The 72089-nt window shown below is 37.6% G+C and overlaps 8 protein-coding genes across 8 annotated transcripts; 3 read left to right on the top strand and 5 right to left on the bottom strand.

Annotated features, from left to right (window-relative positions):
- Positions 1-3009: 3009 nt before the first annotated feature.
- EAF02_007753 (uncharacterized protein) lies at positions 3010-6041 on the bottom strand (the record flags this gene model as incomplete). Its single annotated transcript, XM_038903801.1, has 9 exons — positions 3010-3161; positions 3245-3970; positions 4024-4168; positions 4216-4565; positions 4611-4803; positions 4848-4960; positions 5011-5090; positions 5138-5274; positions 5323-6041. The coding sequence occupies 9 exons, from the start codon at positions 6039-6041 to the stop codon at positions 3108-3110; spliced, it is 2517 nt and encodes an 838-aa protein (XP_038756615.1). The 3' UTR covers positions 3010-3107.
- Positions 6042-18290: 12249 nt separating this feature from the next.
- On the bottom strand, positions 18291-23586 carry EAF02_007752 (uncharacterized protein). The gene is made up of 5 exons (XM_038903800.1): positions 22502-23586; positions 22005-22394; positions 21256-21958; positions 20211-21203; positions 18291-20152 (listed from the first exon to the last, which is right to left on the bottom strand). Exons 1-5 carry the CDS (start codon positions 22725-22727, stop codon positions 18916-18918), a joined length of 3549 nt encoding a protein of 1182 aa, XP_038756614.1. The 5' UTR covers positions 22728-23586; the 3' UTR covers positions 18291-18915.
- An 80-nt stretch (positions 23587-23666) lies between these two features.
- Positions 23667-24315, bottom strand: EAF02_007751 (uncharacterized protein; the record flags this gene model as incomplete). The annotated part of the gene is made up of 2 exons (XM_038903799.1): positions 23667-23961; positions 24203-24315. 2 exons carry the CDS (start codon positions 24313-24315, stop codon positions 23667-23669), a joined length of 408 nt encoding a protein of 135 aa, XP_038756613.1.
- A 7905-nt stretch (positions 24316-32220) lies between these two features.
- Positions 32221-35027, top strand: EAF02_007750 (uncharacterized protein; the record flags this gene model as incomplete). Its single annotated transcript, XM_038903798.1, has 6 exons — positions 32221-32608; positions 32659-32973; positions 33029-33202; positions 33252-33864; positions 33917-34272; positions 34402-35027. The coding sequence occupies 6 exons, from the start codon at positions 32221-32223 to the stop codon at positions 35025-35027; spliced, it is 2472 nt and encodes an 823-aa protein (XP_038756612.1).
- Positions 35028-35243: 216 nt separating this feature from the next.
- On the top strand, positions 35244-36887 carry EAF02_007749 (uncharacterized protein; the record flags this gene model as incomplete). The annotated part of the gene is made up of 1 exon (XM_038903797.1): positions 35244-36887. One exon carries the CDS (start codon positions 35244-35246, stop codon positions 36885-36887), a length of 1644 nt encoding a protein of 547 aa, XP_038756611.1.
- Positions 36888-37138: 251 nt separating this feature from the next.
- Positions 37139-38160, bottom strand: EAF02_007748 (uncharacterized protein; the record flags this gene model as incomplete). Its single annotated transcript, XM_038903796.1, has 4 exons — positions 37139-37414; positions 37471-37595; positions 37651-37761; positions 37815-38160. The coding sequence occupies 4 exons, from the start codon at positions 38158-38160 to the stop codon at positions 37139-37141; spliced, it is 858 nt and encodes a 285-aa protein (XP_038756610.1).
- A 918-nt stretch (positions 38161-39078) lies between these two features.
- EAF02_007747 (uncharacterized protein) lies at positions 39079-40099 on the bottom strand (the record flags this gene model as incomplete). Its single annotated transcript, XM_038903795.1, has 4 exons — positions 39079-39299; positions 39361-39588; positions 39643-39765; positions 39820-40099. 4 exons carry the CDS (start codon positions 40097-40099, stop codon positions 39079-39081), a joined length of 852 nt encoding a protein of 283 aa, XP_038756609.1.
- A 1382-nt stretch (positions 40100-41481) lies between these two features.
- Positions 41482-42313, top strand: EAF02_007746 (uncharacterized protein; the record flags this gene model as incomplete). Its single annotated transcript, XM_038903794.1, has 2 exons — positions 41482-41583; positions 41642-42313. The coding sequence occupies 2 exons, from the start codon at positions 41482-41484 to the stop codon at positions 42311-42313; spliced, it is 774 nt and encodes a 257-aa protein (XP_038756608.1).
- Positions 42314-72089: the final 29776 nt, after the last annotated feature.

Below are 72089 nucleotides of genomic sequence, written 5' to 3'. Positions count from 1 at the left end.
AGTTAGACGCGCCCCCAAGAAGAGAATCCGCCATTTAGATGCAAATGGATGATCTACCCGGACCCTCCATCTCCAAGTCTCCAATCCCACAGACCTGGTTCTCCCCCAAAGAAAAAGAATAAAATCATAACCAAGAATAATTAATCTCTCATCCCCGTCCTCTCCTTTCACTTTTCCAATATCATCTAATGATCTCAGAATGCTCGAGTGAGACTTACAAACCATAGCTGCATACATGCATGCAAGTTATTTATCAACTACATGCGACTTCTCGATCTCTCTTTCCTATACTTGTAACGAATCGAATCATTGATCATTAATCGATATAGGGATTACGATGCCCGAGATAGAAGTTCGAGAACGAATGATAGCCAAGCTGAGTAAGTGGATTGAGTATTGTGATGGAGATTTTGGATGGTTATGTTGTTGGTGAATGGGAATTAGATGGTGTGGATTTTGTGAGAGGGGACTTGGAAAACTGTGCTTAGGTACCTAGGTACTTGTGATATGAAGATGTGTTTTGTGAATGGTCGAGAGATGGAGATTAGATGGTTGGTGCTAAGGAATGGGAAGAGTGGTGGAGTGATGGGATGGGGTGGAAAGTGGAAAGGCTACGAGCGAGATTGATCATATAGAGTAGGATGAAGAGAGAGTACAGAAGAGAGCTTATGGAGATAGTCAACGGGCTCGGGTGAGGAGAGATATTGCGTGATATTCTTGAATGAAGATATGAAATCACTTGTATTTGATGAAACCCAGTATTTGTAAATTGATAATATGCCCCTGAGATGAGAACTCCTTATTGCCCTAAAGAAAATCAAGCGATAAGAGCTATTAACATCAAAATCTGAAATCATCGGTGAGTACTTTTAATATCTATCACTATGCGGAACCATACTCAAGACTCTTTTCGATGTTACATTTATAATACTATGATATTCTAGAAATCGATCGGTACATAAGAGTAACCAGCCGAGAATTGAAGATAGTGATTTTGTATTCTAACTCTTCTCTTGAAATAGTAAGGTATTGAAAGCTAGGACATCGGAATATAGAATACCTATTCATTGTTCAAAATAGAAGTCAGAAAGGATATAGAACCACTATAGCAGAGACAGATAGTATCCGTGGATCTAGATGAGAATAAATCATCCCATCATACCACGCTCTCTCATATTCGTAGTAGATGTAATCTTACCAAGCCCGCATTAAATATTCTTTCTCAAACCTCGTATCTCAACACTCCAGCTGGTCTAAAATATCATATCTCGCACTCGCAGCGCTTTCATAAGATCATACAATAAATTTTCGCATCCATATTTCCTTCCATCAATAATAACACAATAACACAACAACACAACAACACAAAATCCAAATAATTCTCCTCTTCCCCAAAACTTAAATACACATTTCCGAAAATACCTAACACTACCTACCTACCTACAGTAAACAAATAAACCAATCTATCTTCGAATTCATCCAATTCATTCCATTCGCTCCACATAAACAACACTACAATGATCACGCATGACACACAACTTCACTCATCATACCTACCCAGCACCACCATCACATTTCTACCAAATGTGTAGGTTAAGGTTAACTTTCCCACCGACTCCGCTTACTGAATAATCTTATAAGACCTGAGATTCATTTCCTTCTTAGTCAAACGATTAACTCAACAAGAATAATATTAATCGTCGGATTCGTCAGAGCGAGCGAATACGATACGTGATGGAGATTATAATTCTCGTCAATCCATACGTGTGCGCGATACCGCTCCAATAATTCGGTTTAGAAAAGAGCCCTGGAGGATCTTTGGTTCGAGTGCCACGATACGATGGCTTGGTTGGTTAGATAGTATCGTTCACTACCAATTCCCCAGCTATAGAGTCCTTGCGCTTTGAGAATAGATGATGAGATGAGAATCACGCGGACGAATTTGTCGAGAAATGTAATGCTGGGTTTTAGAGTATTGGAGGGTACTTACTTATGTAGTATTTGTTTGTGCTGGATTTACGAGGTGAAATGTATTGAAGCTAGCCTAGGGTCGTCTGGTTTGTCGGTTCTAGGCTACTGTGAAGGATTAGATTGATTTCTTTAGGAGGGGGATAGGGCGTATCGTATCGTATCGTATTGTATCTGAGTCTGAGTGGAGATAGATATGCTTGTGGAAAAGTATGGCTACCTAGGTACCTAGTTGAACGGATGAGAAATTATCGGGATCCATATTGATCGTGGGATCAGAGGGCACTGTGTTTGCTAGTGTGGCGCTAGCACTTCTTATGTTAAGATTAGCTTTCTGTATCGTAGATGATAATGATTAAGAATATAGATAAATACAATCATAAAAGAATATAGAACTTTCCACGTATCAAAAATCAACACCAACACCTACAGAAACAGAAACAGAAACAACGAATCTCGAACAAAAGAAGTATCCAGATTTACCATGAAACCATCTCCAACAAGCCATACTATAGCGAGCGATCTCTCTGTGATTGATCCTCCAGTAACATAAGCTTCCCCAGCACAGAACAACCTTCCTTTCGACAAAAAACCCACGCCCAATCTTCTCAATCTTCTCACTCATCAGGAGCGCTCAAAAATTCTCTAGACTTATGACGAGAGACTCGCCATGATTTCAAATTGAAATTTACACATCATTTCAATTTGACCTCCATAAATAATAGCCAGGACTAATAAGAAGCCCCGTTCTAAATTCCCAAGCAAGTCTTCAGAATCACTATCCTGCCTTCTCCGCATACCCCGCCATTCCACCCCCGGGCTGTAAGCTACGGAGAACAAAGGAATCTCTGATTCTCCCCCTTGAATACTCATAAAAATTAACATTTCCGTCCGCTACCTCGGGGTACGGCTACCTCTATATTTATAAAACAAGCTTCTCAACATCCATTTAACCCCCCTAAACAAATCCCAATCCCTATATTGAACAACAGTCAGTCAGTACAACTAATTAGATAAACAAATCTAAGGGTTCAAGATTGAAGGAGTGGAAATCTTGTCTAATATTTCGAGATTCCTATATATCTACGCGTGTATAATACTGTACAAGTTTCCTTCATATTCCACCAAAAAACCCCCCTCTATCCACTACCGTGCCGTGAATTCAGACCAACATGTTGATAAGTGTTATCCCACTAAATCGTGTATTGGTTAGTAGATGTCTATTACAAGAGTCCTTATACCCTAGATTACAAAGAGCAAAAAAAAAAAAACTCACAGGTGCACTATTAAGCAAATCATTCAATAACACATTATCCTGCACTTCATTCCCCAAATCTCTATTCGAGCCATTCAATGCCAACGGATCTACCATATACCGCGTTGCCTCTGGATCAAAAGCCCAGTTCGAATTCGAGTCCATAGATTTTGAATTGCGATATGGATATGTTGTATTGGATGTTGAAGATTCTGAAGAAGGGGTATTTCCAGTTTGAGGCCAACTCAAGTCAGATTCAATTGCTTCGCTGCCTGAATCTCCTTGCGGATTTAGTTGTGGAGGGAAGTTTGCTGCAAAGGGGCAAGCAGATACTACTTTTGAGATGGCATCGTATGTTGGTTGTTGTGTGGCTTGTGGGGGCGTATTGGCAGACATGCTTCTTGTTTGACCGGTATCAATTGAGCTACGAGAAGACTCATCCTTTGGACCTTTTCTTCGGTAGCTATGAGGGAAAACGCAAACACTCGGGTCGTCTGCTTCTGGAGAGTTATGCAAATCATAAAGACTGTTTGCCATATCATTGCGATCGACTCTCTGTGTCTTAATTTCGAGTTCAAGTTGAGCAGTAAAGTGTTTTGCAATGATGTGCTTTTTCCCAACAGCCTTCATAGCTGACACCATAAACTCTAAATTGCTGGAACTTTGTGGGTTTGGTCTATCCTTTCTTGTATCCTGGAGGATAACACCAGAAGCAACATAAAGACAAAAGCCTATCCATGAACTCATCTATTTGACATTAAAATCTCTCTCACCAAAGTTTTATCGACGAGAGAACATACCTTGGATGCATCGAAATGACTTATAAGGCGCATCAGATTCGTTATTTCTTCGGCTGCCATCAAACTTCTCGCTTCGCTTTGGCTTATGAATGATTGACTGATATTTTCCCGCTCAGCAACCATGACTGCTCCTTGATGTAAACAGCTAATTCACTGTTAGAAAGTAACATCGTCATCTAGCATTGTACTTACATTGTTGCACAATGTATGTTCATATGGAAAAAGACAATGTTGGGATCCCTCAGTCCAGCAGGGAATCTGAGGTGATCAGGTAGAAACATGAATGTACTAGACAATATATTGTCCATTTTCCTGTGGTTCTTCCAGAATGAACCATTGGCGAGATCGTTGGCACCATCCTCTGGACCACTTTTAAGCGTGTGCTGGCTATTGCGACCGAACAGACACGCTGACAGGATAACTCCAGCAAAAGATGATATCGTGGAAGCACCCTCGGGAGTTAATGCCGCAGCCAACGAGCATGTGTTTTCCTTTACCCCTAAATCCCATGCATCATTGTTACATGGTAGGTTGGTATCAATCTGCAAGTATTAGTCTAATGCACTGTCCACGAAATCCATTCGTACCTTTTCCTCATCAAACATCATTGGCCATCCGGTAGCACAGCTAGACCATCTGTCACCATAGTAAGCTGCCCAGAATGTCCTTCGTCGCTCCTCCTGTTCGACCCAATCCTTCGATGGAGGTAGTAATTTCTTTCCTCCAAAAGGTCCCTCTGCATCAAGCCTTTGCAGTGAAAGCATATGACATAATCGTGCACTAGATTGTAAGTATGCAATTTTGAGATGCATTGTAAAACTTACCATCTTCCTGTACTCATCCATGCTCGACCAAAATAAGCGTTTGTGGCCTCGTAGTTACTAATGAGTGACCATGTTTGAACAGCGGGTATGCACATCAAACCCTCTCCTTGTCCCTAAATCGCATCAACATCAAGAAAGTAAAATCAGTTCTTAAAAGACAAACCTTCATCTCCGTAATCTCAGCGTATCTTCTAGCCCTCTCGTAGAAGATTTCAGCATAACTCTGGTAGTTGTCCGAAAGTGCTAGTCCTGTTAGCTTTTGTGGTGCAAAAGGGGGGGTACATTCATACATGCTGCTACCGTCATCATAGCATATCGCAAAGAAACCGGCGGTCTATGGTTTGTTGGCATATTCAGAGCGGCAAAGAATCGACCCTTGTGTATCATAGGCAAAGTTGGATGAAATCTTTCGAAGTATATTTGGAATCTGTTCCATCAGTACATGTATTTCCTTGCACTAAGAATTCAAACATACAGTTCATCCATGAGATTATCAGGAGGCAGAGGTTCTTGTAGTCCTAAACTTATGACTTCTTGGGAAAAGTAGTCTCCAATTGGTACTGTAGATGCAGTCCCGACATTTCCACTCAAGATATCGTATCCTATATTTTGTATTCCCTCATCTGTGAAATTCATGTCCATATCCATATTCATAGCATTCCAGTCCGGTTGGGTATTTGTAATTGTATTTGTAATTGTATTCAAATTCCCATTCGTATTTAAATTCACGTTCATCTCAATCGCATTGAAGGCATTGATCGCATTGATCGCATTGATCGCATTATTCGCATTATTCGCATTATTCGCATTATTCGCATTATTCGCATTATTCGCATTATTCGCATTATTCGCATTATTCGCATTATTCGCAGCGAGTTGCTGCGTCTCTGCCACGAGCTGGGTTTCCACTTGTGCCAATCTAGCTTCCAATTCTTTCATATTTCTCCTCTTTGTACCTATGTTTCTCCTTCTCTCGGGATATTCGCACTCGTGTCTTAGTCTGCCACATGTCCCGCATTTGGGTTTTACTCGATCGCATTTCAATTTCCTTCGCCTGCACGATACACATGATATTGTCTTCTCTGCGCCTTTCTCTTTGACCTCTCCTGATCTGGTGTTGGTAGGATTATTTTGTGGTGCGGTCGCATCGTTTGTAGATGAGACTGATGCCTCTTGCTCCGGGGAAGTCGACATGGCAAAGCTTCGACGATTGGTATATGGAGAGAGAGAGAGAAAGACAGAAAGACAGTGAAGGAGATAGATTACATGCAGCTTGGTATCAAATTAAGAAGAGGAATAGATTCATTAAACATAACAACAACAGCATTGAGAATCAAAGTCCTTTGCCGTGAACCTTAAAACGACTTGTTTGGCTAGCCAGACTTGATCCATGATAAGTAAGCAAGCCAGAGACCCACCAGACCTTTTCACGTCAATGACCGAATTAGGGTTTTCCTGATGTCGAGCATCCTTGTTCGATTCATGCAACCCTTGTTTGACTACGAATTTCGATTGTCGCCTTGAATACTTGAACTAGGCACCTAGTACTTGGTGTCTATCCTCGTGATTGTAGTGGCCTTAAAATATCCATTCCAATTATTGGATGCCTCGATATCTGCCTGGTACGTACATCATTCTCACTCGATCCTGGGAAGAATGACAATAGTCACGTGATTTTGTTGCATATCTGACTTGAGATGAATAGGCTGTTTGAGGGAAAGTGTGAAGATTGCCCATCTTCTCGTCTGTGAAGCTCGTAAATGCTGGAATTTGATTGGGAAAGTTTACTCAACCTCCACTAATACCCACAGTATACCTCGCAGCTAATGTCGGATCATGATAACTTACTGACTTGTGAGCTTATCCTGTCTCTGCTTCGACGTCTACGATAGGTATGATTAAGCCAGCTCAATTTCCACCAAACCGCATTCGCATTCGTGGATATCATGCAAGTTTGCTTGCTGGGCTTGGCTTATATGTTTATACTTTTGGCGTGGGTCTTGATTGATCTTTACATGACCCCTCTATCTCTATATAAATATCTATGTGGGTATGTAAACATGTTAATATATTAACATGTTAATATGTCAATATATCAACCTGTCGATAGGTATGTAAATATGACAAAAGAAGATGTAATTCTACTCAAGTAAGTGTATTTCATTTAGTCTCAAGATATTACTTATATCACTAGAGTCGGGGTTTAGATTCATAAGCATTCCCCCATATATCTATCTAATCTAATCTAATCATCATCCTCTATCCACCTTTCCATCCGAATCTATCATGATAAAAGAGAAAGATAACGTCGAATTCTTCACATTGCAATATTTATCAAAAGCACAATCTTGGCATTATGATGTCATCAACTTCAAAGTATGAACGATTTGAAGCTGCGTATCCAGTCGATCTCTTGATGATAGAGGAGTTGGTATGGTACATCATCTCAAGTACTTCCTCAACCACATAGAGAGAAATCTACCCAGCTAGTCTGCCCCCACGGCAGTGGCTCCCAGAGGGCCAGCGGAGCGTCATTCAATTGATTCTTCACTTCAGATTATGGATCATTCCAACGTCACTCACGACATGCTGATTGGTCATCGTCAGAGTCGTCAGGAAGCTCGAACAAGCTGATCTGATATACCTTGATCGATACATAATGCAAGTAAGACAATGCAAGTAAGACCAAAGATAATGGGAGAAGTTCGAAAATACACGCTGGAGCCAATGATCTAGAATTCTCGTCTCTGAAATGAATGGCTTTGTTCATTCCAAGGAAGTTTCATAGGAAGTAACCTTATATCAGCCAATTTATAGGACACAAACGGATTTCTGCAATATTTTTACTCCTTCTCAATTGCTCCATTTACGTTCAATTGATAGTCACATCGAACCCATGATTTTCTAGCACGGGGTGATCAAGGAAATGCAACTTTATGAACATCCGAAAAAAGACTCGTGAATAAGGAATACATCAAAAGGAATGTGTATCATCTCACAAGAATTCTCAAACATATTTCTCATGAGCTCCCTTACAGTTGAAGTTCATCGGAACCAATGAAAAATGCAGCATCTCCGGCGAGTTTTGGGTATCGACCAAGCATCTGATTCAACCAATACCTGCGATTTCCATGAGGTCATCGGGGGAGAGAAAACAAACAAACAGGAATGATGATGTCTTATATTAATCTGCAAAGAAAAACATGTGAAGCCATCTGCGAGAAGCAGAAAGATCACCAAGAGAGAATGTTATTGAATTCTCATGGGGGAATTGCTTCAAAATGACACAACATAAAATGAAGACAAGGGAAAAAGACGAAGAAGCCAAACACTCAATTAAGCTGATTTCAATCCAAATCGTGAAGTAGAGTCATAAACTGCAGAAAACAAGCTGTGTTTCTTCCATCAATAGACTTCATATCTCGGTAGTCACAATCTTACTGTTTAAACAAATTATTCAAAGGGGACAACAAGCAGGACACTTTGAAGACGCCATTCAAGCACATCAAGCACCTCAAGCACATAAAACATATAAAACACATAAAACAACGAAAAAAAAAAACAGTAGCAAGAAAACCAACTAAAAAAAAGCGTAACCCAGAAAATCCTTATTCCAAAAAAGCGCAACTACACTTCCAATTTCCAATTTCTAATTTCAAAAAGACATAACACTAAACTCCCAACGCACTCATGTTTCACATACATACTCGCGTATTCAATACAAAATTATAAAAATCAACGAGATCTTGAATCGCATAAATCTGCAGTATTAAATCTTCAAGATGAGGGAATTAGCAGTTAGTACTAAAAATAGTATCTAGGTAGTGAGAGAAATTATTAAGAGTGAATAGGTGATTGATTATAAACCCCTCAATCTCTCACATCTCGACTTCTCATTCTTATTTAGTATTGTTGGTATCAACTTGGTGTTGATTAAAGTGTAAAGTACTTCAGTCTTATCAATATAATTGATTGTATTATTCGTCTTGATTATTGTTATCTATGGGAAGCTAGTAATTAATATAGTAGAAGTGCTAGCGCTAGTGCATACGCTAGTGCAATACAGTGCCCTCTTTAGATTACATGATCGATATCCCGACAAGTATATAAGACAAGAGAAAAGGGATTTGACATGTAAGATACCTACTATTAGATATGTATATCTTTAATTATAGAAATTTATATAAAAATATTTCTTGAAGAAATTCAGAGATTGGAGAAATGATAAGTCGGGTACCCTATTTTCTGACCACCCCTGTTTTGGGCCATTCTTCACCACCAAAAATCTCAAAAAATGGAATTTCTAACTTTCTTATTTACGAACAGAATTTATTAAAAATTTATACATATATAATTCAGATCGTTTTGAATTTATTCTGAAATTTTTAGATTTTTAAGATTTTTCTATATTGAAATCTAGAGTTTTAAAATATCGATTTTAAATTTGTATAGAAATCACATATAAATTTAAAACTTTTATAAAATCTTTAATCACTTTCTAATAAAAAATGCTAAAAATAAATTATAAAACTTTATTATAAGTTTATAATATATTTAGTTTAAGAAATTCAGAAAAAATAGAAAATTTCCTATAAATAAATATTTAAAGGGATATCCTCAAAATGACAGGAATTATTTATACTACTCTAAACTCATTATATACTATATCTCTATATCTATTAATTTTTTTGAATTTTCTTTTGAATTTCTATATAAATTCAAGCTCAAATTTTTCAAAAAGAAATATAGTTTTTTTTAATAATTGCTATTAAAAAGTTATTAAAGATTTTATACAAATTTCAAATTTGTATATAATTTCTATACAAATTTAAAAATCGATATTTTAAAAGCTCAGAAATCGATCTAGAAAAATCCTAAAAATCTGAAATTTTCAATGAATTCTGACAATAAATAAGAAAGTTAAAAATGCCATTTTTGGTGTGAAAAGTGGCCCAAAAGGGGGATGGCCAGAAAGTGGGGTACCCGACTTATGTATTAATTGATTGATTGATTTAATTAATATCCTTTTCTCAGTCCAAAACTATTTAGGATGGCTAGGCTTTAAGAATCTAACAATTGCTAGTGGATATCTACAGTAGATATATTCAATTTGGGGGAATAAAAATGAATGCTAAAGTGCTATACCTGATTTCTATTTGGAGTGCAAATAGAGATTAAATAGTCTTTATTCTTTAAGACACTTCTTTTCTTACTTTTTCTCTATCCCTAATTCAATTAAAGTATTCTAATATCTAATTTCTCTTTTTAAAATCCTAAATCCAATTTGCTATCCCTCCCTTTCTATAAAAGGCAAGAGTTATTCCCTCCCGAGTTGCCTTCAATATAGCAAAGGGTCCTTTTGTTAGTGAGGTAGTAGAAAAAGGTATTATCACGGGGCAGGCGGGCGGGATAGGGTTCTAATAACTTTACTCTAATCTGGCAAAGTTATACTGATTCGGGTAATAGGTTCAGATTGAGGATTAAAACGTAGCTCAAAGAGCTACAATACAGGATCTTCTGAGTTGAAGATATACGGAATTTTCACAGCGAGCTAGCTCGATCGGACTCTAGCTTGCTTGTGCTTCAATACGAGTGCTCCTTTCGGTTCTCTCCGATAGGATTAGTATATTATGTGAACTCACACCGTAACATTACTCTTCTTCTAAGGGTCGAGCTCTATTGAGGTGGTATGTCACGGTTTACAATCTACAGGCAGGCGGGGTCCGATCAAGCGGAATCAGGTTTGTTAGGGTATCTACAATGAAAGTTGCAGATTAATTCTTATATGTCTTCTAGATAGCTTATAGATTCTTTAATTAGTATATTGTAGCTAATCCAATAAATAGTATATTTCAGACAAGATTCTCTACAACCTTTTCTTTTCTAACAAAAATTCAGGATTTCAGTAATCTTAAAATGCTTGAGGCTATTTACTTTTACAAAAGATGATAACGGATTATACTACCCAGAAACAGGATTATTGTATATAGAATATAACAAGTTGATATAGAAAATAGGATGAATCTTTATTGAGACCAGGAGTTCTAATTTATAGGTATAGAGACCTATTGGGTTCAAGATTTTGAAGAGCCTGAGGTTCTTCTAATCAAGCTTCTTTTGTAAACGCAGGGTCTTGATATTTCTGGTATTTAATTAGATTAAGTTATTGGGTAGATATTTATAGATAAGGGAATAATAAATGTTGGTATTCTTTGAATATCAAGTTTGATTAGTAATCAGTTTGATTTATAAATGCAAGAAGATAATTTTCATTTTAACAACAAATTCTTTAGCATTTTGTATGGCAAAATGATTATTCTGGGATAATATAGGCTCGAAGTTTAGATAAAAATAGAATCTGTAGTTTGAGAAAAATAAGATTATCCGGGTGCTTTCGGACTAGGTATTATTAATAGAGAATTCGATAAATGGAAGCCATTCTACCCAATCATTCTGTAGATATGCTATGTACGATTAGAGATATTGCTCTAGTATTGTATTAACCCTTTCGGTTTATCTATCAGTTTCGGGGTGATAAGCAATCGAGAGTTTAATAGCTATACCCAAATGTTTACAGATATGTTTTCAGAATTTAGAGACAAATTGAGCTTTACGATTAGATATAATGGATAGGGGTAAGCTGTAGAGCTTTCAGATATTCTTTTGGAATAAGCAAGCAATCTTTTCGAAATTGCAGGTATTATAACAGAACAAGAAATGTTTCATTTTCGTTAATCAATCGATTATTATTATAATAGCATTGAAACCAGTACTTTCGAATAAATATATAATGAAATCTATCGAGATATCTTACTAAGCTCTCTACAGAATTAGGAGCAAGCAGAGAACTCCCTCCTGACCTCTATGATTCGAAGTAGCGTAATAGTAACTATAACAGTTACGGACCCATTGTATAACATAATCATAATATTCAGGCCAATAGTAGTTTCGGGATAGTAATTCGAAGATTCGGATACAATGCAGGTAACTGGCGGTGGGCGATTTGTAATATAAATAAAGCAAATAGATTTTCAAAAAATTATAATCAGGAATATATAGTTTCCCTCAATAATACAACAAGTTATTATTTTCGGTATACTCAACAAAAATGATTTTCAGGTATTTTGGAAATCCCTTTTGTAGAGATTTCAGAACAGATTTGAATACAGGGTTAGTTTGATAGTCTTTGTGAAATAGGGTAAGCAGATCGACAAGAAGGTTTAAAAGGGTTTCTGAATCTTCTAATTGTATTACAAGATTAGATACAGATATAGTAAATGGAATTGCAGGCTTTATAACTTTGCTATTTTCTAGCAAAGTTATAGTATTGTCGAAATCTAAATAATCGATAATGTCGATAAGGTCGGGGTTTCTCTGGCTACGGGTGATTACAGCGAAGTGTACTTTCTTGGTAATCTTAAGTTCGGTTAGAGTAACAGTAGCAAGAAACAGGTCGGGATTCAGGTTCTTTTGTTTCAGGATAGTACAGCTTTAGTACAGGAAGTGTTCATCCTTTTCCTTAGGGAGATCTTCTAATCTCCTGATCAATGTGTTGGGTTTGGCATCTAGCTTTCCGGAGCGATAAGTGATTTGGAAATTAAATCGAAATAGAAATTTGGATTAATAGGTTTAACAACGGTTTAATAGCTTTGTAGTAGTGAAATACTCCAGATTTCAGTAATTGGTAATAATTTGAATTGGGGAGACGGCACCTTCCAGCTCCAGACGCCACTCTTCAAAACAGTGAATAATAGCTAACAGTTCTTTATCGTAAATCTCATAATTATATTCAATTACCGAATATTTTTTAGAGAAAAACACAATAGGTCTTAGTATTCCCTTATCGTTATATTAGGAGAATACTCCGGCAGATATATAATCGAAAACATCAGTTTTTAAGATGACTTCCTTTTCCTAATTGAAGAAAGCCAGAACAGGGGTTTCGATGAACGCTCGTTTCAATTGGTCAAACACTTTTTGATAGACAGAGCTCTACAGAAACGGGATATTCTTTCTGATTAGATCTATCATTAAACTGATAATCTTCGAGAAATCTCTAATAAATCATTGATAGAAGTTTGCAAACCCGATAAACACTTGGATATCAATTACAATAGCAAACGATTTCCAATCCATAATAATTCTGATTTTCTCTAGGTTTATTCGAATACTATCCCTTCCTATAATAAGGCCTAGAAACTTGATTTCGGATTTCAGGAATTCGCACTTTTCGAATTTAGCAAACAAACCAACTTCCTGTAATACTTACAGGACCTTCTGGACATAACGGACGTGTTCCTTTCAGATTCAGCTGTATATCAGAATGTTATCCAGATAAGCGATGCAAAATACATCCAAGTATCCTTACAGGGAATCGTTAATAAACCTCTAAAAGGTTATAGGTACTTCTATTAGCCTGAATAGTATAATTAGGGATTCAAATAATCCAAATCGGGTACGGAATATAGTTAGATACTTCTGTCCTTCTTTTACTTTTATATTATTGAAGATGGAAATGATATCAATTTTATTAAAATACTTTATTCCCTTTAGATTATTTAGAGATTCCTTTATTAACAACAAAAAGTATCAATCCTTAATCAAAAGGTTATTCAGAGTATAATAATCTATATAAAACCAGAGGCCTTCATCAGTCTTCTTGATAAACAAAACAGAGGAAACAGTAGAGAAAGAGCTCAGCCGGATGAATCCTTTTCTAAGATTCTCTTCCAACCATTCTTTCAGAGTTTCTAATTTGGGATGGGATATAAAATATAAAATACCGAAGGGAAGAATAGCTCCTTCTTTGAAATGAATCTCATAGTTATATAATCAATAAGGGGATAACTTTTTGTATTCTTTAAAAAGAAGATATCTTTTCAATTTCGGAACTCAGATAATAGGTCTTTAGGGTCGAATACCTTTTTCTTCTTATTTAGAATATTATTGATTTGTTCGATCGATATCTGGAATATTTCATATTTCCGGTGGGTATAAGCCGAATAGGCTTTCAGGGAGATTGCAGCTATATCCTTATTCTTTAATCCTTTGGGGTGGGCAAGCAGATATACAGATTAGGCTTTTGGAGGAACATCTGGCAGAGCTTTTATGCAGGATAGGCAGAATAAAGTATTACAAAATTCGTAGCAAAATGAGCTATCAAACTGGAACGAGTTTGTTGTGAAATCGACATGGGGGTTGTATTTCTTAAGCCAAACTATCCTTAATACAATAGAATAGTAAGCTAGCTCGGTTATATACAAAACGATTTTTTTCTTGATATAATTATTGATTCTAAGTTCTACTCAAATATAAAAGGTAATTCGATTATTGAGCAGAGTGTTTCTATCAAATCCTATAATTTCGAATGCTATAGATAGTTGGTATACTGATATTTTCTGGGAAGATATCTAGCTTTAATCTACAAAGGCAATTCCTTCATATCTGCTATCGACTATAGCATATATTAAAAGGGTGTCTTTTTCCAAAAGTAGAGTAACAAGTAGAATTATTAAATTCACATGATTATTTAGTTTATTTTCCAAAGAAAAGCTATAAGTAGTAATAATAGATAAGTGGAGGGTATACAGAGAATTATCCTAATCGCAATTTAGGTTAGACATATTCCGTTTCCCGAATTAACTAAACTGATTGGCGAGTGGGGAGGAGAGTGAGGTAAGGAACGGATAGGGATTCGGCCCCTCAAAGGACTGTTCAGTATAGGGCTGGTTCTTGTAGAGCTGATTGTAGTAATGATAACTTAGAGTTGAATAGGATGGATATCAAAATACAGGTAATCTCGTATCAGATAGTTGGCAGAGCCGTAGCGATAGTATTTGCTGCATTCCTGCTGCGAACCCAGGTTCCTAGCGGTGTATTCCTTTTTCCCTAAGCTCAGGTCTATTGGGTCTTTAGGAATAGATTTTGGGCTAACAAATTGTAAAAGCAGAGTAGCGATTATTTTTTGGAATAAAGTTTCAAAAATGATAGGACGAATATAATAGACTTGTTATTGATATTGATAAAATCGGTTATCGAATTATTATAAATAATTAATATATTAAACAAAATTCATAAGTTGGAGTAGGATTATGCAATAGTATATTTTGTAATTTGCAAGAGATTTCTTGAATAGGAATAGGGTTAGAGTATCATCAGGTATCTCTTCTTCTAGGGCGAGTCTCTGGAATTCTGTAAAGAAGGTGCTAAAATCGAGGTGTTTTTGTTTCAGTATATATAGTTTATTCTGTATGTTTTGTATTCGATCAGAATCCCCAAAAGTGTTTTCGAGATATTCGAAAAGTGTAGTATAATTGGTGAATTGAGGAATTCTATAGGAGATCTTAGATAGTATAAGCTTGTATACCTTTCCAGTAAGTCTTCCAGCAATATAAATCAAGTGAATAAAAGTTGTTAGGAATCTATTATTATTCGTATTCAATTTTCCATATATTTATTAAACGAATTTATACAGATTGAAGCAAGTGCCATCAAACTCTTTCGGATCAGGGATATGCTTATTCAATCGAATAATCGAAACAGGTACAATAAGTTTGGGGATAAAGTCAACAAGAGTTTTAAGAAATATAATTCCAAATGAGTAGATATAGTAAGCGTAGATTCGACAAGGCAATCGAATAGACAAGCATTTTGAATAGTAACCTATTCGTACAGAACGATTTGAATACATTCGCAAACTAGAGATTCGGAAATTTCGCATTTGAGCAATCTGTTATCTCCTCCAGTTTAGTATAATATACAAATACCAACTAAAGGTATTGATATCAAACCTAGAGGTTCTCCGATACAGAAACACCAAATTCTGAGGAGTCCCTAAACTAGCTAAGCGGGTACAAAGCAATCATCACAAAAGCAATATTTTAATAGATAGAAGCTATATAATATCACAAGGCAGGCGGATAGAATAGGGTTCTAATAACTTTATTCTAAGCTAATAAAATTATACTAATTCAGATAATAGGTTTAGATTAAGAATTAAGACATAATTCAAAGAGCTACAATACAGGATCTTCTGAATTGAAGATATACGGAATTTTCACAGCGAGCTAGCCCGATCGGGCCCTAGCTCGCTTGCGCTCCGGTGCGAGCGCTCCTTTCGGTCCTCTCCGATAGGACCAGCATATCACGTGAGCTCACACCGTGACAGGTATCACTTTTTTCTATCTTTATCTCTTTTAAACTAACCCTTTATATATCTTTATAAACTTGATATCCTCTAGTTTTTATTAGATATATATAATCGAAACTATTAAAAATAATGGGGGCAGGGCTGAATCCTAAGCCCTATTGCCCACACACAAATCAATTCGGAAAATTCGAAAATTCGAAAATTAAAAGAAAAACATTGTATTATATCATACCCAGAGTATGATATTAATTTGAAGACAATAGCATTCTCTATATTATATTATTGTAATATTCGAATAACTAAAAGCCAAGGGTATAAAAAAGAATTGTAATATGAGTAGAGCAGCGGCAAGCTTATATGAAAAGACTCTTTTAAAAGAAAAGACCTACTATATATCATATTTCTATATTTGAAATAGTAATCGATAATAAATGTTAAATCTAACCAGAGCTTCCGTAACCTTTGTATTCGTAGTTTAAAGCTAGTATTTAACTTTTTATAGATATTGCTATCGTAAAATCATAATATAATCCTTTGCTATATCTCTGAATCTCTCTCCTTCCAATTCTTCTAATTCTATTTGTGACTCAATCTTAGCTCTACAGACTCTCAAGAGAGAGCTGGAGGTTCATAGGATGCACTGCGTACAGGTGTTGAGTCTTCGCATCCCCGACTTATGTATTACTTAGGTATCTGTTCTGTCTGATTCTGATTTCGAACTTGGAAGATTGTTTTTTTTTCTGGATGAGTAGGATAGAATAGGATTATTTTGGGATTATATTTTGATTTTTTTAGATGTCTATACTTTATTATTTATTATACTAAATATTTAAATTACTATACTATCTTTATAATCCAATAAGCAAATCTATATTTTATATTTCACATATCACATTTTAACCATAGCTTACCAATACCTCTCCTCAAAGTTGTATATATATATATATATATTTATTTATTGACATATTCCAACTTCCCAACTTCCCAACCATTTAAGCTACCATCTAAATCCAATCTAATCCAATCACTATCACCACATCACCAACCCATCACATCCACATCCACATCCACATTACATCCGTATATCTCCTATATCAAACTTCATATCTACATTCCGCTCCGCTCCTCATCTCATTTTATTATAACTACCAAAATCTCCCGAGTTCCCATTTCCTCGCTGTCTCATCTCAAGCTCGATTCTCATCCCTCACTCCCTCACTCCCTCACTCCCTCACTCCCTCACTCCCTCACTCCCTCACTCCCTCACTCCCTCACTCCCTCACTCTCCATCCACCAAGCGTAACCGCCCCATTTTTCTCCCCAGCCCTTTCACTCTTTCCCCCTATCCCTTGTTTATGTATCCATCCAATATCAAAGATTCCCTTCCCTCCACCCCAACTTACCTTGACCCATCCTCCTCAAACCCACCCACCACTATAAACTTATAACCCGCCCCCACAAACCTCCAATTCCAAACATCTAATCCCAAGCAACCGAACATCATGAACCTACTCTCACCAATTCACATAGAATTTTCAACCCCTCCCCATCACTCCCCTCTCCCCCCTCTCTCACCAACCTCAACCCCAACCCCAATCAAACCCAACAACAAACCCAACAACAATCCGATACCTACCCAATTACCTGTCTATCTACCTACCCACCTAACAAACCATCCCTCCAAACTAAACATAAATGCAAATCCTTCATAAGATTTTCAAGACTCTTGAATTTCACAATATATAGATATATATATGTACATACTCACCCACTTACTCATCTACCCATCATTCCAACTTACCTGTCTGTCTACCTACCTACCTAGTAGTTTCAGAAGCCGAATCGCGCCGCGCCAAGCTATTCTCTGGTCTAGAAGAAACAAAAACTAAAACAAAAACAGAAACACTCCACACAATCCAGAAACATCTCTCACTCCCGAGGTCACTCAAAGTCACAACTTCTCACAAGATCCATACCTACCTAGTAGACATCGCCACAAGCCACAAGCCCAAAAACCAAAACCACAATCACACTCACAATCACTTACCACAATAAAAAAATAAAATCAGATCAAATGGACAAAAAAACATCTCTCTCCATTTGTTCATTATCTATCTCCTACTCCATCCCATTCCATTCCACCCCATCCATCCATCCATCCATCCATCCATCCCAACACATCCACACAGCACCCACACCCTCCCCCAGAAAATCCTTCTCATTCACCCAGATCCCTAGATCCCCACCCCCATCCCACCCCATCCCATCCTCCCACCCCAAACCCAACAAGAAACCAAACCCTCTCCACCATCCATCCATCCATCATCATCACATCATATCAAAAGAGCGGACAATCTTGTCCTTAATCTCAGTCCCCATCAAAATCAAAATCAAAATCTTAATCCCAAATCCCTCCCTCCCTCCGAAAATCCAAATTTTTCCCATTCCATCCCATTCCATCCCATCCATCCCATCCATTCCATCCCATAATATCCAAACACCACCAACTTCCTCCCACAACGACGTGGGAGTACGACCATAAACGACCAAAGTACAAATAAACGTACCAAGTATTCATTCGAGCCGTGAAGAAATGAAATAGTGAGAAGGAAAACAAAATCAACAAAAAATCTCCATAGATAACAAAAGGGGGTATGTGTGTTATAGTAACCAAGAACCAGAACCAGAACAAGAAACAATTCCGCCGTGCTCAAAAATGCGCTAACCTCGCGCTGAAAATATGGTACAGTAAAATAAGGAAATGCCCATCTCCGGAAGAAATGCTCATTAAATGTGAAAAAATAGTCGTTAAAGAAACGACCATGAGGTATCATCTAAACGAAAAGCGAGAGAGAGGGAGAGAGAGAGAGAGATGAGAAGAGAGCGCAAATAAATCCCAACGCAAAGCAAAACGCAGAATCAACTCTCTTCCATAATCCCCACCTCGTCCCCTCCTTCCTCTCTCCATTCCCGACTGCGATCCGTCATTCTCTTGATCCCGCTCACGCGACCCGCCCAGAGACTTTCCACCGTGGTGCGGAATGTATATCCACGCTGACTACTAATCACCCCAATAGCTTGCAGTACGGCTTTTCTACTATCCCGACCAAATACAGCAGGATGATTGATCCATTCGAGACTCGCCTCCAACTCCGCATCAAGAGCCGCAACAGTATTGGGATCGATACCCGGGGCCGTGACAACAGCCGAAAGTGCATCATTTGATCGGTGTCGAGGAATCGGACCCAGAGTGTGATTTGAGGTCATTGTCGTAGCAGATGTTGGGGAAGGGGTGCGACGTCTATCGGGAGTACGATTCGTAGGTGATGAAGAACCCGTGCGAGATGAGAGATTGTGATTGGGGGATTTAGAAGGTGGAGGTGGAATGGGTGGGAGACCACCTTTTCCTAATCCTTTCAGGATCGATCGTGTCTCGCTCAAAAGATGTTGTGCGCGGTCGTGCTGGCCGCGAGAAACCAATGTGAGAGCGCGTGTAAGCATGTCAGAGGTGAGAAGTTCCATACGTCGTTGAACGACGCTTGGATGGGGCGGAATGGGTGGTGCACTATTCCAAGTCGTGTGTTTCTTCTGATTTGTTGGGGCAGGAAGCATAGTGATTGCTAAGAGTGAAGGGCGAGGTAAATGAGCAAGTGTTCCATCTCTGAGGATATCTCCCCAAGTGAGGTCAGCTTGGATCAGAGGAACTTCCTCTATTGAGACGACTCGTTGATCTTCTTGATCAAGTGACCCACCAAGAGCCTCAAGACCAGAAACTATAGAGTCCCATGGATCTTGAGCGAGTTGTTCTTGCGAAGCATTATCAGGAGCAATAACTAGCTGCACTAAAATATCCCTCTTGTCGCCAAATCTCAAATCTCCCAAAGAAGCCTCGGCGTCTTTACCCGTTGCACGCTTAGTGATCTGTAAAGCCCCGCTAATCTTAACAAATTTAGCTGGCGATCCCTCAGGAAGTCGAAGCTTTAATTTCACATTTTGATGTGACATTGTTTGAAGAGATCCAAGACAACCCGCAAGACATTCTCGCAACATCATCCAATCCTTCACGTATGTGTAAGAAGCTTTAGTTCGCGTTGATAATTCAATCATGGTGTCTGGCTTGTGGGTCATACCGAGCCCGAAAGAGTGAATAGCAATCCTAAGTAAAAGTGTTAGCCATGATTTTCTCCGCAAAACATCAATATCCAACCACTTACTTAGCGGCCTCAGCTCTTGATACCACAAAATCCACGCTCTCCGCATCGGATGTAGACGAGTCACTAATCAAAAGAATCGTAGCAATTGGATTATTCGACCTTCGTTGCATAAGAAGATCCATCGCCACATTTGCACCCTCCACAACATCTGCTCGATGACTCTTTTGTCCAACCGGTCTGATCGACGCCAAAATTTGCTGCCATCCATTCCATGTTCTACTAGTCATTCCTACAAGCGGTGCTGCACCGCCACTGGAACCAAATGTGACCAAACCCATACGATCACGATCTCCCAGGTTGGAAACCATAAATTTCAATGCATCTCTCACCAGAGTAATCTTGACACCTTGCATCGAAGAAGATATTGGAATCACAACCACAATATCAACAGGAACGTGAATTGCAGCTGGTAGTCGGAGACCTATAGGTGCACTTGCGTAATCTGCCGGTGCGGCGGTCGCGGATCTAGGTCCATAGGCCGAGGAATTAACCGACACTCGCTGGAGACCTGTAGAATCGCGACTCCATTCTTCTTCTTCTGGCTCTGACAAATCGTAATCTGGACTTCGTGCTGGAGAACCCTCGATAGCGTTTAAATCCAACAAAGCCTGCTGCCACAATTTAAGCTGATTGCGATTATCGAACTTGAGATGAAATGATGGGAGTTCGGCCACTGACAGACTCAAGGTCAATATGTTGTTATCTTCAGTAGGGCGTAAGTTAGCTGCGGTGATTTTTTCGGTTTGCCCAAGAGAATTACCAGATCCTGATTCAGTCACCTCGTTCAAGTGCTTTTTGATTAATATTGATCCTTTGAGTGTGCATCGAGTACTTTTGCGAACGCCATTGGATTCATCCCATGGTTGTGACGATGAAATCTTCTTTTCTTTCACGCAGATCAGCATTTCTGCGAACAGGAAACATTCCAGTTCCTGCCAAGATTGCCTGTCTTTTCCAACTCGAATAGTTCCATATAATCGTAATTTTCCAAATCTGCGTATCATTAGTATTTTATTTATCTGCTACAATGCATGATGATGTATACCTATTAAAGTCAAGACCATGCCAATTTTCCACCCGAGTTCGTAAACCTTCGGTGATTTCGTCCAAAACCTCTGGAGATTCATAGGGGTAGAAACGTGGTGCGCTCTGAGCTGGAGATGGGGGTCGAGCATAGGTATCTTCAGGTCGAATGTTGGGTAGTGGAGGGGCACCTCGAATATCATCTGGGTCGGGTCGCCATTTATTGTCAGGAACCTCGATTGTGATAAGACAAGTCAAAGTTTGTTGCTGTCTGGACCTGTTCAAGGTTGGGAACTCTGAACGAATGCTGACGACCGGAGCTGGAATGGGGTTCCTTGTAACACTTGCTCGAGGGCTCATAAGATTCGATTCCATCGCTTGCACATCGTAGTCATGACGGCGAGGTGGGCCGCTTGTTGCAGTCTCTGGGTACCCAACGGATGAGGGAGCATTTTCGCTATCGTTTCTTTGGTGCGAGATTCTCGATGGTTGTGCGTATCTATCCATGCGCTCCCGACTATCCCCACTATCTCTGTTGCTACCATTATCTCTGCTATTATCTCTAATGTGGGTATCCTGACTGTTCGCTCTCGTTCTGGTAGTTCGAGCATTGGAATCGCGACTGGGTGGTCGTACGGTCTGGGATTCCCAATTCGAGGGTGTGGGCGTTGATCTCGCGGACTGGTCGCTGGCCGAAACTGAACGCACAATACTACTTAGCTTCTCTGGAGGGGCAGCAGGAATCAGCTTTAGTTTTCAGGGAAGACGAACCACTACTTTTGAAAGTCTTACCAATGTCAAGAACATTGCCTCCTCGACTCGTATCCAGACCTAAGGGCGCATTGCAAGTTGGGCAATATTGAGCGTCGCTTTCCTTGATGTATTCGTAAAAACATGCCTCATGAGAGACATGGCCGCAGGAAAACTGCAATATTCGTTCGCCTCGAAGGGTATGTTCCAATGGCTCTTCACACACAGAACATTCGCTGCCAACAAACGTCCTCTCCCTCCTGTTACGAGTTCTGTCCGTGTCCAACATTCCTGACATTCCACCACCAGCTCGTTGTTTGAAATCACGATTCGCCTTACTGGCTAGAGGGGAGACCGAAGAGAACGACGTATCTGAAATCCCACGAGTATGTTCAAGAACTTTTCGATTACCTGGTGAAGAAGAAGTATACAAGTTAGTCAATATGAAGGTAATTTTCACGCATTAGTATGAGCGGAGGGGTGGAGTAATGGCAATTTGGAGTTTGGCTACTGCGTACCCTTTTTGGGATGGGATCCTGCAACGCGGGCTCCACCAGATGAATCCTTGACCTTGTCTCTCTCTCGTCTCCTGGATCTTTTATCCGAGTCGCTGAGTAGTCCAAGCTCATACAACCTTGAAACCTGGTCTTTTTGTTCCTCTGCTCTGCGGCTAAAGCTAGTGAGATTCCTACCAGTATCGGAAGTGGAAGGGGTGGTCTTATGTCCCAAGAACCTTTTCGACATGAACCGCTGTTCCAGAGGGTCTTGTTTTCAAAAGCTCTGTCCGTCAATATTAAGTTTGTTCGCCCACTTTTTTCTGAATATAATCCGCTGCTAAAAAAAACCCAATCAATCCAAGATTTATGAACAGTAACGTAATAATTCTCAGCACATAAAATGTTCGCTTGTGAGAGTTGAGATCCGGCCAAATCCTGAAAGTCCGAACCAAGGAAGATTTGGGGTGGCGATGCTAAGAATTGCGCGCTGGTGAGATTTCGATCTCTGTCTTTCGGGACTCTAAATTTGGCTATGGGAATGAGGACAGGACTACCGGGAATGGGTACAGGAGCTAATCGTAATCCAGAGGGTGTGACGCTGTGGGGAATTTTTGCAAAAGGGCTTTCCACTCTTCAGTGTGCTGAATCACGGCTTAGGTCAGAGTAATTGAATAGGATTCGAGGTAGGAATGACCACTATTCGATGTAATTCGAGATCCCGCGTTTGGTTACTGGGCTGCAGTTATGAAAAGACGAGCTGAAGTGTTAGGCCAATAATGCAAATGCAAATGCAATTAAATCGAGTGGGCGTCCGAGAGCTTTGCGAATTACTACTAGAAGGGAGGGGCGAGACTTGCGAATTTGCGAATCATGAAATTGTGCGAATCGCGACTACAGGGTAATTGAGTTCATTCGTGAGGAGCTTAGTGAAATATGATGAAAGTTTGAGAGAGCATGAAGTGAGTGAAGAGAAGAAGTTGACGAACAGCAAGATGTGGAAAGATAAATGTGAACGCCGCCCACTTACAGTAGGTAGTAAGTGATGGTACCACCATATCTAGGCAGTAAAGATAGCAAGCAGTTGTCTGTAAGAAAAATTGAATAATGTTATGCCGGAACTCCATTATACCCAACAGCTCAAATACATGAATTCAGGCACGTAAACGATGGGCGCTGTCCAGGATACCTACAGGACTGAATGATTTTCAGGACTTCGGAGTCTGGCTTCACAAGGAAGAGCATGACGGGATTGGTTCAATGGAGGGGCTGGTGAAGATTTGGTAATTGTGGTGGTGCAGGAATAATTAATGGCAGTAACGACTTCTGGTAATAATCTTGATAATGATATCGCAAAATGCTCAGACTGACTGGAGTAGACAGACCTCGGGTATTTAGTAAGCTTCTTCCAGTTTAGCACACCTCCGGAAAACATGCATCTACGTATTGAACCACATGCTATACTTTGTAGTTTGCATAAGAAACTTATAACGCGAAAGTTAGAATAATGAATTTCCCTTCCAAGCTTGAAAATTAACACTCGTCAGGTACTAGTGCACAGTAGTTTGAGCAGCTTTTGCAAGGTAGCTTAGCGATGATCATACGATAAGCCCGATTTCAAAATGAAGGGGCTCTAAGGTTGAATAAATTACCACCAGGCCCTTTTGACCCTTTGAGGTACTTTGAAAGTTCCAGTCTATTAGCAATCATTGTAAACATGTTGACATAATAATGACAGCTTGATAAATTGACGGGACAAGTTTTGTTTCTACTTTGACACAGGCCGAAACAAGGTAGATCAACAGGAACTGTGGCTTTAGGCTGTACCAGTAGCTCATATCTAATATAGGCCGTAGGGTGCTAGTACTCGTGCGGCTACAAAGTATGCAACTCATGCCTCAATAGGATTAAGCTACTGTGGGGAAGCTTCCTAGAGTTTGAAAAGGGCATAAATCATTGAAATTTGGGCTGAAAGTAGTAGAGCTTCAATATAAGCGAGCCATTCACTTTATTGATTTTTCCAAATCTCCATTTAATATAGTGGGATTGGAAGAAGCAGTGGATTCCATTGGCCCATTAAGACCAATATAGTGTATTTAGCGCCGGAGTTGCATACTTTCTGGTAGCACGAGTATAAGATGAACGTCGGAAATTTTACCAGAAAAGAAACAATCTCCATGTGGGTAACTTCCGACTTGCAGTATGCAGTTGATTGAACTTGCAGATGGGAACAGTACACTTGGGTTCTACACTGTACTCGACGCAATATTCTTGATCTCATCACCTTCTAAACTCGGTTCCTCGTAGATTTATCTTCAATCTTCAACCCTACCGACCCCCAGTCTCCAGCGATATATTATTCTCGACTGCACATTCTAACATTCGAACCATCGTGCCAATCAAACGATTCTATCATAGTGCTGCTATCCCTGGTCCGCGCCCGTTACCCGCCTATCCTCTCGGATATCCCTGGTCTGTGACAATGCTCACTAGGGTCTATCTCCATCATGCATGCAAAAATAATTACAGGGTACACAAAACAAGGAAGATCTTGCGGGTGAAAGTAGCCAGTCACAGCCAAAATCACGGAGTATCATTATCTTTTAGTTCTGCAAGATAAGTTTCTGTCTATCCGATCATTTCTTCTCATGGTCATTAACGGCTGAAAGAAACACATTTACATGATACTCGCAACCTTTCTTCGGGGTATTAGGTTTTCAGGAGAGAAATATTTCCAAAAAAGAATGAAGTCCCCCATTCTTCCCAGAATTCCCTTCCAGCTGTCTGTTAATAATCCGACTGGGGAAGCAAAATAGATGATTCGTTTCTTCGTTCCGTAAACAGTAGAAAGAAATGATTCGAATACGAAGGAAGTCTTTAACGTCTTTGACTATCGACTATCTGAGACGAATCCGACGATGTTCTAGAAAACTGGGACTAGACTTATTATTGCGCACTATCCTGGACTATTTGATTCTGGCATCTGTCATATTGATTCAGACCCCATTCTTAACACTTCAATCGATCCTGAGGTTAGAACCGGTGGTCCGGTGGGTAAGATTCTTATTAACAGCCCCAACATGGAAATATTCTAAAGCTTTCAACCCCACAACACGAAGCATGAAATAAGTACAAATAATGATCTGCCCTATAAGAAACGGATCGACCTCTGCTACATGCGTAATCAAAAGTAATTAGGGAGAAAAAAGCCGGAATTTTGGGTCCTTCCAAGTTCCAACTCCTATTTTTTGCTGCAGACATCGTGGTTCCCACGCGGTTTATATCAATGTCTCATCCCCATATCCACTTTGGATCGTCGAAACTACGGGAATGCCGCCACTGAAATCAGGAACAGAAATAGTGATATCCGCTGTCATTACCTTTCGATAGACATTATTGTAATATGACAGGAGTCAAGGGACAAGAAACGTAAATGACATTTTGTTAATCTGCAATGACTACATGTCGTATATGTTGTACGCCAAAGGCCTAGACGACCTGAAGAAGATTCAAGCCACAACCACTAGACTCAAATAATTACTCCGAGACTGCTCAGATGTCTTCTAGAAACCTTCGAATCGTGTGGTCAGAGCTTTCATATTTAGATGCATATCAGAATCGTACTTTTGCGTCCTGAGCGTGCTTCTAGGATAGGTTCAAGAATAGGTTTAGAGTGCCTCTCGAGCCTCTTTAACTATGGAAGGTTGCGCGATCGATCTAATCTCAAGCTACTAATAATCCCCAAGGAGGATTTCAGAGGATTGAATTAATTGTGCGGCACCTCCGTTCTGTACTCAATTGGGTGCACCCGCAAGTATGTGCTTATGAAAAGCAACTTCGGCAGCTAAAGTGACTATCTATCCGTCTGTGTTATATGAATTCCTCAGTCGCTACACGCGCATCAGCTGTAACTATTGAATTGTCATTCCCTAACAAATACCAAGAGATATAATTATGCGATATGCTTACAGCATCAAGACTAAACGATGACATGTTTAAACTATCGCCGCATGTATCAAGCTCAAAACGTACAATTGCGAGCAACAACCGGCTTTCATCTCATCTGATTCGTTTAAACTCTATCAGATGTTAGACAGCGTGGCTTGATGTTACCCGAACTACTCCCAAAACTTCTATCAGTAAGGATCTGATGTCAGCTTCACGTAGCTGCGCCGCGGGTAGTCATTGCAGCTTGTAAAGTGGCGCTCGCATACATATAAAAAGAACATTCGCAGAAAAATCAAATGCTGTCGAAGCGCAGAAGAGTTGTGATTGGTTGACTAATTTACCTAATGACAAAGACATCATCATTCGAACTTTCAGCCCACTATCGTGCAGAATACATGCTGCGATGTTACCCTCCGAGTACATCATCGTCCCGAAGAAGAAACATCTGACAACATTTCCGCCATTTTTGGAAATTGCTTTACGAGCAGTGTAACAATTCTACAGGAAATCCTTCGCAAACCTCACCTTGAAACACATGCAACCAGTAACATAATAAATTCACATCGATCTTTTGTCCAAAAGTAACCTTATTCAAGCATTCTCTAATGCACCCCAATCCATTTTGACAACGATCACTAGGTTATTTTGTGGCTTGCATGTTCAGATCGATGTCCACAGATCATCGCGTACTAAGCATTGACTTTGATTACTGTGGTGTCCGCAAGCACCAATATCATAGTTGATAATTCAAGAGGATAATTTTGCTAGATTGGCGTTTCTTGTATAGTATGAACTTGTCCAGCTGGACAAAATTCGGTCGTAACGTATTCAAACTCTATCATCCATGTCATGTTCTTTGCGGTAACTTAACTACGAACGATGTCAATCCATCAGACTGTCGTCGCTCAACTTTCATAGGTGATCTAAACAAGAACGCCTCAAAGATCTATGTGCTTCAGATTCTTATTACATTTCTCGATCAGTTCCAAGGAATTATCACGGGTGTCAGTGCGAATGCTTCCCGTTATCTCATTACATGAAACGTGTGCTTCCGAGAGGCGGTTCACAATAGGGTTCCAAAGACATCTGGCCCACGTAACTGGATTTACTTTCTTGTTAGTTTGTATCGAGCCTCGTCGCTTGTTAATTTAGCCTCACATTCTTAGCCTCTTATTTGGCGATTTCACAACAGCATTGACGGAGCTTTTCTCTGCATCCGCATCGCTGAGCAGTCTCTGCCCTATAAGGTCCTGTCAGTGCTTAATGCTTGGTCAATTCTAGCTTCCACTTCCATTCAAACCTATCAATTCACTAATGAGAATGCCAAAACGGTAAGTTTGGTTTGATATCCTTTAAACGACAATTCGGGCATCTATTTTCTCCTCTGTCTTTTTCGACTCAAACAGTTTCGAAACTTGATGAATTGAGGATTGTCTTGACCAAGCCAAAGTGTGAAGACTAAGAACAGTGTGGACAGTTTCAACTCGTCAGCGAGCTAATTACCATGATTGTGAGCGAGTCCACTTTCCTGATTATTTTCCCATGTTAATTATCATACTCGCGTTGACATCGTCACATGAATCTCATAGCTTCCTAAACTCAATATACACGATACCTCTATCCAAGCTCACCCAACACCTTACCAGTCCACTTCCTCCCGGGTGCGCGCCATTTACCCCGCAAAGCTAAGATTTTTTACATGCAGATTTTCAGCGCCATATAGGCGCAACCGATATGAAAATCGATGATTAAGACAGTTATACTTTTTCAATCCACCTGAACTGGTACGCTTTGATCAAGATTACATATTACTGTTAATGATTTTCACCTTGTGCTCACGCTCTTAGCTACAATCTGTCTTGGCTCAACACTAACACGAGTCATCAAGACAACATGAATGTGGATTGAGGAATCGTGAAAACTCAAAATATCCTCATTATTCTTGCGTATGCAAGTAGAATACCCACATTTGTTGTTCAAACTAGAGAAACCCTTCTTTGCTGCAATGACTGCAGCAAATTAAGATCTAGACTAGGGCTTTCTTGAGTAGTCAAAACGCGAGGCCGCTGTTCAACCGATGAAGATCCAGCCGGGTTGATGCTTTGAGTTCCCGTGTGCTTTTGACGGTCGTTTGATAGATATTACAATTACAGTAGCTATCTGATAAGTGCATACAGTATCCATCTACATATCATAGGTCAGATAATGCCACCCACCAGTCGTCTAGCCACATGCCATCTGAACGCCACAAAAGCATAATAGACACAACTTCCCCGTTGCGTTTTGCGCCTCACATTGTCTTTCAGCTTCTCACTATGAGTACAACCAATAATATCACGTTCCTATCACTTCCTGTCACACAAACACACATAGTCCGGATACTTGCAACACTCTTATATAAGCATGCAGATGAACAGCGCTGAGCAATGATTCGATTCGTCATATGTACACCTGCCACCATCCGCCTAGGTGTCTACCTACAACAGGTAGCTAAATACCCGTATCATATACCCGGACCCAAGGCAAGTTCTGCGAAAGCCAGTACGTACATACATACGGACATCTTTAATTTGCGGTGGCAAAGAAAAGACGTAATCTTCAGCCCTAGCTACGGGCCTTTTATATACAAAATTCATGCAAACCCTTGAAAATCGCAGGTGTACAAAATCACCTGGATTTTAAAGAGGGGATGAGAAACTTGGAGGGCGGAGGCTCGAGCTCTTTTTGGCGGGGTACATACACCAACATCCACTACTAAGCCACCGACACAAATTTTGGAAGTTCTACAAGGTGCCTGGATGTGAAGTTGATGCTTTTTCATGCCATCCGTCGGGTGTAACCAACCTTTGATAATCTATCTAGATGCCTGCACTGAATTGAAGTCATTGACACACTGGGACAGAGCGTAGAGAACGTTGCTGTAATAGCCTACCAACATTTGAATCGTGGCTTTAGATTATTGACCCAAGATTAGATAGATATTGGGGAGATTTGCAAAACTCAAATGGTAGACTAGTTTTGGGTAGACTATGATCTATCAGATCCAGTCAGGGTCCAGGAACCGTAACCATACTGTTGGTAAGTGATGCTACGACCCTCCTTCCCATCGTGGAAAATATCAGGAAACTAGACAAGCTACCCATCTACTTGGTAATGCAGGAAATGTTACGGAATGGTGCCGAAATTTTATCAAATTAATATCAAACTATTTTATACCTCTGACCATTCCAGTTCTCGTATTTGCTTTTTAGTTTCCAAATGCCGGCGGTGCACTGATGATAGATACCGTGCGCGGGGGTGGCGTGGAAATAATCATTTTCTTTGCTTTTGGGGACCAGTAGATCAGTGCTTGTGGTAGATCCTGTTCACTCAATTTCTTGCTTGAGATTGAGAATCCTATGTATTCGTATTTGATGGCTCACATCATATAATTTGACTCCGACATGATGTCTCAGTGTATGAGACAGCGAGCGTTTTCTCCGCCTTAATTAATGGGAAGAGTAAAACTGCCGGGTGAATCTGACAGGAGATTTCCAAGGGTAGACCAGGAAACTTGAATACGGTTGAAGTATCTTCAGGACATCAGTCGTTTGCGTGGGAAGTAAATTTCGATCATTACCGAGGTGCCTCGTTGAAATCACATCCTCAAAGTCATACTCACAGTCTGAAATGGCGCTTACTAGCCTTCAAGATGAGGGTTTTGAAGACTCTCAGTCTGGATGAACTGCTAAGAGTTCACCAACAGTCCAAGCCTCGGAAGTCCAAGCGACTCATCTCCTCAAGAGATGCCTTGATGCCCTGAGTCAAGGATCAAGCCATCAGAACCATCGATCATTCTGGGCAATCTTTTTGGCAGTAGTCTCGCTCGAGTCTCGCTCATTGCTCGGAATTGATTGTTCCCGGAATGACTACTCATGCCCCAGCTGAATAGGTTCATTGCCGCCATTCTCAATCATTATCACGCCACAACTAACGATGGAATTGTGATAGCACAATTGTCGTGGTATGCGGAGAGCCGAGGTTACCGGACAGTGACGGGCCACACTGTGATACCGAATCCATCTCGGATCCAGATTAGCCGATTTTCACAATTCTCCACTTTCAACAGTGGATGAAGAGAACCCTTTCCCCAGCCTATTTTCATACGGGCATTCGGACTATTCATATCGTTCCATCTCTCTGATTCATCTCATGGATAATGTCCTCCTGGGCTTTCGCACTAAGCCATCTTGATACCCGTCACTTCCGTCAGGTAAATTAATGGCCTGTTTCTCGCACTCGCAAATTACTGCGGCTAAATTGATGACATCTCTGTCTGAGCTTCGATATGAGGAAAACAAATAAAATGATAACATGTAATATGCGGTCCTCGGAATTTCATTTTCGTTCATGCGTCTTGCGTGTCTCATCACAGACCGAAAAACGGGGCCACATCTTAAGTTTTTCCAAGTTCGGCATTAAGATATGGGGCGAGCTTCTCGGTACCAAACAAAGTTTTTTGGAAACTTCTTCACGCGGGTGTGGAGCTGATACCGGTCTACGGAATAGATTTGTTGCAAGGGCCAGACGGAGCCGTCATGCAGGTGCTTCCAGTTTCGTGATGAAATTGGCGATGTGAGTTTCAGGTCTGCGGTGATGAACTTTGTGTTCCAAGCGAGGCTCGAAAATGGGGGTATCCTCCACGTGTGCATCCGAACACATTTCCGACTGTAGATAAAAGCGGGGGATTAGGTATCGGCTCACAGCGGAAGTGATCGAATTGGTGTGTCGATATATGCCACATGTTGAGTTGATATTGTTGTGATTTTGAGTGCATGCAACGCAGTTGAGGAAACTCTCCACGGGTGGCCTGTCGTGCAATGATTTAGGGGCCAAGAACATCGTAGTAGATCAAAGTGCTCTGATGATTGTTTTATCGTGATAGAAAACCAATCTGCCAGAATATCCGTAATAGAGAAAAAGATGCAGCCATCCTTTTGGACCAAAGATAGACATGGTACATCTTGCAGCCGCTATAGAAGTAATCAATAGCTTTCATCAGTGCAGGCTTTTGTCTTGCGCGACGCGAAACGGTGCTCTGGATAGTCACCAAGTGGTCACTTCTGAACAGAATTTGTCCTCTCTTATTGGAAGGTTACTTCTGTCGTATCAGCGACGATGAACACCGACAATGCCATTACCCGTCATGTGTTAATCATGCACTTTGTTACGCTAGGACGCGTTTCGCGCAAAGTTTCCACTCGAGTATGCAATGTCGAACGAACGGCTGGCTGTGTCTCTCACTGGATGTTTGAGATTGGTGTCTTGCCGCATCTGAAAAAATTCAAACTGTGACCACAACAATCGTAAAAACTGCCAGGATAGCTATTATAGTGGCTTCGAAAACTGAGATGATTAGGGCCTGGATTATTGCGATTCATCAAATCGATAAGTAATTGTCGGGAACCCCGATTAGGTAGGTAGCGAAAGGTTTCCATGCAAGAAAATCATATTGGTTCATTTGGTTGCAGCGGTATCACCCGAAAATTCAACTTTCCCAAATTAGAACAAGAGCAATTGAAGGATCATTGGCAATGGCCCAACACTTGAGGTTAATATTCGCTACTTTTCGAGATGACCAGTGAGGCTGTTGCCACACCAATCATACATGTGCCTCAAGGCTTATATGCACCGAAAGGCTCAGGAAGCGTGCTGTAACCAGGCAACACGATGATACTTTCATTGATATTTGGGACGATATCTGCTCTTCCTTTTGGTGCATAACCCAGCATCATCAATTCCACGACTCGTCCGCAATGACAGCTCCAGTAGCAGCATCGGCCAACACTCACGACCCATGGCTCATTGCCAGGAATCGCTTTATTGAAGGACTTGATCCTGCAGAGCGGGCACTATTTAATGAGGCTACGCCAGAAAATCTTTACTACAAATCCAGCAATATCCAGAAGGCCGATCAGAAAAATAGCAAAACTCGAGCGATTTTGAAGTCTCTCGAGCCTTTGACGAAATCCATCCAAGATTATGGTGCGGCAATGGATACTTTCACCAACATTGCGCCTTTATACCTTGCTCCAATATGGGGAAGTATTCGTGTTATACTTGTCCTGGCTAGCAGCCAAGGAAAGTTCTATGATCGAATAATAGACACTTTTGCTCGCGTGGGAGATATACTTCCACGATTGCGTGAGTTTAATTCCTTAAGATATTTTTTGTGTTCTAATGCTCTAAGACAGGCGACTATCAAGCAATTTTTGACCAGGAAAAACACCCGAAATTTACGCAAGCATTGTCAGCAGCCTATCTCGACATAATTGTTCTTTGTTCAGATTTCAAAAATATATTGGCCGGGCAAAAATCTTCCTTCGTCAAGCGTATGAGATCTCCCTTGTCCACATCTCTCGGAGCGCAACTTGACAATGCTGTGCAAACATTTAGAGAACACCGTAAAGCGGTTGAGAGTGAAGCTAAGATGTGCCATTATATCGAAGCGAAGGAGTCTAGAGAACTTGAATTGAGAGAAAGAATGCGGAGCAAAGAACAAGATCGCAGTAAGTAGTATCGTAGGCTACTCCATGGTTGCTTCAAGTTCAGACTTCGTAATAGGAGACAGAGAACGAAAAATCGTCTCCCAGATGGCCACAGTTGATTGCAGCAACAAGCATTGTCGACTAAAGAAGATAAGGTATCATGGGACCGGGAGCTGGCTAGCCAGTGTGGCCGACTATAGGGATTGGAAAACCCAGAACAAATCTTCTGTCATGTCATGTTATGGTATTCGTAAGCTGCAGGTATTGCCCATAGATTGATAATTGCTAAATTCTACTAGCTGGATCCGGCAAATCGGTCTTGGTCTCGAGCCTTATAGACGGATTCAAAATGTCCTTTCCTGCCGACACTACCATTTCCTATTATTATTGTGACTATGCTGACAAGAGAACACTCTCTCCGAGTGGTCTTTTTAGTTGCATTTCTCAGAAATTGTTTCGCAGCATGGACAAAATTCCTGATGCTCTGATGAATATCCTCGAAGCTGAATATCCAGACGAGACATCATCACCCGGTCTAGATCAAACCTTCGCGTTGCTAATAAAGGCAATAGATGAGCTATCAAGTGTGGTTATTTTTATTGATGGCGTAGACGAACTACTCGAGTCCGATCGGAGGCTTACTTTTTCAATCTTGAGAAGGATCCTTAACGAGGTAACATCGCCAGTCAAATTATTTGTTTCCAGTCGCGAGGATATCACTTATCTTTTTCAAACTTCATCCGATCTCACTACTTGCAAATTGTACCTTCAAACGAAATCTATCTCTCCAGATTTTGAGGCGTATATCAGACATGCTATCAATGAGTTGTTTACGTCTGGCGACTTAGTGCTGGGTAATTTATCTCTTAAAGAGGATATTTTCAATGTTCTCAGAGATGGTGCAAAAGGAATGTAAGTGTTTTCTTCCATACTCGCTCTGCAAGTATGCTGAACTTGCTTCAAGGTTTCTTTGGGTCCAGTTTCAGCTTGAAGAGCTCTGTCGCATGGAAACGGATGCAACGACCATAAAAGCTCTACAGAATCTTCCTCGCAATCTTGAGGAGACTTATGACCGACTTCTTAGACGGATTGTCGAGATCGAAAGGCGTGAATTTGTAAAAAGGATGTTTGACTGGATTATTTGCTCATGTAGACCATTACACATGGACGAGCTTCGGGAGGCCGTCGCTTTCATTCCCGGCGATAAGGCATGGGATGCAAAAAAGATACCAAATGATCTTCGGAGATTGATCAGAGCATGTGGAAATTTTATATTGATCGATGAAGACACTAAAATGGTACAGCTTGCGCATTATACAGGTAAGAGGTTCTTTAAATCATATCATGCAACAAAGTCGAGCGAGTTTCTATAAATTCTATTTGGCTACTTGTTTTACCAGTAACCTCCATAAGGATTGAATAGTAGCTGATCTGAAGACATCCTATCAGTCGAGCAGTATATTCTCCATTCGCAAAATTCCGACTTGGCATACTTTCACACCACAAGGGAAGAGTCAAATAGAGCACTGGGTGCGACTTGTGTGACTTATTTGTCTTTCACTGATCTCGAAGCACAAGTCACAGTATACCACAATGCCATCAACCCAAATATGACGGTGTTACAGGACGCCGTTACGACCCAGTCTTTAATACCGAGGGCATCACAGTCATCGAATCTTCCGGCCAAAGCCACCAAAGCCGCTTTAATTTTTCGAAATTTCCACAGAAACAGTCAAAGTAATGTTGACTATTCTAGACATATACCAAAACATGGAACGGCCAATCAGCAGATTCTCGACAAGTATCGGTTGATCGCTTATCTGAAAGAAAATTGGCTTTCACACACTAAAGACTTTACAGAGGAGAGTTGGAGGATAGGTGCATTGTTCCAAAATCTACTCTTCAAGAAACAACTCACCTTTTCTTTCATACCCTGGAAGAAGTTTTCGTTTGGGGATTGCGCCAGGATTGCGCCTCTGTGTTGGGCCCTGGCTGAAAACCACCTACCACTATTGAAGGAAGTCCTAGCAAATGATCATAAGACTCCTTATTACATTACTGAGGCATGTTTATAATTCTGGAATACCATAGGATATCGCAAAGCGAACGGAAGCCGAGAACAAATCGACGTATCAAGCCAAAGTCTCAAGGTATTGGAAAATCGTTCCCTTGAATACGTATCATCAAAAACGGACTGTCTTTTCTGGCTGTATAGCCAGATGATGATTGCCTGTCGAAAAGGAAATAGCGAAGCCTTGAAAATATGCGTGCAGCTCATTATTGAGACGAACATGCCAGCTTTACCAGACCTTGGTCTCCGGTTCAACCAAATGCCGACACTGAAGTCTCTTGTATTGGCTCATCTTCACCTTGAAGCATCTGTTCATGGCCATTTGTATTTATTGCAGAAGTTTCAGGCAGCTGATCTCTTGCCTTTATGGGTTGCTTATGAATACGAAGGATTTTATTTCAACTCATTGGAACGAGTAATAACGCTTCCGTACGATGAAATAACCGACTACCTAATTACCAGAGACTATCCAGTGTCAAATAGAGCTAAGCTCAATGCTCTAAAAACCCAAAACATAAAAGCTATTGTCAAGTCCGGGGACTTTACGGCACTGGAGCGTCTTGTGAAATTTTTAAGAAAACACAACGACAATCTTGATGTACTTAATAGCGAACCCTCATGGTTTAGAACACAAGATGAGATACATAGGCACGAAATCTGGAGATACAAACTCGATGCGATCAAAACCGCAGCGTCTCTCGGTCTCTGTAACTCCCTTCATATATTGCTCAGTTGGGAGCCGCTAAACTCCGACACTGATTTCTTTGCTGAAAGGCACGGGGCTTTTCTGACGGCCATAGCTTGTTCACGCCTGGAAATCATAAAGTATTTGCTTTTGGTTGATCACTACAAAGACCAGCGATACTGGCTCCAGTCAGCACCACCTAAAATGTACGGTTTGACGCAAGACTTCCAGCATATGTGTCTCGTGGAGTACGCTGTTGAAAATAGAGAGATCTCCGAAAGATTCAAAGCCTTTGTGCTAAACGCAGTTAGTTCTGCTGAGGATTCTGGTCCAGCCTCACGCATGAGTAGCTCGGAAAAATCCGATGGGTCTTTGATACATGCAATCGCCGAAGGCAAAACCGAGGCGGTCATTCGCCTCGGCGGCCGCAAGCATTTTGACAGCAGATACTGGGCTCGAAACCTGCCAAAATTACCTCTTGTAATTGATGACTATCTTTGGCCAGATCTCCAGAGCGATCCAAGGCACAAGCAAGCCGCTCCATTGGTATGGGCTGTTATCTATAATCGCCCCCAAGTGGTCGAAGCCCTCTTATTGCAAGGAATCCCACGCAAGGGTCTCAACACGATTGAAGTTGCTGCAACATGTGCTGTCTTAATAGATTCTGTAGAGATATATTCGCTACTAGAGGAAGTTCTAATTTCTGATTACGACCCGACGATGGTTGCATGGGGATGTAAATCGAATTTCTTTGCCGAAGGCGATCTAATCGATCGAGCTTTAGCACGGGGCAAGTATCATCAGTCGAATTCTAATTCCAAAGTTGCGCGCTATATAGATTCCTGGGTTCTTTGGCATTGGGGAGGCAAGACTCCAGACTCCACAGAAATATTACGGGAACATCTCAAGAGAGCAACACCTGCAGAGAGAAACGAAGTTCCAATCGAAAACTGTTTTGAATTGCCAGCATCCAATGAAGTCACGAGCATGCTTCCAAGCTATGGAATGCATTACCTTCCAGAATCCGGCTCCTTTCGCTTTAGGAATATCTGCTTTTATATGGAGGGCCTGTACGCATCTGCACGTTATCCAGCACAGCAACTCAGTTTCCAAGACAAATCAGACTACACCCACACGTCCGATGGCGTTTCCATCATGTCTGAATGTTCAGGCAATTAGCCCATCATTTCTTATTCAAGTAGTGTGGTAAGTTTTATCCCGGTTCTGATATTGAAGCTCATAACTTTATTGACATGACTCAATCCATTGTTTCAGGAGGCTTCAAAGTTCTATTCAATGCCAATCAACTTAGGGTAACGGATGACTCCATTTGAATACATAAGAGCACATGTCAGCAAATGAATAGTTTTCATCTAGCCGTGGATAATGTTTTCTGTCCGAAACTTTCTACATACAGCTTCATCCCGATCTCAAGGCCCAACAATACTCTGGATATCATCCACCCTCCTCTCTTCAATCCATTCAATAGCCTCCTTCCGATTCCTACAAACATGTGCCTGTCCCTCCCCTGTAGCATCAAGAACACTTTCACTCCCCTCCAACGTCATATCTGCCATACATAGTATCTGATTGCGCAAATATTCGAAACAATGCGAGGCATGCATATCATTTCGAGCACCATCGAATCCAAAAGTTTGACCGGAAGAGAGAACCAGTTGATGATAGGTATCTACTGTATAGTAGAGCTGTTATGGTGGTCAATGAAGAGTTTCATGAGAAGATGAAAAAGAAGACAACATACGCAATGTAAGGCATGGGTCCAAGATGCTTCGTATATGGGACCGGAACGAATGGGGTCGTCGACGATAGGTTTACCTAACATGGGATGTTGTTCGTAATCGGGGATTTTGACAGTTCCACTACCCACTGTTCAAAGTCAGTGTTATTCTTAACCCTCTTCTTTGTTCCTTTTGTCACTCACATGGCATTAACATATCCCAGTTATGACGAATTTGCATTCGATCATCATTACTTGTCATATTTGGGAAGAAAGATGATTCTTCCCCTTTAAGGAGTGTCCACTTATGAGATTCTATATGAAAGAATTAGCATCATCCTTTTCGCAAGAATACCAGACGAACTTACGAGGAATATAAAGCCCATTAATATCGCCGCCAGTTTCTGTATCAGCTGGTACCCAGCCCTCCTCATCCATCTCGCTCTTTTTTCCATGCCTCAATAATAAATATACAATCAAGCTCTGCATTACGATAACAACACCCCATCTTGCCCACATAAAACCATTATTCAATTTCCTACACGATTTTTTGTCTTTGAACATCTTACGGAAACGCGAAGGGGAAGAAGTTTTCGAGGTCGTGTATTTTTCATGTGATCCGAGGGTAGTGTCGGAGTCATTTTCAAGATCAATGTCTTTGATGTCCATCCCAGAAATGGGTTGGTAAATACTGGCGGATTCTTTTGGAGACATTTCTTTTTTTTCTTTTTGGAGTGTTTGGTTTGGGATTAGTTTGTCTCGAAAGAGATAGAGATATGGGACGAAGGAAAAGAAATTGAGAACCAGCTCTGTGACAAAATTAAAGGATAACAAAGTTTACACTCGAAGCAAATATGGAATTGAAGAAAATTGGCAGAAAGAAACCCAAGAACCAGTTCTTGTTGTGCGTAAGAGAAGTAATGGAAAAAGTAACGACGATAGTGTAGTACAATAGGATGAGCTTCACGAGATCAAACGATAAAACCACACCATTAAGCATTCCATAAATTTGTCATTATCTTGATTCGTACTTCTTTCCCTCTCCACTCATAACCTCCAGTTTCACAAAGTATACCAATCGATAATCTTCTTTCCAACGTTCCATATCACCGCGTTTTCGACAGCGCTTCCATCCTGGCATCATACAAGACTACGTCTTACAGCATGAAGTAATAACGACATGATACAAAACATCGGCACGACTTGCCTTCACGATTCTCTTCTTTTTCCCGACTATAGTTCTTATTTTGGCCATTGTGTTGAAAATAAACAATTAGATAGTATTTTTAGTCTTGATCTGATGTAAAACATCGACTTCTAAAACATGACTTGTCGGGGAATCCCTGCGTGGACAACTACCGATCCAGGGGTAAAATAAGCGGGGTAGGAGTTTGATATTCGACATGGTGGGGGAAGCGATGGAAGCATTGTGGTTGATTTTGATATCTTCACTGTTCAACTATCGCTGAGCACCTGAGCATTGAAATTGTTATCAAAATTATTCGGACGTTCAGAGGGTCGGTAATCAGGAGCCAAGTAGGAAACACTTCAGGCCTGAATTGAGTGCTTCAAATGTAGCTGCAGTATTAAATATCTATTGTGTAATTCTTATGTATGCAAAATTTCGAATATCTATGACGTAGAACCATTGGTATCCGTGCTGTTATCATGTGTTTCCATGATTCCTACCGAATTATCCATGGCCCAGTCTACAATAGCATCAAAATTTCTACAAACATGCCAAGAGTTGAGTTCTGGCCAAGGAAGAGGATCATCTTCTACCTTGTAAAGTGTGAAGACTCCAACGTCTGCATTGCATTGCACATTCATGCGTAGAATCTCTAGACAATGATCTGAAAGTTGGTTGTTAGAACTGCTCGTGAATGAAGGGGTAAGTAAGCGAGGAGTAATTACCGGTGTGCATTTGAAGGCCCTTTTGTCCTCCCTTGAACTCTCCACTGATGTCTTCGTACCAGTCTCTGTATGTGACTTGTCGGAGAAGATTTATACAATGTAGTTGATGAAAAACTTCTAGGCCGACTCGGTAACCTTCGACTCCGGTCTTTGGATCCTTGACTTTCAGATGTGTGTTAGGCATCCCGATTTTGTCGAGTTGATCTGGTAAAATCATTTGATCGCCAACTATTTGCATGTCAATTTAGCGAATTGATATTGAGGGCGGATGAGTAAACCTACCATCATATGAAATAGCACTCCATGCCTTGTCAACGTTTGGTCCGTAGCCCACATACAGTGACCCAGTTCCCATGGTGTTATTGAATTTAACTTTTTGATACTCGACTGCTTTTGCAGCGGGAGCTGATCATTTAAATTAGTCCATGAATCTTCCGTTCATCGTGAAAGAATACTTACACCATGCCGAGTACTCCTTCACGTGTTTGAGCGTTGTTATCCTGGTACAATATGCCGATATGAATAACCCAAATGAAAATGAAAGCAGTACAGCATGTACCAACCACATCCATCGGTTATCGTACGTATGTCTAGGCAATGGCATAGATTCCACATCCTGAGCCTTTCCATCATACTCCGAGTCTAACAACGTTGAATTCAAGCTGTCAGTAGATCTTCGAACGAGAGATACATCGATGAACTGTTCATCGTTATCAACTCGATGGTATTCAGCCGACATTTTTGAAAGTCTCTTCGTTGACGAAATTCGGATTGTATTTGAACAGTCAAACAATTGGAAAAAAATCAGAAAAAATTATACAGAGAATAGCTTAACCAGAAGCAAATTCAAAAATAATAAGGGAAGAAAAAGACCACGGCCAGCGATGAGGAGAGGAAGGGAAAACGAAAACAATTGTAAGATCTTACAAACCTTCAAAAACTTCAGATGACAATAAGAAATATCCATGAGGGTAATAGTTCATCATTGTTATTGCATTGGGCTGATTACAACCGTTGAATTAATCTGCCACGATATCCAATACAGCAGATGTCTCATCTGAACATAAAAACCCTTCCTCTGATGTTTGAGAATTGTGACAGTTGAAAGAATTGGAAGCATGGAAATGGCCAGAGCCCCGGGTATTTTAGGCTATTCTAGCTGGGTGAAACTCAGGATAGGCCCACGTTTTATGTAAGCGGATACTCCATCCCAGCAAAAAATCATCAACGACTAAAAACAAAAATCGATGTCGTTGGTATAATATTATCAGCTTGATGCATTCAATATATCAGTGTCTACCTATTTGGGTGTATGTGGATCTTATTTACGATTTTGTTGTTGATTTATACATCAATATATCAGAAATTCGGTTGGCTCCACTTAGAAGTCTAAATCAGCCCTGAGAATGCTTGTTGCTTTCACAGTATCTGGGAACCTATTTTTCTCATTCGAATCTTTACAAGGCTTCTTAGTTACATCTGAAAAGTTTGATATTCTAAGATCCAAAGACAGTGTGATTGTTAGCTAGGCTATACTTTCCTCTCATTTACTAGATGTTGATTAATGCCGCAACATATTGCAACAACCGTCTGAACTTTCTGAACTTGGTCGGCGGTTATCAATCCTCCGCATTTACTTCAGATGAGACTATCGTTTGACAATGTATGGGTACTTAGTCTTAAAATATCTATTATTGATCTATCTCAAGCAATACAATGGTGCAAGTCAACCTCATCATTTACCAATCACAATGAGTTTACTGCAGCTTTGTATACGAAATCGACTGCGACTATCATTCACATTTCGTCTCGAGTACCCTAGAAGCGAGAGCAACATGTACCAGCATACTGGATTTGGTCCCAAGTCGGGATACCATCTGAAGAAATGTATGACAATATACACCCCTATCTCGCTGTTTGGCATTGTTCTTGTATATGTATAAAGTCGCTCTAATTCTCTCAAGCCTTCTCCATTCTCACATCACTTCTCACGCCATCTTCTGAGCTTCCATTCTTACCTCTCTTCTTTACATTCTTTCATTCGCTCACTGCCGGCCAGTACCCCTGTTAGATTTTTAACTTTATTCTTCTTTATTTCAGATACACTCCACTTCGATCATCATGCATACTCCATCCATCAATATTTTGCTCGCCGTCGGCCTTCTCTTCTCTACCCCATTCACATCGGCTCTTACTATCCCTTCCATCGATAAGAAGTCCATTGTAAGTCATACCCTTCACATACATTTAGATGCATGAGACCGTCACTAACAAATAATAGGCTGGTACGGGCATAGAATCCATCGAGACTCGTGAAATTCCTGGTCTCATCAATCGTCATCACACCGAAGCCCAGATCGCCGCTAAGGAGGCAAATGTAAAAGGAAAAGGACAGCGCGATGTTTTGGAGAGAGAAGCACATCACACTGAAGCACAGATTGCTGCTAAGGAAGCCAACGCCGGGAAAAAGAATGGACGCGACGTTGAAACCAGACACCACACTGAAGCACAAATCGCAGCGAAGAAAGGAAAAGCTTCCAAAGGTCAACGTGATGTAGAAGAGAGGGAACCTCACCACACAGAGGCACAAATTGCTGCCAAAAAAGCGAAGGCCGGGAAGAAGAATGGTCGCGACGTTGTAACCAGACATCATACCGAAGCACAAATCGCCGCCAAAGAAGCCAAAGCTAAAGCCAAGAACCAGCGCGACGTCGAGCAACGTGAAGCTCATCACACCGAGGCTCAAATTGCTGCTAAGAAGGGCAAAGCTTCTAAGAATCAACGCAATGTGGAACAACGTGAAGCCCATCACACTGAGGCCCAAATCGCTGCTAAGAAGGCCAAAGCTTCTAAGAATCAGCGCGACGCTACTATCGAAGAGCGCGAGCCTCATCACACCGAAGCACAGATTGCTGCTAAGCAAGCCAAAGCTGGTAAATCCAAGGGACAATAGATTTGGCTGGATTACTGGATATCATTGGACTGTGTTGAATGGTTAGATAGACGGACATCTGAGAGATTGTCTTGTATCTCATTTCAGGTGTACATGAACGGGTGTTTCGGAAAGACGGGGTATTAGTGTCGTTATATAATCATAAAGAAGCATTCAATGGGATGAATCAATAAACCTGTCTATATGCGAACCTACATTTCTAGAGATTCCCCTTCTTTTGCACCAGCAATAAAAGAAAGTCAAATCAGGATCATTTTGAGATGAACTATATTCTTTAAAACAGCGATAACTACATGAAAATCACGGAGTTTCCTGACACTTCAAAAAGCTGCCATAATACTGACAGCTATTCTTCGTTCCTTCCCAATTTAAATAGAACTCTCATGATTCGTAAAACAGTAGAAGAGGATAGACTAATATCTTCATGTGGGAAGTAGGTATACTTGTGTTGCTGTGGGAACAAGTTTTAAAAGGAATAAGTCGAAATTTCTGAGATACGGTATTCTCATGGTGCTGAGCAATCAGTGTCATCTGGTGTCCCTTTGATAGTCAGAAAATACCCAGATACTTATAGTACTAGTCAACTGCTATCAGCCGAAACCCAATTTCACACCAAAAATCGGCATTTCGCTATATTTTTAAATATAAAAATCTCTATAAATAATAATTTGAATTTAATGAAATTTTGATTTTATAAAGTTTATATAATGATAATTGATATTTTCAATATTTCAAAAGTTTAAGAAATTTCTAATATTAAAATTTATAAGATTGAATTAAAATATGAAAAAGTTATTTGATTTTCGCTTATTTTACTAGTAAATCTAATCATTTTGAAAATACTCTGACTTTCAATCTATATAATAGAATCAATAAAAATCTAAAAAATAATTGATCTGATTTTTATCAAATTGTTATTAAATATAAATTGACAAATAATAATAAAAAGTTATATTATATTAATAATAATAAGAAAATTTATGATTATAAATGATGAGTTTTGGTATGAAAACGTGTTTCGGCTAATAGCAGTTAGCACTTGCTGTAGGTAACAATAGAAGACGTCGAAATCATGTTACGCGAGAAAAACAAATTACATTCAATAAATATCTAGCATCTACTCTAATATCTATTTAAATCCAAACGCCCGAACACCTAGACACCACGACTCCATATCTACCCAATCAAAGTCTTCAAATCCCCAAAGTCGATATTTCCAGATAGAAAGCGTCTCGAATTCCAGTCTTGAGCTCTTCACGCAATCTTTGAGATATAACAAGAAACATGAGTGAATCCAGCCCGAAATCAGCCACGTTTGCATCATCAGTCAGCACTCGAATATCAACGGCCAACTCCTCAGCTATGATTTCTTTAGCACGGATGTAAGATCCTGAAGCTTCTGTTTTCGGAGGCGATGATTCATATTTGCTTTCTTTTTCGTGGACGCTCCGTGTCGGTGAAGGGGGAGTTAAGAGACCAGTGACGATCTTGGAGTCACCCACAAATGGTGATTGTTGGGATGATTGCGACTTGGAGTTAGTGGCACCTGAACCCAACGAAGCGAGAGAGAGGGCGACTTGAGAGGCATCCAAGGCATGAGATGTAGCCTTGAGGGGAGGAGAGCGGAATTTATAAAATAAGTCGGGTACCCTACTTTCGGGCCACCCCTGTTTTGGGCCACCCTTTCACATCAAAAATCACTTTTTAGACCTATTAATATCTCCATTAACATATAATATAATTTGATGAAAATTTGTACATATATAATTTAGATCGATTCAAGCTTATTCTGAAATTTTTAGATTTTTAAGATTTTTCTGTATTGAGATCTAGAGCTTCAAAATATCGATTTTTAAATTTGTATGGGAATCACATACAAATTTGAAACTTTTATAAAATCTTTAATAACTTTCTAATAAAAATTGCTAAAAGAAACTATAAAATTTTATTATAAATTTATAGTATGTTTAATATAAGAGATTCAGAAAAAATAGAAAATTTCTTATAAATAAATATTTATAGAATACAAAAGAACCAAGGAAAGATTTTGTTAGAAAAACCATTAATCTTTATTGTATTTGAAGCAGAATATCACTTTCTATTTTCTTTTTACACATGGGTGCGATTTCCTATTATCAGCAGATCATCTACATACAGTACATAGGGATCATCACATGAGCTCATAACAACCATATCTACGGATATCCCGAAATCCACACACAACAAATTTCGAAGGAAACTTTTTCTTCGAAATACGACCCTTTCGCGATTGATTTAGATTATAGTTATTAAACCAAATTGATTACAACTGCCCCCAAGTGATTCTAACTAGTAATTGTTATGATACTGTTATCAGCATTCTAAACACGAAACTCACACAAAAATTCGCATAAAATTTTCACTCCAAACCTCCAAAATAAGAATATAACTCCCAATATGGATTGTTTCAATAATCTATCAATACTTCGGGATACAGCTATAATAAAGGCTTCAAAAGAAGCCTTTATCATACTAAACACTTATCCTATTGTTGTCCTAGGTACCCCAATACCTTCAAGCCCTCCCCCACCTTCAGAAAACCCTTAATTCGAAATCTCTAGCCCTATTCTATTAATCAATCAGCCAATCAGTTCTAGAAAAAGAGTTGAAGAGTTCAATCTACTTAATAACCCCTTCATTATTCAAGATATAATCAATACTATTTATATATTCAATCAGAATAAGAAACGGTGCTCTATAATACCCTTTAGCAATCAGAACAAACAATCTAGAATACAAAACAAGGCAATTACATCAAAGGAAGCGATTCTAAAAGCAAGAGATCTTATAGTATTAGCCTCAACTCTTTCTCAATCACGTGATGAGCAATCGAAGCTATTAGATCTTTTAGAGATTTTTAGAAAATACACCAAAAAAGGAAAGCTTACTATAGCCTTCAATATTATCGTATTCCAAATCACTTATCTCGAATCAATTATACAGAAAATCGAATCCTAAGCTAAAACACTAGCCAAAAACCCAATCCCAATTACTATAATACCAACTAAATCAACTTTTGCAATTATAGTAAAAGAAGGAGAATGGAATCTAATCAGTAAAGAAAAAGCTATTAAGCCTACTCCAATAGACAAAAAGATTGAAATCATTCAAAAACACCTAATCCTGATCAAACCAGAGATTACAAATATTACCTCCTTCTCACCTATATCAATACAAAACCAAATAAACAAAGCATTTCAGAAAACTAGAATCAAAGGCCCAGTTATAATAGTAGTAACCTTATCTCTGAATAGTAATATAATAATTACTATAAATACTCCTTTTATATCACAACTTTTGATAGAAAAGAAGGCAATCTGGAACAATCTTATTGTCACGAGAGAATATGCCTATATAAACCCAATTAGCTTAATGCTATTGGTGATATCACTTTTAGCGTGATACTTATTAAATTCAAAAGAATTCAAAAGGATCAAGAATAGCATAAAGTTATTATCCACAAAATCCTAATAAGAGAATTCTCAGAATCAAAAGGAATAGATTTCATTTTAAAGGAAATCAAAACCTTCAACTCGGATTTCAAGCCTATAGAAACCCCTTTTTGGCTTACATTATTATCAAAAAGAGTTTATCAATGGGAAGGAGCTATAGTAATTGCTTTTGTAATAAAATCAAAAGCAAAGCTAGCTATTCGGAAACGACTATATATTGCTGACATTAATATAAGAATAGAAAAGTTCTATAAATCCAAATCAACTATATAATGCCTAAAATGTCAAGGATTTGAATATCAGGATATACATTGTAAAAAGAATCTCTCCTATGGACTCTGTGGGGGTAAATATATAATATCAGTATACTTATATATAATATATAATATCAAAGGAAAATTCTATCAATATCTCATTACTCAATACTCGAACTGTCAAGAAAATCATATAGCAAATTCAAAAACCTATGAAATCTATTAAGTAATTTAATAAAAGACAAATAATATTAATATATTATTATTATTATTATTATTATTATTAGTAATTTTCAACCGGGCCGTATAGGCGAGCCTCCCAGGGGGCATTACAGTTGGGCTAACTGCGGGATAATCTCTAATTTACATGATCCCCCTTTCCTAAAAATGAGGTCTCAATACCCTCAATAACCTCCAAGCAATAGCTAGCGTGCTTACGCTTTTGTCTCCGATCCTCTGAACGCCTCCATGCACGTTTTCCGATCTTTTATATAATGTTTTGATTGAAAGCTACTTTATTCTATAAGAATAGCTTTTGTATATATTCTAGTGTAGCACAGAGTATTGCATATATCGATTTTGTTCTTTATAACCTTACTATATCGATTGCCTCCTATTCTATATTTGTGTTCACCCGGATCGGTTAATTCATTTCTATTTTCTCTTTCTATTCTTCTGATAGCATTCTAGAGTATATACTCCTATAGAAATCTGTTATAACAATAAATTCAGCGAACTTAACTGATATATACATTAGCTATTTCAGTAGTCATTCTTGAGCCGCCCGATTGCAAGATGAGTATTTGGATCTGATATCTGGGGACCAGGTTTCGTAGGTTGCAAGGACTTTGCAGTAATACACGATATACTTGGGGGATTTGTATATGCCACATAAACAATGGATCGTTGCTTCCTCGTATTTAAATTGTTGGTGATAGTTTTCGAAATCGTTGTGTGCTGAGCGAATCGCTAGTATACGGTGGAGAGTAGCTCGTGAGAATTCTAGTTTATTAGGGCATTTGTTTGTACTCCTTGGATTCCATTCTGATACTGTTTGGAGAGCATTGATTTCTGTTTGATTCATCATGTCTGTGCTGCCAATTCTATAGCAGTTTTGCTATAAAGCGGATACCGCTTGCTATAGATCGATTCGCATACCCTGAGGCTGATTTTCTTATCTCTTTATCAGCGAATGCATTTGCACGCTTATTCCCTTCAATCCCTATATGGCCTAACAAACCATTTAATCTGAATCGAGTGCATTTGCATCAGTTTGTGACATTTGAGGAAAGCCCACTGCGATATAATAAAGGCTGTGCCTCTCATTCCCCATATCACCGATATGCTATCGATACATATACAGATTTCCATTTATTTATGCCGATAATATTTCTGATCGCTGCTTAAAGGCCTCGGTATGCCCCGATTGCTTCCGCGTCGAATACATGAGAGTTGTAATGCAATCCACTGTTTCCTTTGTATACTACCATCTGTCCTCTATATACGACATATCTATATCCTACTCGCTTACCATCCTTATCGATCTGTTTCGATTCATCAGAGAATATGGTGATCTGATTGTGTATACGCTTGTTCCACCATTCCTGAAACTACTCTGCTGCTATTTCTTTTGTAAAGCCTCTAGTAAGATCTGTTCGATACCCTGGTGTGTAGTAAGGCCCTACTAAAGTCGTCTTCTTGATTCGGGGAAGGCACTGGCTGATCACCTGGACCTTTGTTTTGGCTGGCTGTAATTGGCCTTTCCTACTGCTGAAGGAGTAGATAGTTTTTTATCCCTCGATGATAAAGAGGGTGTTTTGGATCAATAGTTTGGGCACAGAGGGCTGCTCTTCATTTTATTTGTTCTAGTGCTACTTCTGCTGGTGGGAGAGTGCTGTCCCTTATTATTATTGTATTCGGGGTTTGTTCGCCAGACTAGGGAGAACTCCTTTGATTGCTATTCGTAGAATCTTGTTGATAGTTAGAATCGCTTCTTTTAATCGGGCGTTTACTACTACTAGTGTTCTGTCTCAATGCTATCCAGTGTTTTTGTTTGTTCCTGTGTACTATATCTTTACCCCATAGAATAGGACTAGATATAAGCAAGTGATCACTACTTTCTGTAAGAATACTGCTAGGGTCTGTTTATGATCCAGATTAGCCCTTAGATATAATAAGCCAATTTCCAGCCTTTGACTGTTCGCGTTTTGATATACTATTTGAATATGAGCTTGCAATCAAACCTATACGCTTAGCTATTATAGAGCCGATTCTGGTGTGATTAAAGAGATGGTACAATCGCGATTTATTTCACATATCGGGTTAATGAAATGCTTATGCCGTATTTATATAAATCATCTCCATCTTTTTGGGGTATAAAAGATTATTTTATTTCTAGCTTTTTAGCGGAATATACTTTTCACATCTCTTGCTAGTATTGTGATGGTTTTGTTGAATACTTACTGATAATCAGTATAGATAGATATCATCTGTATACTCAAATCGGAATTTAGAATCTTGCTGGAATAGCTTTGCAAGATAAAGTATGTACAAAATTGGCGAGAGGGGTAAGCCTTGTAGAATACTGTATTTCATTATACTGTAACTAGTTATTGCTTTATTAAATCTAATTCTGAATTGTTTTTAGATTAAAAAAAAATCGATCAGAGCAATCAGATTTTATAGGAACCTTTATCCCCCTTATTTGTTTCAGGAGTCTATTTTTTAAGTAGAGTATTGAACACTCCTTATACATTTAGTGTAACTATTATAATCTTATAGCCTTTGTTGAGCACTATTTCTGCATTATGAATAAACAATACTACTAAGTCTATAGCCAATCATTTCGAAAAAGCACCGCAATATTGTAAACTGAGTATTTCTTGTATTAGGGTTATTTATGCTAAACATCTTGCTATAATCCTTTCCAGGCTTTTTTCAATATAAAAGAGAAGGCGATAGGCCACTATGATCATAGGGATGTTCGATTTATCTTCCCCACTTTTGGTAGTATAACTATCTCTGCTTGTTTTTATACTGTAGAGAAATGATTGAACTATAGATATTTGTTGAAAATGATATGTAGAACTAGGCCTATTTCCGTTCAGATAGTTTTCAGTAATCTCATTGTAATCCAGTCTGTCCCCGGGAATATATTCGAGACCCCTATAGTATTATATTCTATTTCCTTTATAAAGATAGGCTTTCCCCAGAATAGTTTTTCCCCACTTTAATCATATTCGGAGTCTGGGAGATTGTCAATAGCTTTGAAGTATTACAGAATCTCCGAGTGTAGCAGCTTGGCCTTTTCTTTATCTAATATAGCAATGCGTTTGCTTATTATAATCAGTGAAGAATAGTATATAAAGCTTAGGTTATATTATCCGATTACTCTATATAGATCTCAATCTGATTTTATCTCATTAAGGAATTTCCTCTAATATCCTTTTTTGGCCTGTTGTATACACAATAAGAATACTCTGTATTCTATAAAGTAATTGCTATTGGTTATACAGCTCTGGAGATATACATCTCAAGCGATTGTACAATCGGGTGTTCATTAGGGGGCCGATTTTCCTGTTTTCCGATTCGGTTTTCCTGTTATTCTGATTGCCTATTGTAATATCTTCTGTATGTTTTCGATGGTTCGATTTAGGGTTATGCTTGTGATTGCTATTTATGCCTTTTATTTGATTCTTATTATATTAGCTGATATCATTCTTTGAATAGAGGTAGGTCTTTCTCCCTGATGTGATATACATATTAGGATCTTGGGTATTGAGTTTGCTTTTTATATAATAGTAAGGAGGGTATTATGATTAGATCTGTAATGTATATCAGCCTTTATTTCTATATATATTTCTGGGATATTGGAAAAGATTAGATCGATCACATATCCTGCTCTATATATCGCTTAACCTAGGATATTTGTAAACTTAAAGTCTCTATCACTAAACCATTCCGCAAGCCAATTACTACCATACATTATATTCACATCTAGCTCGAATAATATATAGTAAGCATTGAAGTCTCCCCTAATAATCGTGTCCCCAGTTAATATTAGATCAAGGATTATCTCCAGGACTCTTGAGATATTTGGTTTCCTATATAGATTTAATAGTTTAATTCTGTTTATAGAAAGCTATATATAATTTCTATACTCCTCTTCTGCTAATTGTAGTATTTGTAATCTAGTCTCAATTCTGATATATATTATTATTCATAGGTATCCCTGCCTTTTCTCACATATTCCGTTTTTTCTCCAAGAGGTTATTGGGGATAGGTATTAGTATTTGTTATATATTTGAATGTGTATATTAGATACTCAGGGCTTTTGTATACATATTACATTAATCTTTTCCTCAAATGCTCACTATAATACTACTGTATACAATGTAAGGCTTTTCTATATGTTTATTTAGGTAATAGATAGTGGATTCGATTTATTTATATAGATCTTCCATTATTATATTATATCCCCCAATTATAGCCTAATTACTCAAAGCTTCAAGATTGAGATTCTTATTAATCTTTACTGCTCTATTACAGATGATATATTGACCTTACACATCCCACTCTTTATCTATTAAGCTCTTCGAGATATCATTTGCTTGCTCTCTTCCAGTATTGCTTTTCGAGTTGCTGCTATCTTTATATTGGGAGACTATATCTATTTTAGATTTCCTTTTCCTTCCTTATACTATTATTAGTATTTGAACTGTTATTACTAATACTAAAGTAATAATAATACTGATCTCCCCTACTTATTGAATAATCTGGATCTGCTTTTGATCCGGGTACACTATCTTGCTGTTTACCTGCTAGGGCTTGATAGAGCAATTATTATAATCCACTGGGAAAGGTTCACAATATTCTGTACATTATATTGAATAATTACAATCCCCAATTGGCTTATAAATAAATAGCAGGTATATGTATTTTCTGTATATCGCTTTTCTTTTGTATTTCCAGTTTTTATAATATTGCTAACACCCTAGATTGTATCTTTCCAAGGCTTGTTTTTTATTTGCTAAGAATATTCAGATTTCGTTAAATAAATTACAACAAAATAACTACTCCTGAAAGAATAATATCCAGATAATTCGATTTTACTTATCTACTCCAAACTTGGATTTCGTTATTTGTATTAGACATAGTCCCATCTAATACTAGATTTCTTTTCTTATTTGTTTTTCCCCAATCTCTGTAAGCATTCCCAGAAGATCGATAATGATTATTGGGACCCCTAGTGCTATATATATATATTATAGCTCACTAATCACAAGATCTATAGCTTTAATAGCTGCTATAGTCTATTACTTATTCACAAGAAGAATTATACAGGCTTCTAGGGAAGCTATAACTGCCCACCTAATTCGAATGAATATTACTATCACAATAACTCTAGCCTTTAGAGTAGCAATCTTTGGAACTGCTTTTATTAATATCTATCTGATTCCCCATAAGAACGACTTCATTTTGATTTGTTTGTTGAGTTGGAGGAAAAGTCTTTTGTTTGTATATTCTAATCTCAATACTTCATTGATCATTTATTTGAGCCTATTTGTAGCCTCTATTTTCACAATTGAGCTAAAGGAAGTAGTGGTCACAATTTTAAGAGTTCGAAGCATCCCCGTATACATTTGTATAATTGGCTTTATACTTTCTATTGCTAGCTTCAAGTTGAAAATTCCTTTTATACCATTTGTAATAACTATTAGTACTCTACATATTAGTTCTCCTGTTAATCGGCTCAGATCCTGTTCTGCAAATTGCATTGCGAATTGTACGAGGATCGTTTCGAAGCTGGTAAGTACTAGAGCCTTGTTTGCAGTATGCTTCCGTTATATATCGATTTTCTTTTGAATAACTATCTTTACAATTATTCAATAATATTCTGGTCACTTTTGAATAAGCTTGAAAGGGGATCAACACTTTTGTTATTAATCTATATTCTTTTTGAAGTAATGGTTGAAAAGTAATTATCGAAATCGATTGAGGAGTTTGCTATCCCTATAGATAATGGTTGGTTCGCCGGCTCTCTCTGATTTTGCTACAATAGTATTCTCGAGCTAAGCAGCTTGGAGCGCTATAGCGATTGCGTTGGTATATATTGTATAATATGATTTCGGGATATCCGTAGATATGGTTGTTATAAGCTCGTGAGCTGGTATCCATTAAAATACTGTTATAGTTAAGGATATTATGAGGCTAATTATCAAGTTGGGGTATAATGTTTTTATTTGATTAAATGATATTAATATATAAGCTATACTAATATTCAAATCCTTCAAATAAATCTTAATAGGAGTTTACAAGCTATAGAGAATGTTTTATAGTTTATAATAAAGCTCAATATCGATCTTATTATAATTCAAAAATTATAGATTATTAAATATGGAATTGATGATTCAAACTCAAGATCAATTATACATTCCAATTTTATACAAACACTTCCAAAATTCAATCCCAATCTCCGGTTACGTATTCTACTATACACTTCAAAAACTCTTCAGGCTATAATTCATCTAGCTCCCGATTCTCCAATAGATCCCGATATACAGATCTTCAGATGTCAAAACGGAGATAAAACCTTTCAAATTATTAATATATATAATGAAGCCGATTAAGCTAAAAAAAAGGTTTCATAATCGAAAGATATCTATATAATATATTTATCTTACAAGAAACTATTTTATTAGACGATTTTAATACTTATCATTCTTGATGAGATCCTTTTTCGAAAAAAAGCGGAAACGCTAATTAATTAGCTGAATGGTTTGAAGATCAGAATCTTATTCTTTTTAATGAGCCTGGAATCAGTACCTTTTATTGAATTAATTTTCTCAATCCGAGTATCCTTAATCTTATATTAATGTTAGAGGGAATCTTTTCTCAAATTCAAAATTAGCAAATACTTTCAAATATAGAATCTGATTATTTAGAAATACTATTCGAATTAAAAGAAAAAAAGCCCCAACTACTTTTAATATAGAATTGATAGCTAGATATAATACCAAGTTAACAAATTAGGAAAAATTCGAATCAATATTCAAATCAGAATCCTTACATTCCCCTATTCTTTTTATTTTAGACTCAATTATTTTAATTGAAGAGGATTTATTAAACCTCTTAAAAGATAAAGACAATTACTATTTAATTCTAAATCAAGCAGCAAGCGAATTTACTAGGATTATTCAAAAAGCAATAGAAAGGTATATACCCAAAGTTGTTTCAATCAAAAGAGCTAAACCATGGTGATTATTCGAATTGAAAGATCTCCGAAAAGAGTTAGGAAAGCAAAGCAACTAATTGAATCAAATCTAGAGGACTCTAACTTCAAGGAAGAATATCGAATTATTAGAAACAAGTACTTCAAGCTATTAAAACAGCAAAGAAGAATCATTGAAACGAATTTCTAGAAAAGAAGGATACACAAACCATATTCAAAGTAATGGTCTATACCAAAGATTACCAAGATCAAAGGATACCGGATATTTCAATAGAAAGCTTGTTTGAAGGAAAATACTTTGTTTTTAGATCAATTCTATTCCCATCTCCTCCTATTATTACAAAACCATAATGGGAAAGATATAAACAATCCAAAAAATAGAATAGTTTAATTTCTTTCAAATCGAATTAAGTAATGCCTACTCAGCCAAGATATAAGAAAAAACCCCTGGCCCAAATAAAATCACTTAAGAGATTATTATAAAAGCTTATAAAGCTATTCTATAAACCTTCTTTACTCTCTTTAACAAACTCATTAATCTAGAATATCATCCTTAATACTAGAAACAAGCCACTAGGGCCATTTTAAAGAAAGCCTCAAAACCAGATTATTCAGTTCTAAAAGCATACAGAGTTATTACATTATTAAATTGTCTTGAAAAAATAAACAAAAGGATTCTAGCCCAGCAATTGGGATATTTAACAGAAACTACTCATCTTCTATATAAAAGTCAAATAGGAGGTTGGCAAAAGAAATCAGTAATTGATATTGTACTTTTATTAACTATAGAAATCGAAAGAAACAAACAAGCCAATAAGAAAACCTCAATATTATTTATGGATATAAAGGGAGCCTTCAATTACATCTCGAAAAATCGATTATTAGATATTTATAAGAAACTAAAACTATCTATAAATCTTATAGCCTAAATAACCTCATTTCTTCAATAAAAACAACTAAAACTATCTTTTAATAATCAAACCGAATCTTTTAAGCTAATTTCGACTGGAATACCACAAGACAATCCAATCTCTCCAATCCTTTTCTTTATATACATTAAAGACCTTTTTTCATTCAATTCAATAAAATTCCTCTTTTATATTAATGACATCGCTTTAATTACTAATTCTTCCATATGGAAAAAGAATATCAAATCTCTAGAAAAAGCTATGAGATAAATCTACGAATTCAGCTCAAAGAATGCTATTCAATTCGATCTAGTAAAAACTGAGTTAATGCACTTCTTATCATTCAATTTAACAAAAAACTACCCAATCACACTATCCAATTCGGAAACAATTATACTCCAATCTCTAATTAGATGGTTGGGAATATGGTTCGATCCGAGCCTCAAATTTGATCAACATATTAATATTCGAATCACACAAGTTAAAGGAGCCTTTCATCGAATGGCCTGATTAGCTAATATCGAAAAGGGCCTTAGTCCTAAAGCCCTCAGATAGCTATATATAGCATGTGTGACTAGTATAGCCGATTACGGATTAGTGATTTGGTGGAGAGACTAAATGCAGTTTAAGAATATAATGTAATCACTTTAAAACCTAGCTTTTCGAAAGATATTAGGAGTTTTCAAAACTATCCCAATTCTTCCAATGAAAGTAGAAGCAGGCCTAAAACCCTCAAAAATTCAATTAGATTCAAATATTAGATAATATGCATTCCATTTAGCTAAACTTACAATAAATTATTCAATCAATATCGAAAAAGTATTACTAATTCAATATCAAGCTAATTTGGATGCGATCCCTATTTCTTGGAGAAAACGATATAAACCTATTCAATTGGATAGAATAAGAGAATCAACAAACCAGGACTTCAATCCCTTCTCACTCAAAAAGATTATTCATTTTAACTTCCTTCTATGGAAAAGAGAAACCCCTTTCCGAGTTAATATTAGTAATTCATCAAAAGAAGATGCTACTATTCTTTACAATATTATTTTCAAACACAGAGATAAGGATACCACCTATATTTATACTAATACCTCTTTTACTGAGAAGGGAATTAATATTGGGGTAGATATAATGGCTATACAGTCAAATAATCGAATTCTATATCAAGAGCGAAGCAATATTGATATTAATCAATTGGTATATAATGGAGAGCTTTTTGGAGTTACAAGAACTATCGAATATACTAGCTCAATTGCTTATACTAATCAAAAGTTCAAAATCTATTCGGATAATCAAGCTGATCTATATTGCTTAAAAACTCCTTTAGATTATCTAGAACAAACCAACCAGATAAAAGTAATCAAGGCAGTAGAAGTTATTAGAGCAAAAGAAGCTGAAATCTTGTTAAATTGAATTCCTGAATATATCTCAATTGAAGGAAATGAGCTAGTAGATAAGTTAGCCAAGAAAGTAATTACAATACAACCCACTTTGAATAAAACAAGCTTTAAACTATTAGGTATAATTATTAAAGAATATATCTCAAATTAATAACTTAATATTTTTAATTAATACAAACTCAAATCAAATTAATCCCTATCAATTTATTTAAAGCTATTTTTATGGAAAATAGATTTCAAAATCAAGCTATCAAATAGAACTATTTGAAATACTGTTAGCACATTTTTTCAACTCAAATTAGATTACGGATATATCACATCAAACTACAAAAGTGAAGAATTATGTCACTGTGCTATAAACATATACCAGGCTCATAACTATTACGCTAAAAGTGATATCACCGATAGCATTAAGCTAATTGGCAATTCACCAGTAAGTATAAATCCAATATATTAGCGAGCTTAGATTGTACTAAGCCGCACCTTCCGACTACATAAGCTCTAGTATCAGATATAGCTATAGTTGTCGCCAACAATGTGAACACCATGGCGATTACTCCTACGAGAACGCCGATCGCAATCGATCCCCGATTCACTCACGACTAATCACTACCCTCATTTTTACCATTCAACTATAGCAGTACAAACACCTATAGCACAGAAGCTGCGAGAGCCGCTGTATCAAGTCTGCAGGTAACAAGAAGATCCTCTATTGCAATATAACTTAATACTCTCGACGAGCAAATGTAACTCAAACGCAAGGTCTACGAAGCATTCGAAACAATACTTTACCAATTCAAAGCCAATAGCATACTAGAGAAAACAGCCTTCAGCAAAGAAGTATACAATATAGCAATAAACAATATCAAAGCTAGATTATCACAAAATACAATACAACCCATAACTGGAAACAGGAATAACAACAATCCAAACCGCATCTATGTGAACATTACAAAGACCCCGAAAAACTCGAGTGTGTCTACAAACACAAACGCATACATACAAGAACAGGCCAACAAGTAGAGATTGGTCAAACCCCGGAAAACCAGAGTGGATACCCGTCTATTAGTAATAGGAATTGCTGTACCGATAATAAGCTGCTCAAGCGTTTACATATTAAGAAAAACGATTAATAAAACTATCTCTAATCTAAAAGTAACCGATATAATAACTATTACCCCTATAGCTATTGATTGAGCAGTATATGCTGCCAGCAGTGCTATATACAATAAACTCCTCGAAATCGAGAATACAGAAAAGATCAAGAAGATCCTGAATTGTAATAGTCTAGAATGATCTATAACCTGGTATTGCTATATGCTAGAGGAGGTCCCAATTTCTCTTGGTAATCTAAATGGAGATAAAATACTTGTTACTAAGGAAATAGTAGTTGAGGAAGTATTAATATAAACAGGTATTCCTCTGATTGACTGTTGAACTATTATTCGAATAACCGACTTCTATAAATAGATCTGGATTATCAGCCTATCGAGAGAAGTCTTTTCCTTTAGGTTTTTTGATAATTCCAAACGAGTTTGGTACATTAAGCCAAAGCAGTACATCACTCATTATAATCCAGGGTGCTAGGGTTTCTATAATCTAATGATATGCAAGAGTGTTTCAAGATATAATAATTGTAGTATTCTATAAACGAATCACGATAGCCTGTTTGGGTTTGAGTGTAAGGTTAAGATTGAATATGCAAACTGTATAGGATTGTTTCAGGCCGGGCACAATAGTTATTCCGTGATGCTGTGCCGAGTCAATAGGAAAGTTGTATGCTTTACGAAATCCGAAGTCCACGAGATTAAGAAATACAACTGAAAAACTCGTTTGATTGCTGAAGTATTAGTCAACAAAACACTTGCCTTGATTGCGATGGCCTTTTGAAGTATTATAATAGAGATCCTTTCCTTAATTTGTGGGAAATATATTACTGTATATAAAAATCTGAGCAGCTTTTAACATATCCTTCAGAATACCTTCCCGGCTAGTAGCTTGCTTGAGGACTTCTATTGTTCTAAAAGGAAGCATCCAAATGAGGGTAGCCTGAATGAGAAGACGCTTTTCAATGCTGTATTATCGTAGTATACCGGTATAAATATCGATGTCGACCTGAATGAGTAGTTACTTTTCTCGGCATTGCGGTATCAGCTGTTAGACAGCTGTAGCCCGATTCATATAGATCAGCTGGGCAAATGTGCAGAAGAAGACAGAAGTGCATATTGTGATATTGCAAATGGCATACGAATAAGACTTGAAGATCCTATATGTACAGGAACTCTCTATATACTCTAGAATTCGGATCCAAAACTATTCGGGGTACGACTTCTTTGTGCTGACGGATAATTGGAATAGTTTGGATAGTCCTGAAAGAGAGAGGGAAAGACTAAGAATAATAATGTATATACACAAAAGCAAGCGATTATATATTTAATAAAGATATATTCAATTATGCCAGGATCTTTTTTAAATAGAAATAAACAATATGCAGATTATTAATATATATCGATAGCTAGGCACCAGGGAGATGGTGGATCTAGTAATCTCTATAGTATTCCTTAATCGTACAGTAGTAGGCGGTGACTTTAATGCTAAGTATAATCTATTCGAGCTTGGTATAGTTTCAGTTGGTTAAAGAACTCTTCTCGCAGAATAGTCCATTTCGAGTGGGATAGACTTTATCGGAACCCTAGGAGTCTCTATTCACAAAGCAGGTTATATGATTAATCTGATCTTCTTTAATATCTTTTTCATTAACATTGTTGTTGATATTAATCTGAAAAGCAACTCTGATTACGAAATATAGGTAATTACAATCCAAACTTTACTTTATCTATTACCAAGCTCTTTGATTATATAATTAGCAAGAAAGGTTTTTCAGTCTTTCAGGGGATTATAAAGAATAGAATTCTCTACTTTCCAAGTTTAATGAATATGTTGTCGGGCAGGTTAATGAATTAATAGGAATGCTGGATTTTTTGTTTGAATCAGTAATTCGCTTAGCAGGAAAGGAGAAAGGTGTCTTCGGATATTTTATTTTCTAATAAACAAGTGAATACAGAACGGCATATTAAAACTATAGAATAATCAGAGCTGAGGGCATCGATTAGGTGGAATAATAATGGTGGGGATTGATGATTACAATTAGAAAAGCGAAATGCTAATATTAGCACAGAATTATTAATGGGGTAAGTTGTAATAGAGATTTATATAAAGTAATCGATTAGTATAAGCTCGTTATCAACCTTAAAGCACTATCTTTGATTGTTAATAGTATGGCGATCAAAGATATTACAGAAAAAGCCTGAATTCTACAAAAGAAAATTCTCAAGCACTTCGATAATAGCAATAATCTCACAATAGACCTATTCCAATCAAATTGTATATTCAACAAACTTCTATAGAATATGGAAGTATTCCTTGAAAAAATGAAAAAGAGTATTATAGGAGTTTCGAATATTTCACTAGGGCCCGACTAGGTCACTGTTCGCCTTCTGAAGATTTGCTGGAATTCTATTAGACTGATAATCACTGGGATCTTCAATAGATATTTGCAATTTAGCTATTTCCTAGACAGATGGAGACGGGCAAAAATAATAATGATTTCTAAGATCGAAAAGAAAGACAAATCGTTAATACAATCCTGGCGACTAATAGCTCTATTCTCATATATCTCGAAGAGTCTGGAATGTATAATCGCTCGATATATCTCATAGATCGTAATGATAATAGGTATATTCAGCCCCTAATATAATAAAGCGCTTTCTAAGCGAGTAACAATGGATCTAGTTATTTCGTTTGTATACAATATCGAAGAGGTCTTTGCCCGCAAATAAGAAGTCACGATGGTTATACTAAATATACAAGGCATATTCAATATACTCTTGTTGAATAGGCTATTGGAATGTATATGCCAACAAGAGTGGCCCCACTCCCTTCTGCAATTAGTTTAAGCCTTTTTGAGCGATCGTTTAGTGTCGGGATATCGATCATGTGATCTAAGAGGGCACTGTATTGCACTAGCGTATGTACTAGCGTATGCACTAGCGCTAGCACTTCTACTATATTAAATACTAGCTTCCCATAGTTAATAATGATCAAGACGAATAATACAATCAATCATATTGATAAGACTGAAGTACTTTACACTTTAATCAACACCAAATTGATACCAACACTAATTAGTGATATCACAAATTAGGGCCTTGGATTCTACTACAAAACACTAGGTGTTTTGAGGTGGTTTTTAAGATTGGTAGAAATTCTGAAGAGACTACAAAGAAGATATCATTGTACTTGGTACAGTGCACTATCTCTTTTGTTGTGCTAAAGAGTGTGCTCCGGATAATTGCATCAGGAAGACATATTCAAGAGGTCGATCTTGTCAATTGTGACGAATCGAGCTTGCGTCCATCACGCATTAGCCTTTGTACTGTACGCTGTACAGGGTAACCCACAAACCTTTATCTAAATACCTTTATAAACACCCTTTCACCCTTTCAAAAACACTTATACCCATATCTACAACCTTCGAAATACCTACAACTTCCGAAATACCTACTTTCACACACCATTATGTCGGACAATAACAACGCCATCAACCCGACCGCCCCTAAGGTCGTCGACAAGGATCTATATACGGAGGAGGAAGAGGAGCACTGTAAGGAGTAGTTAAGCCTATTAAAGGAACAATAGGCTAATGATGAGGATATTGTATTTGATACTAAAGAGTTTACTAAATACATCAAATTCAAACACAAACAATACGACTATGAGGACATCAACGATAACGAGCTCGCTGAGATCTTTTATAATGACTTCAACATATTCACAACTGGACAGTTCGCGAAAATCCACCAGATAGATACACGAAAGCTACGTATAGTACTACATACTTGAAGAGTATTGATACCAAAAACAAATATTGAAGCACATATAGCTTTATACAATCAATCTCGTAGGTCTACTACAGATATATAAACAAAGGACCAGGTTCAGGAAGTTTTGAAGAATCGCAATATTAAGGAGCCTAAGTTTAAATCCAGAACAATCAACAGATTCATCGAAAACGACTTCAAATACAATAATGATCGAGAAGATAATGGAAACAATAATGAAAATAATAATAGAAATAATAACGGAAACAGTAACAAAAAGGAGATCCTGATGATGACGATGATGGTAATAATAATAGAAAGGACAATAGAGGTCGACACAATAGGGATAAGAAACCATCGATACATTCTAATACACAATCTCTTATCAGTTTATCGAAATTCTACACCAATAAAGAAAAATATAGCAAGGACAACAATAATTTCGACTTCAAACTCTCAATATTCTACGAAATCTCACGACGTGCGGAGGTGCCTATAGATATACAATACAAGGCATTCCCAATCATACTAAAAAACAGCACGCTCGAGTTCTTTCATACCAACTACAAAGCACTACCACCTACATTCAAAGAGCTTTGTACTTATATGCGGAGTAACTTTGAGGGAAAAGAATACCAACGCAATATACTATCTAAATAGAACAATATTACTCTCAAATCAACTAAAAAGGAACATAAAAACAAGCCACTTAGTAAATATCTTACCATCATAATCAAGCAGCTACGCATGCTACAGCATCGATTTGATCCCGCTATACAGCAGACATCACATCTACACAATAAGCTTATACTAGCATGTGAAGACATTGAGACATACAACCTAACTTGTTTCGACCCCAAAAAGGAAGTATCTGGTTTAATCAACCAACTACGACAATCCATTAATACGTGAGAGAGATCGCATAAGGAAGAAGATACAATGCTATTCACTAACAGAAGATTCCGTAGCAATAATGACCGGAATAGTTCAAATAGTTCTAAAGGTTTCAGAAGCGGTAATTTCAAAAGCAACAACTTCAAGAACAATACCAATAGATTTCGACAACAATCTAATTCTTCGAATCAACGAAATCGTTACTGGATATACAAGAAAGAGGGATGTCGATCAACAAAGCATTCCCAAAAGGAACAGGATAAAAACCGACGTAAATACCGGGAAAAGATCAAGGATGGTAGTAACAACACGTTTAATAAGCATTACAACTAATAGTTAATCGAATACAAGGAAGAAGCTACTAATGCAGAATCTGATTCAGAAACCGAAATGGGATAGTTCTTTACAGATCTTGATATTGATAATACTAAAGAAGAAGCATTTTTCGTTAGTTCAAAACCTATAAATGGCTAAGAGATATTCAATCAATTATCAGTCAATACAATATTGCATACGTTGATTAAAGACCCTATTGAAGCTACTCTATCGGCAGAAAGTGCGATAGATGTCTTTTATGCAAGTTACACAAGCAAGGAGTTCTTCGGTATATATATCGATATAACTTGTGCAGGTAAATCTACAGTTGGGATTGAACAATATCATGTATGGCAATAGATATACCCAATAACATATAATCCACAAACAGCAGGAGCGGCGAATGTATGCTTTGGAAAGGGGACTGCGATGTCAATAGGTTCATTTCGTGTCGATGTACCATTTGGATACATTGTTTTTTCATATTGTAAATACCGATATTCCATTTTTATTGGGATTTGAGGATATAAACCGGCTTAAAGCATTCTATAACAATATCACCAACAAATTTATCAATCCAACCGGTTAATATTCTGTCATTAGAAAACGCGGGCATACATTTTTGATATGGAAGGTAAATATGGATCAGCTCATTCAAAAATCTATTCGCTAGAATGACTACTATTTAACAACTACTGAGCTATAGCATTTACATCGACAATTCGGCCACCCATCTGCACAACGCTTTTATAGTGTATTATAATATGCAGGCTACAACAAGAGCAATAATGCTATAAAACATCTCACCAAATACTGCAAGCACTATCAAATGCATAGCAAGTTACCCGAATGTTTCAGATTCACTCTACCAGAGGATACTGAATTTAACTATACTATATACATCAACATCATATACATTGCAGACAAACCAGTTCTGCATATTATCAATGAGGCAACACGCTATCAAGCAGCTTGGTTCCTTGAAAACGTTTCAGCTAAGTATACATTCGATACTCTTCGAAAATGCTGAATTGACGCATATGTGGGACCACCAGATTACATTATTCATAATACAAAAAAGAACTTTGTAAGTAAAGAGTTCATCCAGAATGCAAAATCTATATCAATCACCACCAAGAGCATATTAGTTGAAGTACACAACTCTATAGGCATAGTGGAGAGATATCATCACCCCCTACGCCGTGCATACGAGATCTTGACTAAAGAGCTTGAAGATGACAATTTGACGAAAGCAATAATCCTGCAAATAGCAGTGAAAGCTGTGAATGATACAGCCGAACCGAATGGGCTTGTTCCCACACTGCTAGTTTATGGGACATACCCTAGATTGAGTGATATTAACCCACCAACCCCAACAATCATTCAATGCGCGAAAGCTACGAAGAAAGCTATAGCAGAAGTACGTTATATACGAACTAAGAGACAGATTACAGAAGCGCTCAGACTGAGGAATGAACCATCCACGACATCAGTCCTTACTCTACCGCTTAATTCACAAGTTTTAGTATAGAGAGAAGGAAAAGGTGACAATATGTCAGGCAAATGAACTGGATCACACACTCTAATTGGAACGGATGGGGAAACATATAAAATGGAACTCACTAGTGGACCGACTAAATTTCGATTTATGTCTATACAACCTTTTTATAAAGAGCCTAAAGAAATCGAATCGAATAACGGTAATGATACAAATGGTAACGACGACGGTAACACTATAATAATTGATACATTACGAATGGAAACATTACGACTGCAAACACTATTGTTAGCGGTACAATTAGATATACAACTACATTGTTACATAAGAAGCAACTTAACTAATATGGTTAATTTGACGGATATCGACATTAAGCTACCACCACTGCAACTAACTGTATTCTTGTAAGATGATACATCTACACAATATAAGAAATCACGATACAAGGAAGTTGATAGATTAATAGAAAATGGAATCTTTAAAATCATCTCAAAAGCTAGTATACCATTTGGAACACGATTATTTAAATTACAATTTATTAACGAAATAAAAGAAGAAGGTATTAATAAAATATACGCGAAATCACGATTAATAGTTCAGGTATATCAAGATACAGGCAAAACCATTGTTTTGATACAATCACCGATTATTCAACGCGTTAGCTAGCGTATTATATTTGTACTTGCCGCTATTTTGCAAGCATCAAACAAGTATATTCAGATCTATTTACAGAATATCACACAAGCATATATCCAATCAACCACGACTTTGAACAGACCTATTTATATGGAAGCATCAGAAGAGGTCGGACTTGATTTCGGATATATGCTATACATCATAAAGCCCTTGTATGGTGTACCAGAAGCAGAAAATCACTAGTTTGGAACCTACCACAATCACCATAGAGATAGGCTAAATATGATGCAATCTATATACGATCCCTATTTACTTTATTCCAATAACAGCATCGGCATTGTAGGACTACAAACCGATAATATTCTTATAATTGCAGACGAAAGATTTGCACAATTAGAATAAGAGCAGTTGGAGAAAGCCGGATTTATAACTAAAAACAGAGAGTAACTCACCAAAGATCATCCATTTAAGTTTAATAATAGTTTAATTACTCTTAAAGGTAATAAAATCTATCTAAATCAGAAGAAACAGTACAATAATCTCCGAATAGTCACGCTAAGGAACATTGATATACAGAAAACAAGGGGAAAGATTTGAAAGAATGTTACTTCAAAGAACTAATATATCGCTCAATACGTGAAAAGTATGTATATTGCAACAGTATGTCAATCAGAGGTATTATACCATCTTTTAGTTACTGCCCAGATAATAGATCCGAAGGAAGAAAATGCTATTAAACTCAATAAGATCATCAAATAGCAAATGGACAACCCAAAAAGAGAATTAACCTTTATATCTCTCGATATGGATTCTATCGATTTAGTTGTCTTTACCAACACATCCTTTGCTAACAATACTGATCTATCATTGCAAATCGACTATGTTATATGCCTCGTAGATAAGTACAGCAATACTAATATCATCCACTGGACATCGGTCAAATGCAAGAGAATCACTAGGAGTGTACTAGTTTCTGAGCTATATGCACTAGTTCTAGGTTTTGATATCGGAGCTGCTATTAAGGACACTATCAATACTATTCTCAAACCTAAAAAGCGAATACCACTCATGCTTTGTACGGATTCTAAGTCACTATATGACCTATTAACTAAGCTCAGTACAAACGCGGAAAAACGACTCCTGATCGACATTATGGCTCTACAACAATGTTACAAAAATAGGGAGATCACGAAGATTAAATGGATTAACGGGAAGTCGAATCCTGCGGATGCCATGACTAAAAACGGTGTATGTCAAGCTTTAAAAGACTTGATTGATACTAATAAAATAGTCATTAAAGTGACGCATTGGGTGGAAAGAGAATAGTGGAAGGGGAGCTAAGGGAGTAGGAGTAGAACACTGTGCTTAAGATTGAATAATGGGCTTAGGCTTAAAGCACATGATCCATTCAACTTAAGAGTTGCCAGTGTCGGGATATCGATCATGTGATCTAAGAGGGCACTGTATTGCACTAGCGTATGTACTAGCGTATGCACTAGCGCTAGCACTTCTACTATATTAAATACTAGCTTCCCATAGTTAATAATGATCAAGACGAATAATACAATCAATCATATTGATAAGACTGAAGTACTTTACACTTTAATCAACACCAAATTGATACCAACATTTAGTAAGAGTTCGGCTAGAAAACGCAACTACAGAATACAGTTATATCAAATATAATACCCTGCAGAGCTCCCCACTCTTATCTGTATTATATATTTTGTATCTTGCTGAGCTTTTGAATCAAAATATTAAACTGTGTTTCGGGTATACTAACAATATTTGCATCTACTGTGCATCCAAGAGTGTTCACAAGAATGTTGATCTCTTTAAATGTAATCTCTATCAGATTTTCCAGTAGGATGAACGAAACCATATAATGTTTGTATCGGAAAAGCTAGAGATAATATATCTCTCCTGAAGAAAAGAGGTATATACTCTATATCTAAAGATGAACGATGAAATAACGATCCGTTTAATCAGCGAGACAGGCAACGAAACTATTCAACCAGCCTTATGCTGGCTAGGAGTTTAATTTGATTGGAAGCTTTCCTTCAAAATATATATAGCAGAATGAGAAGCGAAAGCCCACAAGGTCGCAAAGCATATCAAAGGGCTCACACAGACACGCCACGGCCCGCTAGCTATAGCATTACGTAAGGGGGTGATCACCTACATCCTCCCCTCTGCTCTTTATAAATCCGAGGTATAGTACACAAACCGAACGAAGCTAAATCAAGCAGAGAGAGCCGCCCGTAATACAATGGTAAGTACAAGGCTGGGCGATCACATCACCAAGATCGATCGAGCGATTATTCTAACAGCAAGAGGAGTTCTATTCGTTTAGCGCACGATTCCGACCATTACAATCCTGAGAGACTCTAGACTACCGCCCAACAAGCTAGCACTCGAATAAACATGAATAAGATTCGTGTTCCGATTCCGTAAGGTGGACGAAAATCATTCACTAGCGATTCGTCTAGTACAGGTACTTCAATACAAAATGAACAATACTAATCTTCACAGACTAGTCGGATTGATCCCGAAAGCATCAAGACCAATACTTTCCCTATTATACTTTTCTGTAGGGAGCTGCAAACGACCCTATAGAAGGCGTGAAGAAAGAAGTAGTTGTGTTTGAATTCATATAATAGTGGAACTGTCTGCCTGATAACCATATCACAGTCTTCTCGGATGATATTGAATAATATTATTGAGGGCAAAAGATAGTCGGCTATGGCTATATAATCTACTGGGGACAATTTCCAGTAGTATCCGGTTATAAAGCGATCAACCCGCTTTTGTATGTCTTCAACATCAAGGTAGTGGGTGTTCTAAAAGATTTGGAGTATACTATCTGACTGGAGTTGGCTGGGCAGATCACTATATGCATCAACAGTACCTCAGTCATCTAATATATCAGGGGCAATGTTTTCGATTTATTCCAATGGGCGTTTTTGTGCTGTTATGAGATTATAAGGAACAGGCAAATAGCGAGTTGATGGTCACCTGGATATACTGAAATCCTTAGAAACGAGAAGGCTGATCGGCTTGTTGATCTGGGTGCTCGCAGTGGTTGTATTGAAAACAACAATTCATTACTTCCTATTATCAATAGGATAAGCTTAATAGCCAGAATTCTCAGACGCAAGGCTGAACAGAGATGGTAGAAGCGAAATGAGGTTATCCTCGCCAGCTGATACTGTTGCTGGTATCTCAGCTATCAAGTCAAGGAACCTAAGGAACTTGTTCTCCCCTGTTCTATTCTTTAGTGATTGGTAGTGTTCAGAATCAGACACGGGGATTTTGCATCCTACCACTAACGCTTTCAGTACGACAACGCTACCTCAGAATGCTCCTGTGGATATAGCAAAGAGCCTAAGTACCTAGTACTCTGCTAACACTTTCGCACTCAATTCGATAATTAGCCAAACAAATCCGGCTCAATTCCGCGAAATACAAAGAGTATAATCGACTATCTCTTTCTTCTTCTGAAGATCCCAACAGACTTTGCAATTTTCCTAACAATCACTAATCACTTCGAACAACTACACTCAGTCTCTCCGGAGATCCTCTAATCTCCTATTTTCATATTGTCAATCGGGGCTGCACCCCCCTCTAAAACTGCTTTCCCCCCTCTACTGCTGTGTACAAATTATACTAAACAAAAACTGACAATATAGGGCCCTCTAGCTAGCCACAAACCTGAGCTACCCAGCATGAAGTGGGTTGAACAGTATTGACATTGTAAGCGGGAGATAAGCGGCAGGAGTGTGTATAGTGTCCCTGGCCGCTTCTCCCCCGGCCTGCATCACAGCCGTAGAAGAATGGAACGCGTGGCTATGCCGGCACTCCCGCTAGCATAGTCTATCCCTAGTACCCCCTAGGAGGTTGTGGCGAGCCCCTGCGGCTTGCCCCCTGGATGTAAATTAAAATAAATAAATAAATAAATAAATTACGGATATATCAAATCCTACTTATATCATTTCAAACTCATTAATAATAAATATATATATAATAATATTAAGGCATTATAATATCTTCTTATTAATTGTCCTATATATAAAACAAAAAGAAAAGAAATCTTTAAGAAAATCCCATTATCCAAAATCACTATACAATTCCTATTATATACAAAAATAAATATCGAATTAGCTATCAAATTTATCAATATCACCAAAATCGCTACAAGGGCATGGCATCTAGCAAGAACTCTTGAATAAGAAGTAATAGAGGAAAAAGTAGTAGTGGAAGAGGAGAGAGGAGAAAAGAATGAAGAAGAAGCAATTAAGGAAATAAGAGGGGGGTTTGATCTCCTCATAATTTCTTGATTTTCAAAATTTTCTTATTATATGCAATGCGTATAATGAGCGGGCATTGTTCCCCAGCATTTGTTTTCACTTCCCTAATTAGATCATATCCAATATTGTAAATTAAAAAGTTACCCGATAGGCCCTTAGGGCCTAGCCGTCCTATATAGTCTTGGACTGAAGATGGACGTTAATAAAATCAATCAATCAATATCCCGAAATCATATTATACAATATATACCAGCACGATCGCTGTAGCGCTCCGAGCTGCTTGGCTCGAGAATACTGTCGCAGCAGAATCAGAGAGGGCCGGAAAGCCAGTTGTCATCTATAGGGATAGCAGGCTTCCCAATTAATCTCGATAACCATTCCTCAACTATTGCTTCGAAAAGAGTGTGAACTAATAACGAAAGTATTGATCCTTTTTTAAGCTTGTTCGAGAATGGCCAGAATATTATTGAAATAGTTGTAAAGATAGCTATTCAGAAGAAAATCGATATATAACAAAAGTATATTGTAAATAAGGTTTTAATACTTACTAACTTTGAAACAATTCTTATATAATTCATAGTATAATTTGTAAAACAGGATCTGGGTTGATTAGTAGGAAAACTGATATACAAAGTATTAATAGTTATTATAAATAATATAAAAGGAATCTATAATTTGAAGTTAGCAATAAAAAGCATAAAGTTAACTATATAGATATATGTGAGGATACTTCGAACTCCTAAAACCGTAACCATTACTTTCTTTGGCTCAATTATAAAAACAGGAGCTATAAATGGGCTTAAGCAGGTGATCAGTAAAGTATTGAGATTAGAATGTATAAATAAAAACTCTTTTTCTAATTCAATAAACAAATTAAGATAAAATCATTCTCATGGGGGATTAGATAGATACTGGTAAAGGCGATCTTAGAGATTGCTATTCTAAGGGCTAGAATTATTATAACAATAATATCTATCCGAATTGGGTGGGTAATCATAGTTTCTCCAAAAGTCTGTATAGTTCTTTTTGTGAATAAGTAATAGATTATAGTAGCTATTAAAACTACAGATCTTGCGATTAGTGAGTTATAATATATATATATAGCATTAGGGGTTTCGATGATTATTATCGATCTTTTGGGAATGCTTATAGAGATTAGGGAAAAACAAATAAGGAAAGAAATCTAATATCAAATAGAATTATATCTAATACAAATAACAAGATTCAAGCTTGGAATAAATGAATAGAATCGGATCACTTGGATATTATCCTTTTAGGAATAGCTATCTCGTTGTAATCTATTTAACAAGATCCGAATATTCCCAGCAAATAGAAAACAAGCCTTGAGAAGATATAACTCAAGGTATTAGTAATATTGTGAAAATTGAAAATGTAAAAGAGAAGCAGTATATAGAAAGTGTGTATACCCATTATCTATTTATAAGCTAATCGGGAATTGTAATCACTTAATATAATATACAGGATGCCGCGGGCTCTTCCCAGCGGATTATGATAATTGCTTTATCAAGCTCTAGTAAGTAAACAGCAAAACGGTGTACCCAGATCGAAAGCAGATCCAGATCATTCGACGAGCAGGGGAGATTAGTACTATTATTGTTTCAGTACTAATAGTAACAATTCAAATACTAGTAATAGTATAAAGAAGGAAAAGGAAATCTAGAATAGATATAGTCTCCTGATATAAAGATAACAATAATTCGAAAAGTGATATTAAAAAAGAGTAAACGAATAATACTTTTAAAAGCTTAACGAATAAAAAGCGAAATACATAAAATCAATATATCATTTATAATAGGGTAATAAAGATTAATAAGAATCTCAATCTTAAAGCTTTAAATAATTAGATTATAATTAGGGGATATAATACAATAATGGAAGATCTATATAAATAGATTGAATCCGTTGTCTATTGTTTAAATAAATATATAGAAAAGCCTTGTACTGTATACAGCAGTATTACAGTGAGTGTTTAAGAAAAAAATCAATATAATATATATATAAAAGCCCTAAATATCCAATACATATATTCAAATATATAACAAATACCAATACCTATCCCTAATAACCTCCTAGAGAATAAGCGGGACATACGAGGAAAGGCAGGGACACCTATAAATAATGATATATATTAGAATTAAAATTAAATTACAAGTATTACAATTAGTAGGAAAGGAATATAAAGATTATATATAACTTTCTATAAACAAAATTAAATTATTAAATCTATATAGAAAACCAAATACCTTAAAAATCCTAAAGATAATCCTTAACCTGATATCAACTAGGGACATAATCATTAGGGGAGACTTTAATACTCACCATATATTATTCGAGCCAGATATAAATACAATATATAATAGCAATCAGCTTATAGAATGATCCAGCAATAAAGGCTTCAAATTTACAAATATCCCAAATCAAGCAATATACAAAACAGAATATATAATCGATCTAATCTTTTCTAATATCCCAGGAATATATACAAAAATAAGGGCTGATATATATTACAGATTCAATTATAATACTCTTCTTGTTATTATATAAAAAACAAGCTTAATACCAAAATCTCAATATACATATCACATTAAAAAAGAAAACCTACCTCTATTTCAAAGAATAATATTAGTTAATATAATGAGAATCAAATGGGAAGTACAGATAATAGTTACAAGTATAGCTCTGGATTGAGTTGTTGAAAATATACAGAAAGTATTATAACAAACAATCAGAATAATAGAAAAACCGGATTGGAAGACAGGAAAATCAGCCCCCTGATAAATACCCGACTATATGATTGCTTGAAATACATATCTCCAGAACCATACAACTAATAGCAATTACTCTATAGAATATAGGGTATTCTTATTATATATATAATAAATCAAAAAAGAATATTAAAGGAAATTCTTTAATAAAATAAAATTAGATCGAGATTTGTATAAAGTAATCAAATAGTATAACCTGAACCCTATATACTACTCTCTACTGATTATAATAGGCGAACACATTGCTACAACAAATGAAGAAAAGATTAAGTTACTACACTCAGAGATTTTGTAACACTTTAAAGCCACCAATGATTTCCCGGACTCCAAATACAATCAAAAAAAGGAAAAACTACCCTGAGGGGAGCTTATTTCTATAGAGGAAATGGAATATAATATTATAGGAATCTCGAGTACATCCCTGGGAACAGATTAGATCACAATAAAACTATTAAAAACTATCTGAATAAAAATAAACTTAATTCTATATATCATTTTCAACAAGTATTTACAGCTCAATCACTTCCCTACAGCATAAAAGCAAGTAGAGATAGTTATACTACCAAAAGTAAGAAAGATAAACCAAATATCTTTACAATCATAGCAGCCTATCGCCCTCCTCTCCTATATTAGGAAAGGGCTTGAAAGGATCATAGCAAAACATCTAGCATGGATAGCCCTAACACAAGAAATACTCAGCTCACAATACTGTAGAGCTCTTCCAAAACAATCGGCTATAAACTTGATAACATCGTTCATTTATAATACAGAAGTAGTACTCAATAAAGGCCACAAGATTACAATGATTACACTGAATATACAAGAAGCATTTAATACTTTACTTAAAAACAGATTCCTAAGATAAATAAAAGAATAAAGGTTTTTACAGAATCTAATTGCTTTGATTGATTCCTTTCTAACCCAAAGGTAATTCAGGGTTAGATTTAATAAAGTAATAACTAGCTACAATATAACGGAATATAGTACCTTACAAGGCTTATCCCTTTCGTTAATTCTGTATATACTTTATCTTACAGAACTACTCAAGTAAAACCCTAAACTCCGATTTAGATATATAGACGATATTTATTTATACCGATCATCAACAAGTATTCAACAAAACATTGCAATACTAATAAAAGATATAAAAAGCATATTCCGCTAAAAAAC

This window comes from Botrytis sinoallii (genome assembly GCF_014898435.1).
Source record: "Botrytis sinoallii strain Bc 23 chromosome Unknown BSIN_013, whole genome shotgun sequence".
NCBI classification, from domain to species: domain Eukaryota; kingdom Fungi; phylum Ascomycota; class Leotiomycetes; order Helotiales; family Sclerotiniaceae; genus Botrytis; species Botrytis sinoallii.
The sequence above is the reverse complement of the archived record's forward strand: the minus strand, read 5'-3'. Positions and strand labels throughout refer to the sequence as shown.

What these genes read in the sequence shown, in the direction of transcription:
- EAF02_007752 (XM_038903800.1), bottom strand. Translation starts at nt 22,727, where the DNA reads ATGTCGAAAAGGTTCTTGGGACATAAGACCACCCCTTCCACTTCCGAT. An exon ending in AGGATCCCATCCCAAAAAGG is followed by an intron (nt 22,395 to 22,501) that starts GTACGCAGTAGC and finishes CTTCTTCACCAG; the next exon opens with GTAATCGAAAAGTTCTTGAA. An exon ending in TCAAGAGCTGAGGCCGCTAA is followed by an intron (nt 20,153 to 20,210) that starts GTAAGTGGTTGG and finishes ACTTTTACTTAG; the next exon opens with GATTGCTATTCACTCTTTCG.